General features: G+C 44.0%; 1 protein-coding gene and 1 long non-coding RNA gene across 2 annotated transcripts; both read right to left on the reverse strand.

Moving 5' to 3' along the window:
• Positions 1–21,066: 21,066 nt before the first annotated feature.
• Positions 21,067–41,595, reverse strand: pitpnc1b (phosphatidylinositol transfer protein cytoplasmic 1b). The gene is made up of 10 exons (XM_071396607.1): positions 40,259–41,595; positions 33,093–33,241; positions 31,100–31,188; positions 30,846–30,853; positions 30,636–30,707; positions 27,759–27,851; positions 27,229–27,384; positions 26,945–27,008; positions 24,301–24,390; positions 21,067–22,649 (listed from the first exon to the last, which is right to left on the reverse strand). The coding sequence occupies exons 1-10, from the start codon at positions 40,304–40,306 to the stop codon at positions 22,504–22,506; spliced, it is 915 nt and encodes a 304-aa protein (XP_071252708.1). The 5' UTR covers positions 40,307–41,595; the 3' UTR covers positions 21,067–22,503.
• Positions 41,596–46,607: 5,012 nt separating this feature from the next.
• LOC139572341 (uncharacterized) lies at positions 46,608–49,521 on the reverse strand. Its single transcript, XR_011674385.1, has 2 exons — positions 49,384–49,521; positions 46,608–47,249 (listed from the first exon to the last, which is right to left on the reverse strand). It is a non-coding gene; the product is annotated as an uncharacterized lncRNA (long non-coding RNA).
• Positions 49,522–57,500: the final 7,979 nt, after the last annotated feature.

Below are 57,500 nucleotides of genomic sequence, written 5' to 3' on the forward strand. Positions count from 1 at the left end.
AGTACACACACATACACACATACAGTACACACACATACACACATACAGTACACACACATACACACATACAGTACACACACATACACACATACAGTACACACATACAGTACACACACATACATACAAACATACAGTACACACATACAGTACACACACACACATACACACATACAGTACACACATACAGTACACACACATACACACATACAGTACACACACATACACACATACAGTACACACACATACAGTACACACACATACACACATACAGTACACACACATACAGTACACACACATACACACATACAGTACACACACATACAGTACACACACACACACATACAGTACACCCATACAGTACACACACATACAGTACACACATACAGTACACACACATACAGTACACACACATACAGTACACACACATACAGTACACACACATACACACATACAGTACACACACATACACTCCACGCACATACAGTACACACACATACACACACACACACATACAGTACACATACATACACACATACAGTACACACACACACATACAGTACACATACATACGGTACACACACATACACACATACAGTACACACATACACACACACATACACACACATACACACACACACATACAGTACACACACATACACACATACAGCACACACACATACAGTACACACACATACAGTACACAAACATACACACATACAGTACACACACATACACACATACAGTACACACACATACAGTACACACACATACAGTACACACACACACATACACACATACAGTACACACACATACAGTACACATATACAGTACACACATACAGTACACACACATACAGTACACACACAGTACACACATACAGTGCACACACATACAGTACACACACATACAGTACACACACATACAGTACACACACAGTACACACATACAGTACACACATACAGTACACACATACAGTACACACATACCGTACACACAGTACACACATACAGTGCACACACATACAGTACACACACATACAGTACACACACATACAGTACACACACATACACACACACATACAGTGCACACACATACACACACACATACAGTACACACACATACACACATACAGCACACACACATACAGTACACACACATACAGTACACACACATACACACATACAGTACACAGACATACCGTACACACACATACACACATACAGTACACACACATACAGTACACACACATACAGTACACACACAGTACACACATACAGTACACACATACAGTACACACACATACAGTACACACACAGTACACACATACAGTGCACACACATACAGTACACACACATACAGTACATACACATACACATACATACAGTACAGACACATACACACATACAGTACACACACATACAGTACACACACATACAGTACACACACATACACACAGTACACACACATACAGTACACACACATACACACATACAGTACACACACATACCCACATACAGTACACACACATACAGTACACGCATATACAGTACACACACACACACACACACACACACACACACACACACACACATACAGTACACACACATACACACATACAGTACACACACATACAGTACACACACACACACATACAGTACACACATACAGTACACACACATACAGTACACACACATACAGTACACACACATACAGTACACACACATACAGTACACACACATACAGTACACACACATACACACATACAGTACACACACATACACTCCACGCACATACAGTACACACACATACACACACACACACATACAGTACACACACACACATACAGTACACATACATACGGTACACACACATACACACATACAGTACACACATACACACACACATACACACACATACACACACATACAGTACACACACATACATACATACAGCACACACACATACAGTACACACACATACAGTACACACACATACACACATACAGTACACACACATACACACATACAGTACACACACATACAGTACACACACATACAGTACACACACATACAGTACACACACACACACATACACACATACAGTACACACACATACAGTACACATATACAGTACACACATACAGTACACACACATACAGTACACACACAGTACACACATACAGTGCACACACATACAGTACACACACATACAGTACACACACAGTACACACATACAGTACACACATACAGTACACACATACAGTACACACATACCGTACACACAGTACACACATACAGTGCACACACATACAGTACACACACATACAGTACACACACATACAGTACACACACATACACACACACATACAGTGCACACACATACAGTACACACACATACAGTACACACACATACAGTACACACACAGTACACACATACAGTACACACATACAGTACACACATACAGTACACACATACCGTACACACAGTACACACATACAGTGCACACACATACAGTACACACACATACAGTACACACACATACAGTACACACACATACACACACACATACAGTACACACACATACCCACATACAGTACACACACATACAGTACCCGCATATACAGTACACACACATACACACACACACACACACACACACACACACACACACACATACAGTACACACACATACACACATACAGTACACACACATACAGTACACACACACACACATACAGTACACACATACAGTACACACACATACAGTACACACACATACAGTACACACACATACAGTACACACACATACAGTACACACACATACAGTACACACACATACACACATACAGTACACACACATACACTCCACGCACATACAGTACACACACATACACACACACACACATACAGTACACATACATACACACATACAGTACACACACACACATACAGTACACATACATACGGTACAAACACATACACACATACAGTACACACATACACACACACATACACACACATACACACACACACATACAGTACACACACATACACACATACAGCACACACACATACAGTACACACACATACAGTACACACACATACACACATACAGTACACACACATACACACATACAGTACACACACATACAGTACACACACATACAGTACACACACATACAGTACACACACACACACATACACACATACAGTACACACACATACAGTACACATATACAGTACACACATACAGTACACACACATACAGTACACACACAGTACACACATACAGTGCACACACATACAGTACACACACATACAGTACACACACATACAGTACACACACAGTACACACATACAGTACACACATACAGTACACACATACAGTACACACATACCGTACACACAGTACACACATACAGTGCACACACATACAGTACACACACATACAGTACACACACATACAGTACACACACATACACACACACATACAGTGCACACACATACACACACACATACAGTACACACACATACACACATACAGCACACACACATACAGTACACACACATACAGTACACACACATACACACATACAGTACACAGACATACCGTACACACACATACACACATACAGTACACACACATACAGTACACACACATACAGTACACACACAGTACACACATACAGTACACACATACAGTACACACACATACAGTACACACACAGTACACACATACAGTGCACACACATACAGTACACACACATACAGTACATACACATACACATACATACAGTACAGACACATACACACATACAGTACACACACATACAGTACACACACATACAGTACACACACATACACACAGTACACACACATACAGTACACACATATACACACATACAGTACACACACATACCCACATACAGTACACACACATACAGTACACGCATATACAGTACACACACATACACACACACACACACACACACACATACAGTACACACACATACACACATACAGTACACACACATACAGTACACACACACACACATACAGTACACACATACAGTACACACACATACAGTACACACACATACAGTACACACACATACAGTACACACACATACAGTACACACACATACAGTACACACACATACACACATACAGTACACACACATACACACCACGCACATACAGTACACACACATACACACACACACACATACAGTACACACACATACACACATACAGTACACACACATACAGTACACACACACACACATACAGTACACACATACAGTACACACACATACAGTACACACACATACAGTACACACACATACAGTACACACACATACAGTACACACACATACAGTACACACACATACACACATACAGTACACACACATACACACCACGCACATACAGTACACACACATACACACACACACACATACAGTACACATACATACACACATACAGTACACACACACACATACAGTACACATACATACGGTACACACACATACACACATACAGTACACACATACACACACACATACACACACATACACACACACACACATACAGTACACACACATACACACATACAGCACACACACATACAGTACACACACATACACACATACAGTACACACACATACAGTACACACACATACAGTACACACACATACAGTACACACACACACACATACACACATACAGTACACACACATACAGTACACATATACAGTACACACATACAGTACACACACATACAGTACACACACAGTACACACATACAGTGCACACACATACAGTACACACACATACAGTACACACACATACACTCCACGCACATACAGTACACACACATACACACACACACACATACAGTACACATACATACACACATACAGTACACACACACACATACAGTACACATACATACGGTACACACACATACACACATACAGTACACACATACACACACACATACACACACATACAGTACACACACATACACACATACAGCACACACACATACAGTACACACACATACAGTACACACACATACACACATACAGTACACACACATACACACATACAGTACACACACATACAGTACACACACATACAGTACACACACATACAGTACACACACACACACATACACACATACAGTACACACACATACAGTACACATATACAGTACACACATACAGTACACACACATACAGTACACACACAGTAAACACATACAGTGCACACACATACAGTACACACACATACAGTACACACACATACAGTACACACACAGTACACACATACAGTACACACATACAGTACACACATACAGTACACACATACCGTACACACAGTACACACATACAGTGCACACACATACAGTACACACACATACAGTACACACACATACAGTACACACACATACACACACACATACAGTGCACACACATACAGTACACACACATACAGTACACACACATACAGTACACGCACAGTACACACATACAGTACACACATACAGTACACACATACAGTACACACATACCGTACACACAGTACACACATACAGTGCACACACATACAGTACACACACATACAGTACACACACATACAGTACACACACATACACACACACACATACAGTACACACACATACCCACATACAGTACACACACATACAGTACACGCATATACAGTACACACACATACACACACACACACACACACACACACATACAGTACACACACATACACGCATACAGTACACACACATACAGTACACACACACACACATACAGTACACACATACAGTACACACACATACAGTACACACACATACAGTACACACACATACAGTACACACACATACAGTACACACACATACAGTACACACACATACACACATACAGTACACACACATACACTCCACGCACATACAGTACACACACATACACACACACACACATACAGTACACATACATACACACATACAGTACACACACACACATACAGTACACATACATACGGTACACACACATACACACATACAGTACACACATACACACACACATACACACACATACACACACACACATACAGTACACACACATACACACATACAGCACACACACATACAGTACACACACATACACACATACAGTACACACACATACACACATACAGTACACACACATACAGTACACACACATACAGTACACACACATACAGTACACACACACACACATACACACATACAGTACACACACATACAGTACACATATACAGTACACACATACAGTACACACACATACAGTACACACACAGTACACACATACAGTGCACACACATACAGTACACACACATACAGTACACACACATACAGTACACACACAGTACACACATACAGTACACACATACAGTACACACATACAGTACACACATACCGTACACACAGTACACACATACAGTGCACACACATACAGTACACACACATACAGTACACACACATACAGTACACACACATACACACACACATACAGTGCACACACATACACACACACATACAGTACACACACATACACACATACAGCACACACACATACAGTACACACACATACAGTACACACACATACACACATACAGTACACAGACATACCGTACACACACATACACACATACAGTACACACACATACAGTACACACACATACAGTACACACACAGTACACACATACAGTACACACATACAGTACACACACATACAGTACACACACAGTACACACATACAGTGCACACACATACAGTACACACACATACAGTACATACACATACACATACATACAGTACAGACACATACACACATACAGTACACACACATACAGTACACACACATACAGTACACACACATACACACAGTACACACACATACAGTACACACACATACACACATACAGTACACACACATACCCACATACAGTACACACACATACAGTACACGCATATACAGTACACACACATACACACACACACACACACACACACACACACACACACACACACACACACACACATACAGTACACACACATACACACATACAGTACACACACATACAGTACACACACACACACATACAGTACACACATACAGTACACACACATACAGTACACACACATACAGTACACACACATACAGTACACACACATGCAGTACACACACATACAGTACACACACATACACACATACAGTACACACACATACACACCACGCACATACAGTACACACACATACACACACACACACATACAGTACACACACATACACACATACAGTACACACACATACAGTACACACATACACACATACAGTACACACATACAGTACACACACATACAGTACACACACATACAGTACACACACATACAGTACACACACATACAGTACACACACATACACACATACAGTACACACACATACACACCACGCACATACAGTACACACACATACACACACACACACATACAGTACACATACATACACACATACAGTACACACACACACACATACAGTACACATACATACGGTACACTCACATACACACATACAATACACACATACACACACACATACACACACATACACACACACACACATACAGTACACACACATACACACATACAGCACACACACATACAGTACACACACATACACACATACAGTACACACACATACAGTACACACACATACAGTACACACACATACAGTACACACACACACACATACACACATACAGTACACACACATACAGTACACATATACAGTACACACATACAGTACACACACATACAGTACACACACAGTACACACATACAGTGCACACACATACAGTACACACACATACAGTACACACATATACAGTACACACACAGTACACACATACAGTACACACATACAGTACACACATACAGTACACACATACCGTACACACAGTACACACATACAGTGCACACACATACAGTACACACACATACAGTACACACACATACACACATACAGTACACACACATACACACACACATACAGTGCACACACATACACACACACATACAGTACACACACATACACACATACAGCACACACACATACAGTACACACACATACAGTACACACACATACACACATACAGTACACAGACATATCGTACACACACATACACACATACAGTACACACACATACAGTACACACACATACAGTACACACACATACAGTACACACACATACAGTACACACATACAGTACACACATACAGTACACACACATACAGTACACACACAGTACACACATACAGTGCACACACATACAGTACACACACATACAGTACATACACATACACATACATACAGTACAGACACATACACACATACAGTACACACACATACAGTACACACACATACAGTACACACACATACACACAGTACACACACATACAGTACACACACATACACGCATACAGTACACACACATACCCACATACAGTACACACACATACAGTACACGCATATACAGTACACACACACACACACACACACACACACACACACACACACACACACACACACACACACACACACACACACACACACACATTCAGTACACACACATACACACATACAGTACACACACATACAGTACACATATACAGTACACACATACAGTACACACACATACAGTACACACACAGTACACACATACAGTGCACACACATACAGTACACACACATACAGTACACACACATACAATCCACGCACATACAGTACACACACATACACACACACACACATACAGTACACATACATACACACATACAGTACACACACACACATACAGTACACATACATACGGTACACACACATACACACATACAGTACACACATACACACACACATACACACACATACACACACACACATACAGTACACACACATACACACATACAGCACACACACATACAGTACACACACATACAGTACACACACATACACACATACAGTACACACACATACACACATACAGTACACACACATACAGTACACACACATACAGTACACACACATACAGTACACACACACACACATACACACATACAGTACACACACATACAGTACACATATACAGTACACACATACAGTACACACACATACAGTACACACACAGTACACACATACAGTGCACACACATACAGTACACACACATACAGTACACACACATACAGTACACACACAGTACACACATACAGTACACACATACAGTACACACATACAGTACACACATACCGTACACACAGTACACACATACAGTGCACACACATACAGTACACACACATACAGTACACACACATACAGTACATACACATACACACACACATACAGTGCACATACATACAGTACACACACATACAGTACACACACATACAGTACACACACAGTACACACATACAGTACACACATACAGTACACACATACAGTACACACATACCGTACACACAGTACACACATACAGTGCACACACATACAGTACACACACATACAGTACACACACATACAGTACACACACATACACACACACATACAGTACACACACATACCCACATACAGTACACACACATACAGTACACGCATATACAGTACACACACATACACACACACACACACACACACACACACACACACACACACACACACACACACACACACACATACAGTACACACACATACACACATACAGTACACACACATACAGTACACACACACACACATACAGTACACACATACAGTACACACACATACAGTACACACACATACAGTACACACACATACAGTACACACACATACAGTACACACACATACAGTACACACACATACACACATACAGTACACACACATACACTCAACGCACATACAGTACACACACATACACACACACACACATACAGTACACATACATACACACATACAGTACACACACACACATACAGTACACATACATACGGTACACACACATACACACATACAGTACACACATACACACACACATACACACACATACACACACACACATACAGTACACACACATACACACATACAGCACACACACATACAGTACACACACATACAGTACACACACATACACACATACAGTACACACACATACACACATACAGTACACACACATACAGTACACACACATACAGTACACACACATACAGTACACACACACACACATACACACATACAGTACACACACATACAGTACACATATACAGTACACACATACAGTACACACACATACAGTACACACACAGTACACACATACAGTGCACACACATACAGTACACACACATACAGTACACACACATACAGTACACACACAGTACACACATACAGTACACACATACAGTACACACATACAGTACACACATACCGTACACACAGTACACACATACAGTGCACACACATACAGTACACACACATACAGTACACACACATACAGTACACACACATACACACACACATACAGTGCACAAACATACACACACACATACAGTACACACACATACACACATACAGCACACACACATACAGTACACACACATACAGTACACACACATACACACATACAGTACACAGACATACCGTACACACACATACACACATACAGTACACACACATACAGTACACACACATACAGTACACACACAGTACACACATACAGTACACACATACAGTACACACACATACAGTACACACACAGTACACACATACAGTGCACACACATACAGTACACACACATACAGTACATACACATACACATACATACAGTACAGACACATACACACATACAGTACACACACATACAGTACACACACATACAGTACACACACATACACACAGTACACACACATACAGTACACACACATACACACATACAGTACACACACATACCCACATACAGTACACACACATACAGTACACGCATATACAGTACACACACATACACACACACACACACACACACACACACACACATACAGTACACACACATACACACATACAGTACACACACATACAGTACACACACACACACACATACAGTACACACATACAGTACACACACATACAGTACACACACATACAGTACACACACATACAGTACACACACATACAGTACACACACATACACACATACAGTACACACACATACACACCACACACATACAGTACACACACATACACACACACACACATACAGTACACACACATACACACATACAGTACACACACATACAGTACACACACACACACATACAGTACACACATACAGTACACACACATACAGTACACACACATACAGTACACACACATACAGTACACACACATACAGTACACACACATACACACATACAGTACACACACATACACACCACGCACATACAGTACACACACATACACACACACACACATACAGTACACATACATACACACATACAGTACACACACACACATACAGTACACATACATACGGTACACACACATACACACATACAGTACACACATACACACACACATACACACACATACACACACACACACATACAGTACACACACATACACACATACAGCACACACACATACAGTACACACACATACACACATACAGTACACACACATACAGTACACACACATACAGTACACACACATACAGTACACACACATACACACATACAGTACACACACATACACACACACATACAGTGCACACACATACACACACACATACAGTACACACACATACACACATACAGCACACACACATACAGTACACACACATACAGTACACACACATACACACATACAGTACACAGACATACCGTACACACACATACACACATACAGTACACACACATACAGTACACACACATACAGTACACACACATACAGTACACACACATACAGTACACACATACAGTACACACATACAGTACACACACATACAGTACACACACAGTACACACATACAGTGCAAACACATACAGTACACACACATACAGTACATACACATACACATACATACAGTACAGACACATACACACATACAGTACACACACATACAGTACACACACATACAGTACACACACATACACACAGTACACACACATACAGTACACACACATACACGCATACAGTACACACACATACCCACATACAGTACACACACATACAGTACACGCATATACAGTACACACACATACACACACACACACACACACACACACACACACACACACACACACACACACACACACACACACACACACACACACACACATACAGTACACACACATACACACATACAGTACACACACATACAGTACACACACACACACATACAGTACACACATACAGTACACACACATACAGTACACACACATACAGTACACACACATACAGTACACACACATACAGTACACACACATACACACATACAGTACACACACATACACACCACGCACATACAGTACACACACATACACACACACACACATACAGTACACATACATACACACATAGAGTACACACACACACATACAGTACACATACATACGGTACACACACATACACACATACAGTACACACATACACACACACATACACACACATACACACACACACATACAGTACACACACATACACACATACAGCACACACACATACAGTACACACACATACAGTACACACACATACACACATACAGTACACACACATACACACATACAGTACACACACATACAGTACACACACATACAGTACACACACATACAGTACACACACACACACACATACACACATACAGTACACACACATACAGTACACATATACAGTACACACATACAGTACACACACATACAGTACACACACATACAGTACACACACATACAGTACACACACATACACACATACAGTACACACACATACACACCATGCACATACAGTACACACACATACACACACACAAACATACAGTACACATACATACACACATACAGTACACACACACACATACAGTACACATACATACGGTACACACACATACACACATACAGTACACACATACACACACACATACACACACATACACACACACACATACAGTACACACACATACACACATACAGCACACACACATACAGTACACACACATACAGTACACACACATACACACATACAGTACACACACATACACACATACAGTACACACACATACAGTACACACACATACAGTACACACACATACAGTACACACACACACACACATACACACATACAGTACACATACATACAGTACACATATACAGTACACACATACAGTACACACACATACAGTACACACACAGTACACACATACAGTGCACACACATACAGTACACACACATACAGTACACACACAGTACACACATACAGTACACACATACAGTACACACATACAGTACACACATACCGTACACACAGTACACACATACAGTGCACACACATACAGTACACACACATACAGTACACACACATACACACATACAGTACACACACATACACACACACATACAGTGCACACACATACACACACACATACAGTACACACACATACACACATACAGCACACACACATACAGTACACACACATACAGTACACACACATACACACATACAGTACACACACATACCGTACACACACATACACACATACAGTACACACACACATACAGTACACACACATACAGTACACACACATACAGTACACACACAGTACACACATACAGTACACACATACAGTACACACACATACAGTACACACACAGTACACACACATACAGTACACACACATACAGTACATACACATACACATACATACAGTACAGACACATACACACATACAGTACACACACATACAGTACACACACATACAGTACACACACATACACACAGTACACACACATACAGTACACACACATACCCACATACAGTACACACACATACAGTACACGCATATACAGTACACACACATACACACACACACACACACACACATACAGTACACACACATACACACATACAGTACACACACATACAGTACACATACATACAGTACACACACATACACACATACAGTACACACATACACACATACAGTACACACACATACACACATACAGCACACACCCATACAGTACACACACATACACACACATACAGTACACACACATACTCAGTACACACACATACACACATAACGTACACACACATACACACATACAGTACACATACATACACACATACAGTATACACCCATACATACACACATACAGTACACACACATACACACATACATTACACATACATACACACATACAGTACACACTTATACACACATACAGTACACACACGTACACACATACAGTACACACACATACAGTACACACACACACACATACAGTACACACACATACAGTACACATATACAGTACACACATACAGTACACACACATACAGTACACACACAGTACACACATACAGTGCACACACATACAGTACACACACATACAGTACACACACATACAGTACACACACAGTACACACATACAGTACACACATACAGTACACACATACAGTACACACATACCGTACACGCAGTACACACATACAGTGCACACACATGCAGTACACACACATACAGTACACACACATACACACATACAGTACACACACATACACACACACATACAGTGCACACACATACACACACACATACAGTACACACACATACACACATACAGCACACACACATACAGTACACACACATACAGTACACACACATACACACATACAGTACACACACATACCGTACACACACATACACACATACAGTACACACACATACAGTACACACACATACAGTACACACACATACAGTACACACACAGTACACACATACAGTACACACATACAGTACACACACATACAGTACACACACAGTACACACATACAGTGCACACACATACAGTACACACACATACAGTACACACACATACACATACATACAGTACAGACACATACACACATACAGTACACACACATACAGTACACACACATACATTACACACACATACACACAGTACACACACATACAGTACACACACATACACACATACAGTACACACAAATACCCACATACAGTACACACACATACAGTACACGCATATACAGTACACACACATACACACACACACACACACACACATACAGTACACACACATACACACATACAGTACACACACATACAGTACACATACATTCAGTACACACACTTACACACATACAGTACACACAGATACACACATACATACAGTACACACACATACACACATACAGTACACACATACACACATACAGTACACACACATACACACATACAGCACACACCCATACAGTACACACACATACACACACATACAGTACACACACATACTCAGTACACACACATACACACATAACGTACACACACATACACACATACAGTACACATACATACACACATACAGTATACACCCATACATACACACATACAGTACACACACATACACACATACATTACACATACATACACACATACAGTACACACTTATACACACATACAGTACACACACGTACACACATACAGTACACACACATACACACACACACACACGGACCTCAATGTCCATCTTAGAATAACCTCTCAGTGTACTCCCTAACAACATCATGTGTGTCTTCCCTCTACCACGTGTTGTATATATTCTTCTAACAACATCATGTGTGTCTTCTCTCTACCACGTGTTGTATATATTCTTCTAACAACATCATGTGTGTCTTCCCTCTACCACGTGTTGTATATATTCTTCTAACAACATCATGTGTCTTCTCTCTACCACGTGTTGTATATATTCTTCTAACAACATCATGTGTGTCTTCTCTCTACCACGTGTTGTATATATTCTTCTAACAACATCATGTGTGTCTTCCCTCTACCACGTGTTGTATATATTCTTCTAACAACATCATGTGTCTTCTCTCTACCACGTGTTGTATATATTCTTCTAACAACATCATGTGTGTCTTCTCTCTACCACGTGTTGTATATATTCTTCTAACAACATCATGTGTGTCTTCTCTCTACCACGTGTTGTATATATTCTTCTAACAACATCATGTGTGTCTTCTCTCTACCACGTGTTGTATATATTCTTCTAACAACATCATGTGTGTCTTCCCTCTACCACGTGTTGTATATATTCTTCTAACAACATCATGTGTGTCTTCCCTCTACCACGTGTTGTATATATTCTTCTAACAACATCATGTGTCTTCTCTCTACCACGTGTTGTATATATTCTTCTAACAACATCATGTGTGTCTTCCCTCTACCACGTGTTGTATATATTCTTCTAACAACATCATGTGTGTCTTCCCTCTACCACGTGTTGTATATATTCTTCTAACAACATCATGTGTGTCTTCCCTCTACCACGTGTTGTATATATTCTTCTAACAACATCATGTGTGTCTTCTCTCTACCACGTGTTGTATATATTCTTCTAACAACATCATGTGTGTCTTCCCTCTACCACGTGTTGTATATATTCTTCTAACAACATCATGTGTGTCTTCTCTCTACCACGTGTTGTATATATTCTTCTAACAACATCATGTGTGTCTTCTCTCTACCACGTGTTGTATATATTCTTCTAACAACATCATGTGTGTCTTCTCTCTACCACGTGTTGTATATATTCTTCTAACAACATCATGTGTGTCTTCTCTCTACCACGTGTGGTTATATTGTGCCTATCATGTGTTTGCCTTTGCAGTATGTTGTCCCTCCTTACCATTTGAACAGTATTTACCCAACAATACATAACAGTATACAATACAGTCTGTGACGCGTCCCTCTCAGTGTGTGTGTGTGTGTTTGCACGCTTTCTATGTCGTCTCTCTGTGTAGGTCCTTACAGGGAGGTACATATCACCACTTCTATGGCCGTGGCAGCAGGGAAATGTAATTCCACATTTTGTAGATCAAAGCCCATTGTATTCCACACACTCTGTTCTAATCTATTTTCTCACATGAACAAACATATGGCGGCCCTCTCTGCTATGGTTGTTGTGTAATTAATAGGCATGGTGGGGCAATTAAAACAGGGAGGCTTTATGAGCCTGCTGATTAAGATATTTAAAGCATGAATTTCAATGAATGTCTGCCCATACCCTGGGCCCTCTTGCTTTTTCTCTGTCTCTGAGTTTGTTTATTGGTGTAGAAGAGACAGAGAGAGAGATTTGTGTGTGTGGGGGGTGGGATTCCCTTTTTCTTCTTGCTTTTCTGTGTGTGTGTGTGTTTATGTAGAGTGTCTAACCCAAAACCACAACAATTTAGCAATTATCCTTGAATTTTCTGTTACCCATAAGTAATTAAATCCAGCATTACCAGAATAGCTTCGCTGGAATCATTTGCTGAGGATTTCACAGCATAAAACAGGTCGGCATTAATACCGCACTAACTGACTGCGGGCGGGTAACTGTACAGAGAGAGGCGGTCCTCAACCGTTTTCAATAGAAACGATTAACGTGTAGAGCCAGCGGTCTTTAAGTCTATTCCACAGGGGAAGGATGGAGGCAGAATCCCATTGCAAGCCATATTCAGCCCCTTAATTGGTACAATTAGTTATCAGGGATACTGTATGTATGTAAAAGTCTGCCTGTCCACAGATAAAGTCCACTCCAGTTACTCCTGGGCAGAGGTTACAAATTGTGTTCCCCACAGTGGAGTTTAATTCACAGTGGATTTAGAGCTATTTACATGATTGAGAGGCCTAATGCCAGTAATGCTGACACCAGAATGAATAACATGCTTAGGGTGCAGGCTGGCTGTTGTCTCATAGCCCAGACAGAAACCAGGAAGAATGGGCGAGCGCACACACACACGCACCTACACACACACATGCCTTTATGAATCAGTGTTGTGACCCTGGTGTGTATACATGAATGGGGCGTTTGCATTACAAAGCCACAGAGTGTAGTGTGTATCTATGTGTTCAGTAAAGCTGGTACATCAGTGGGGTTAGGCCAGAGAGGTACAGTTGAAGTCGGAAGTTTACATACACTTAGGTTGGAATCATTCAAACTCGTTTTTCAACCACTCCACAAATTTCTTGTTAACAAACTATATTTTTTGGCAAGTCGGTTAGCACATCTACTTTGTGCATGACAAGTAATTTTTCCAACAATTGTTTACAGACAGATTATTTCACTCATAATTCACTGCATCACAATTCCAGTGGGTCAGAAGTTTACATACACTAAATTGACTGTGCCTTTAAACAGCTTGGAAAATTCCAGAAAATGATGTCATGGCTTTAGAAGCTTCAGATTGACTAAAATGATGTCAATTAGCCTATTGGAGGTGTACCTGTGGGTGTATTTCAAGGCCTACCTTCAAACTCAGTGCCTCTTTGCTTGACATCATGGGAAAATCAAAAGAAATCAGCCAAGACCTCAGAAAAAAATGTGTAGACCTCCACAAGTCTGGTTCATCCTTGGGAGCAATTTCCAAATGCCTGAAGGTACCACGTTCATCTGTACAAACAATAGCACGCAAATATAAATACAATGGGACCACGTAGCCGTCATATACCGCTCAGGAAGGAGATGTGTTCTGTCTCCTAGAGATCAATGTACTTTGGTGCGAAAAGTGCAAATCATTCCCAGAACAACAGCAAAGGACCTTGTGAAGATGCTGGAGGAAACAGGTACAAAAGTATCTCTATCAACAGTAAAACGAGTCCTATATCGACATAACCTGAAAGGCCACTCAGCAAGGAAGAATCCACAGCTCCAAAACCGCCATTAAAAAGCCAGACTACGGTTTGCAACTGCACATGGGGACAAAGATCATACTTTTTGGAGAAATGTCCTCTGGTCTGATGAAACAAAAATAGAACTGTTTGGCCATAATGACCATCGTTATGTTTGGAGGAAAAAGGGGGAGGTTTGCAAGCCGAAGAACACCATCCGAACCGTGAAGCACGGGGGTGGCAGCATCATGTTGTGGGGGTGCTTTGCTGCAGGAGGGACTGGTGCACTTCACAAAATAGATGGTGTCATGACGAAGGAAAATTATGTGGATATATTAAAGCAACATCTCAAGACATCAGTCAGGAAGTTAAAGCTTGGTCGCAAATGGGTCTTCCAAATGGACAATGACCCCAAACATACTTCCAAAGTTGTGGCAAAATGGCTTAAGGACAACAAAGTCAAGGTATTGGAGTGGCCATCACAATGCCCGGACCTCAATCCTATAGAAAATGTATGGGCAGAACTGAAAAAGTGTGTGCCAGCAAGGAGGCCTACAAACCTGACTCAGTTACACCAGCTCTGTCAGGAGGAATGGGCCAAAATTCACCCAACTTATTGTGGGAAGCTTGTGGAAGGCTACCCGAAATGTTTGACCCAAGTTAAACAATTTAAATGCAACCCTACCAAATACTAATTGAGTGTATGTAAACTTCTGACCCACTGGGAATGTGATGAACAAAATAAAAGCTGAAATAAATCATTCTCTCTACTATTATTCTGACATTTCACAGTCTTAAAATAAAGTGGTGATCCTAACTGACCAAAGACAGGGAATTTTTACTAGGATTAAATGTCAGGAATTGTGAAAAACTGAGTTGAAATGTATTTGGCGAAATGTATGTAAACTTCTGACTTCAACTCTATATAGATGAAGGGGAGGATGTCAGTGTTTTTCTCTTCCGTTTTTAATCCCTCTTCAATGTTTCCTGCCCCCTTTTGGGTCCTTTTACATTCTTTTTCACTCTCCTCTTTCTTTCGCCCTCTCCTCTCCTCTCCTCTCTCGCTCTCTCTCTCCTCTTGCTCTTTCTCTTTCTAGAGCAACGCAGCAGTAGAACAGAACAGTAAGATTCAGCACTACATGGTCAGGATCTATAAGCATCTACCAGGGGAACATTTCTATATAATGAACACAGTACATCTTCTGTGGAGAGGCCCTCCGGAGGGAAGGAATGCAGGAACTGAGAGGCCCTCCTGAGGAAAGGAGTGCAGGACCAGAGAGAGGCAGAGAAAAGGGTAGTAAAGCAAAAGGAGAGAGAGAGCGGAAGAGAGAGCGAGAGAGAGGAAGAGAGAGCGAGAGAGAGGAAGAGAGAGAATGTTCTTATAGTATAGCCTACAGTCTTCAGGTCCCACTGCAGCACGTGTCAACACTTCTGGCTGTGTCTACTTCTTTCTCCCTCCCTCCCCCTCTCCTTTATCTCTCCATCTCTCCTTCCCCCTACTGTATTGTCCCATTGTCTCAACTAGTCGTCTGTTGTAGTTCACATTCCCTCATGACAGGCTCAAACACCCTCGCAACAGTCTAATTTATCAAACCTCCTGTCCCACAATGCACCGAGTAAGCCCTACGCAGCACACTGAGTAAGCCCTACGCAGTGTACTGAGTAAGCCCTACGCAGTGTACTGAGTAAGCCCTACGCAGTGTACTGAGTAAGCCCTACGCAGTGTACTGAGTAAGCCCTACGCAGTGTACTGAGTAAGCCCTACGCAGTGCACTGACTAAGCCCTACGCAGCGCACTGAGTAAGCCCTACGCAGCACACTGAGTAAGCCCTACGCAGCGCACTGAGTAAGCCCTACGCAGCGCACTGAGTAAGCCCTACGCAGCACACTGAGTAAGCCCTACGCAGTGTACTGAGTAAGCCCTACGCAGTGTACTGAGTAAGCCCTACGCAGTGTACTGAGTAAGCCCTACATCACATTCCCTGTCAACTAGTTGTGAACTATTACTCTCTCACCAGCAGGGTAACAAGGTTAACATGGTCTAGAATAATAAGGTCTGTTACTCTATTGTTTCACTTAATCATGACTAATGATCTTAACAAGACATACAGGAGATAAAGGGTTTTATTCATTCATACAAGAGGTACATAGCTGACAATGGACTTCCATTGCAATAGACTAAACAGCCAAATATACAGTATATGTATAATGTGTCAATATAAACCTAGTTATAAATTATATTCATCCTATATGTCAGATTATTCCACAGCCTGTACAGAGGTCATATTGCAGCTACTACCATAGATCAGAAGTTAATCATGTTTAAAACAGCCATCCTATTGACTAATCATTGAAGGTTAGCCATTTGCTGCATGGAGCAGAACGATCAAGCAGCCAATACAGCGCCTCGATACACCGGATCAATAACCCCAGTCTGACCAATGGGATGGGGGGGGGGGGGGGGGCTCTGTGGATCCACGGCACTCCCCTACCATTATATCCACTCTAGTAGCCATTTCCTGCAGTCAAATTACCTAGAGGCCTCAAGGGTGGAATGTTATTAATAATTTCATTTTTTTTTTACCTGCCGAAAATTCGGTGTTTCTATGTCAAACAGTTTTGTAATATTTCATTCTACTTTGATGTATATAAAGTGTAATATTGGGATGCAAACTCAAGGACAGGGGGTTGAGTTATTCAGTTACAGCTGGAGAAAGGGGCAGGACAGGGGGTAGGGTTATATAGTTACAGCTGGAGAAAGGGGCAGGACAGGGGGTTGAGTTATATAGTTACAGCTGGAGAAAGGGGCAGGACAGGGGGTTGGGTTATATAGTTACAGCTGGAGAAAGGGGCAGGACAGGGGGTTGGGTTATATAGTTACAGCTGGAGAAAGGGGCAGGACAGGGGGTTGAGTTATATAGTTACAGCTGGAGAAAGGGGTAGGACAGGGGGTTGGGTTATATAGTTACAGCTGGAGAAAGGGGCAGGACAGGGGGTTGGGTTATATAGTTACAGCTGGAGAAAGGGGTAGGACAGGGGGTTGGGTTATATAGTTACAGCTGGAGAAAGGGGTAGGACAGGGGGTTGGGTTATATAGTTACAGCTGGAGAAAGGGGTAGGACAGGGGGTTGGGTTATATAGTTACAGCTGGAGAAAGGGGTAGGACAGGGGGTTGGGTTATATAGTTACAGCTGGAGAAAGGGGTAGGACAGGGGGTTGGGTTATATAGTTACAGCTGGAGAAAGGGGTAGGACAGGGGGTCGGGTTATTAAGTTACAGCTGGAGAAAGGGGTAAGACAGGGGGTTGGGTTATATAGTTACAGCTGGAGAAAGGGGTAGGACAGGGGGTTGGGTTATATAGTTACAGCTGGAGAAAGGGGTAGGACCTGAGTGCTCTAAGTGCTGCTTCTGTGGACAGTGTAGCTTTATTGGTTAAATGTGTTTGTGGTGGATGGCCGTAAAAAAGGAATGGCTGCAGTGTAGTTACTGTCACGGAGGGTTTAAGCAGGCAGGAATTGATGCATCAGTATGAACGTGTGTGTGTTACTCGGGGGTGGAGTTAAGGCGGACAGTGCTATGAGGCAGTGTGGAGGTGGAGGGGTCTGACATGGCCATAGTCTTCACTCCCATCTTCTTCAGAGAGCGCTCATCTGTGACGGACATAGAGCGCGAGTATGCCGGACGAGGGGCTGCCGCAGATGAGAAAGAGAGAGGCAGGGGGAATGAAGGGAACGAAGGGGGAAGAAGAAGTTGAGGTGTTAAATTATTCAAATACACGTCCCTTCACAGTTCACACACCCTTAATAAAAATTCAAATACACTTTTTTCCCGAAAAGAGATGAATGGCATGAAATGTTTTTGGGTAAAATCTGCTCGGCGCCTGCAGTAGCATGTTCTGGCCTGTAGGTGGTCAGGACAGCGCAGCGAGCTGCAGTAGAGAGAGTGAGCAATGACTGCAAATCCATTTCAGCCTCCTGTCTCGCAATACCACGGGCCATACTGTGGGTGCTGCCCTTGATATCATTCAGCAGCAACAGCCGGCCAAACTTCTCATGACTCACCAGCAGGGGGCAGAGTGACCCCACACACACACACACACACACACACACACACACACACACACACACACACACACACACACACACACACACACACACACACACACACACACACACACACACACACACACACACACACACACACACACACCCCACTAGGGCTGACATTTGCAGTAAGTGCTGCAATAGCTACCCAAACTCCTTGTTCCAGCCAAACGATATGCCCCGCCCACGGACATTAGTTTCTTCTCTGCAATGAGTCTGGATCTGAGTACCTACCCGACGATTTCTAGAAAGCAAACATATTCTAACAGTTCTGATTGGTCCCAGAAACCGATGGGTTGGGCCAGAGCCAGAACACAGGTGGGTAAATCAGCGTTTAGAAAATTTGTCATTGGCTTTGATACTCTGATTGGTTAGAGACTATCCAATCGCTGATTACTTGTAATGAGGGCTGTTTTGTAAAACATCCCTCATTTAGACATCACCACAAACTAATTTAAATGATTGCAGTCTCAGACTGAAGTATGTAGCTAACATAGAGCACAGGAAGAATTCAGTTTGAGTCTCCAGGCAATGTTGGGCTCACTCTCCTCTGCTCTCACTGAGCTTCCTTTCTGTGAAATACCTATTTTGCTTCTTTGCTCTCTCTTACCTCTTGTTTTCGCAATGATCTTTCTGTCTTTCTCTCCACCTCTCCGCCTCTGCATGCTCTTCCCTTCTTCCCCTCCCCCTCTCTCACTTTTCACCCATCTTTGCGCTTTCTCCCTCCCCCCTACTTTCTCAAATGTCCCCTATGCTCCCTCTTCTCCCCCTCTTCCATCCACTCTTCCTTCTATCACTCTCTCCTTTCTCTCCACTTTACCTTCTCTCTCTCTCTTTCTTTCTCCCCCCCCCTTTTTTCTCCTCTCTCTCCTTCTCTGTTAAAATACAATATAGAATAGTACAGTAGTAGACTATAGTAGTTACTACAGCTGGGTGATATGGCCAAAAATCCCAATAGCGATAAATTGCCTGTATAGATACAATAATGATAAATAGAACGATAAGTTTCTAACATTAATGTGAACTGCACAGCTTTTATTATTATCCTGTAAAATACTAGTTGTGGTTGAAGCCATCAATTATCCAATTAACAATCACCCATATTTGCAAACGCATTTAATTTCAAACTTCACATTTTTCTGGAGTACTTATCATATTGAATGTTATCAGCAAAATGCCTTGGATAAGTGATCGGTGTCGATCATTTTCCGTTTATGGTCCCAGCTCTAATAGCTACCTGTGTTGTTGTTCTGGGTTGATTTGAGTTTGCTGTTGGTCTGTTCCTGTATCTGTCGCTCATACTCTCTCACATCCTCCAAACTCATCCCTATGGGGAAAAGCACAGTCTGATGAGATTATAATACACATTTTACATAGATATAATAATGTATCATAATGCATTATAACCATGTAACGTGTGTATCATAATGCATTATAACCATGTAACATGTACATCATAATGCATTATAAGCATGTCCAAACAAAAACATACAGCAACAGTCAACAGCACATTGAAAAGCATTAATTACGATGTAGTATAATGTATTATAACCATGTCCCATTATTATCATCATGTCCTATATGTTATAAGGCATTATACCCATGTTCTATTATAATTTGTTTTATTCACCTTTATTTTACCAGGTAGGCTAGTTGAGAACAAGTTATCATTTACAACTGCGACCTGGCCAAGAATAAAGCAAAGCAGTTTGACACATACAACAACACAGAGTTACACATGGAATAAACAAACATGCAGTCAATAACACAATAGAAAAAAGGCTATATACAGTGTGTGCAAATGAGGTAAGATAAGGGAGGTAAGGCAATAAATAGGCCATGGTGGTGAAGTAATTACAATATACCAATTAAACACTGGAGTGATTGATGTGCAGAAGATGAATGTGCAAGTAGAGATAATGGTGTGCAAAGGAGCAAGATGAATAAATAAATAAATAAATACAGTATGGGGATGAGGTAGTTGGATGGGCTATGTACAGGTGCAGTGATCTGTGAGCTGCTCTGACAGCTGGTGCTTAAAGCTAGTGATGGAGATATGAGTCTCCAGCTTCAGTGATTTTTGCAGTTCGTTCCAGTCATTGGCAGCAGAGAACTGGAAGGTAAGGCGGGTGGGTGACTAGTGAGATATACCTGCTGGAGCGCGTGCTATGGGTGGGTGCTGCTATGGTGACCAGTGAGCTGAGATAAGGCGGGGCTTTATCTAGCAGAGACTTGTAGATGACCTGGAGCCAGTGGGTTTGGCGATGAGTATGAAGCGAGGGCCAGCCAACGAGAGCGTACAGGTCGCAATGGTGGGTAGTATATGGGGCTTTGGTGACAAAACGGATGGCACTGTGATAGACTGCATCCGATTTGTTGAGTAGAGTGTTGGAGGCTATTTTGTAAATGACATCGCCGAAGTCGAGGATCGGTAGGATGGTCAGATTTACGAGGGTATGTTTGGCAACATGAGTGAAGGATGCTTTGTTGCGAAATAGGAAGCTGATTCTAGATTTAATTTTGGATTGGAGATGCTTAATGTGAGTCTGGAAGGAGAGTTTACAGTCTAACCAGACACCTAGGTATTTGTAGTTGTCCACATATTCTAAGTCAGAACCGTCCAGGGTAGTGATGCTGGACGGGTGGGCAGCGATCGGTTGAAGAGCATGCATTTAGTTTTACTTGCATTTAAGAGCAGTTTGAGGAAAATAATCATGTCCTATATGTTATAAAACATAACTATGTCCTATTATAAACATGTTATTTCTGTATGTTATGAAGCATTATAACCATGCCCTATTATAATCATGTCCTATGTTATAAACCATTATACCATGTCATATTATAAACATGTTCTATATGTTATGAAGCATTATAACCATGCCCTATTATAATCATGTCCTATACTTTGATGCATTATAAACATGTTCTATAATATAATGCATTACAACCATGTTCTATAATATAATGCATTACAACCATGTTCTATAATATAATGCATTATAAACATGTTCTATAATATAATGCATTACAACCATGTTCTATAATATAATTCATTATAAACATGTTCTATAATATAATGCATTACAACCATGTTCTATAATATAATGCATTACAAACATGTTCTATAATATAATGCATTACAACCATGTTCTATAATATAATGCATTACAACCATGTTCTATAATATAATGCATTACAACCATGTTCTATAATATAATGCATTACAACCATGTTCTATAATATAATGCATTACAACCATGTTCTATAATATAATGCATTATAAACATGTTCTATAATATAATGCATTACAACCATGTTCTATAATATAATGCATTACAACCATGTTCTATAATATAATGCATTACAACCATGTTCTATAATATAATGCATTACAACCATGTTCTGTAATATAATGCATTACAACCATGTTTTATAATATAATGCATTATAAACATGTTTTATAATATAATGCATTATAAACATGTTTTATAATATAATGCATTATAAACATGTTCTATAATATAATGCATTATAAACATGTTCTATAATATAATGCATTACAAACATGTTCTATAATATAATGCATTATAAACATGTTCTATAATATAATGCATTACAAACATGTTCTATAATATAATGCATTACAAACATGTTCTATAATATAATGCATTACAAACATGTTCTATAATATAATGCATTATAAACATGTTCTATAATGTAATGCATTATAAACATGTTCTATAATGTAATGCATTACAAACATGTTCTATAATATAATGCATTATAAACATGTTCTATAATATAATGCATTACAACCATGTCCTATTATAATCATGCGCTATATGTTATAAGGCATTATAACCATGTCCTCTACTGACCGTGCCATTCGTCTGTCCAGGCCACAGCCTGTCTGTGCCCCACCAGTAGGATGTCCTGGATGTTCTGTCAGATCATACACATCAGAGAAAATACATTTCTTACGTCAAAGAAACACATCCAAAGGCAGGTGCTGCTGGAGATCAGTGTATATGTTGAGCAAAAAGAAAATATTCCCCACACGCAATCTAGGCTGTCAAATGTGTTTCCCTAAACAACATTTTGACCCTTAGGTCTTTATCAGGTTCTCACCTGATGCATGATGGTAAATGTAGTTTCCTCTCACCCTGTGTATGAAGTCCTCAGTCTTGCCCTGGAGGCCGTAGACCTCGAAACTGCACTGCACCCTCTTATAGGAGCACATGATGGGGGTGCTGTCCTTACGCCACCCTTCCACCAGGGGGCCTCGGCCTGTCTTCTCAGACACCCAGCGACTCAGGTCCTACAGAGACAAAGTACACATTACCTGCTGACAGCTTAATCGCTGGCCGGTGTGTAGGGGGGAGGGCGAGTGTGTGGGTGTGGGTGTGGGAGTGTGTGTGCAGGCCTGTGTAAGCAGGCTGTTGCTCAATACCTCACATATAATCTATGAATGATTCAACATGATAGGCATCTGGGGCCCAAGATGCATAGATTGTACAAGTGTCTGTGTATTTATGTTCGCGTTTATCTACATACGTCTTCCTCTGTCTCTGCGTGAGATAGTGAGTGTGTGTGTGTGTTTTCAGCTATGTGTCTTGCTGATTGACCTTTGTTTCTGAAGTTACTGGAACTGCGGAAGTCAGGAGGAGGAAATGTGTGTGTACACACTAGTACCTCTGTCTCCTTGTAGTGTTTGTCAGGGATGGGGTCAATGAGGATATCCAGGTGGCTCACGCTCTCTGCAGGGGTGGGCCTGTCTCCAAATACCTGCAACCGAGCAGAGGGGGAGGTCACTCAGAAATAGACTGACACACACACATTGGAGCCAGGGACTAGTAGATGAGGAAATAGACTGACACACACACACTGGAGCCAGGGACTAGTAGATGAGGAAATAGACTGACACACACACACTGGAGCCAGGGACTAGTAGATGAGGAAATAGACTGACACACACACACTGGAGCCAGGGACTAGTAGATGAGGAAATAGACTGACACACACACACTGGAGCCAGGGACTAGTAGATGACGAAATAGACTGACACACACACTGGAGCCAGGGACTAGTAGATGAGGAAATAGACTGACACACACACTGGAGCCAGGGACTAGTAGATGAGGAAATAGACTGACACACACACACTGGAGCCAGGGACTAGTAGATGAGGAAATAGACTGACACACACACACTGGAGCCAGGGACTAGTAGATGACGAAATAGACTGACACACACACTGGAGCCAGGGACTAGTAGATGAGGAAATAGACTGACACACACACACTGGAGCCAGGGACTAGTAGATGAGGAAATAGACTGACACACACACACTGGAGCCAGGGACTAGTAGATGAGGAAATAGACTGACACACACACACTGGAGCCAGGGACTAGTAGATGAGGAAATAGACTGACACACACACTGGAGCCAGGGACTAGTAGATGAGGAAATAGACTGACACACACACACTGGAGCCAGGGACTAGTAGATGAGGAAATAGACTGACACACACACACTGGAGCCAGGGACTAGTAGATGAGGAAATAGACTGACACACACACTGGAGCCAGGGACTAGTAGATGAGGAAATAGACTGACACACACACTGGAGCCAGGGACTAGTAGATGAGGAAATAGACTGACACACACACACTGGAGCCAGGGACTAGTAGATGAGGAAATAGACTGACACACACACTGGAGCCAGGGACTAGTAGATGAGGAAATAGACGTAATAGTGAGGTCACACAACGTATCACCCATCATAATACTCCACCCTCAGGCTTTGAGCAAATCATTACACTACAGCAAAACACCACACACAGACAGACAGAGAGACAGAGAGAGGGAGAGAGAGAGAGCAAGGGAGATTAGGGGAGAGAGAAAGAGGTGGAGAGAAGGGGTAAGGGAGAGAGAGAGGGAGCACACTAAATCACAGAGAAAGAGAGAGACAAGCAGAGGGAGCAGGCGAGGATCGACGAGCGGGGGTGAAAGAGGAGAGAGAGAACGAGACACTTATCAAAGAGAGATACAATTCACTGTTCTTTCTGTTCTGTTCTGTCCCCTTGTCTTGACAGAAAGCGAAAGAGAGAGTAATGTCTCTTTTGAAGATGTTCATTCCTCTGCTGGTATTTAACAAAGAGCAGAGCAGGGAGACAAACCCACAGCCAGATAATCAGCTGTGTTTCAGATCCTATTATGCCCTGTGTCTCTTGTGTTTAATTAAGAACCTGTTCTCTCATATAAGGTATGTATTGTCTGTCTGTTGACACTTGTCATAGTTCCCATTTTTCCATTTCAAAAGCATTGTTTTACCTCATCCTTTAAACCTGCTGATATTCCTCTGTTTTGGTTGTGCTTTTGTGCTCTTTAGATGTCCTCTATGTTGTTGTGTGTTGTAATAGAGGTGTATGTATGGGTGTGGTATGTGTGTGTGTGTGTGTGTGCGCACGCGTGTGTTTCTGCTAAAATGAACACATGTAACCTGTAGCTGGGAGAAGGTTGAAACAAGCTTCGCCACATTTCTGGATACACACACTAACAGCCAACAGCCAGATGAGTTCAGTCTTGTTCCCTGGTTTCTATCCCAAAATGACAGGGGCACGCTGTAGGGACAAACCAGCTCAGAATTGTGTTTGTGTGTCAGAATTCCGTGACAAGGCCAGAAAAGGTGGTGAAACAAGCCTGTAATACAAGCATGTACCCTTCTTTCTCCCTCTCACACAAACACAGTGGATGGCTAATAGATCTGCCGCTATTGCATTCTGGGCTTTGCTTGTTTTCCTTAAAATGGCCACATCAATTTGATGAGCATTCTCCTTACACTGCAGAGAAGATTGCAATTTCTCTCCCTCCCTCTCTCCCTCTCCCACCCTTCCTTCAGTCTCTCACCTCCCCTTCTCTCTCTCCCTCCCACCCTTCCTTCAGTCTCTCACCCCCCCTTCCTCTCTCCCTCCCACCCTTCAGTCTCTCACCCCCCCTTCTCTCGCTCCCTCTCCAACCCTTCCTTCAGTCTCTCACCCCCCTTCTCTCTCTCCCTCCCACCCTTCCTTCAGTCTCTCACCTCCCCTTCTCTCTCTCCCTCCCACCCTTCCTTCAGTCTCTCACCCCCCCTTCTCTCTCTCCCTCCCACCCTTCCTTCAGTCTCTCACCCCCCCTTCTCTCTCTCCTTCCCACCCTTCCTTCAGTCTCTCACCCCCCCTTCTCTCTCTCCCTCCCACCCTTCCTTCAGTCTCTCACCCCCCCTTCTCTCTCTCCCTCTCCCACCCTTCCTTCAGTCTCTCACCCCCCCTTCTCTCTCTCCCTATCCCACCCTTCTTTCAGTCTCTCACCCCCCCTTCTCTCTCTCTCTCTCCCACCCTTCTTTCAGTCTCTCACCCCCCCTTCTCTCTCTCCCTCTCCCACCCTTCCTTCAGTCTCTCACCCCCCCTTCTCTCTTTCCCTATCCCACCCTTCTTTCAGTCTCTCACCCCCCTTCTCTCTCTCTCTCTCCCACCCTTCTTTCAGTCTCTCACCCCCCCCCCCCCTCTCTCTCCTTCAGTCATACTCACATTATTGTTGTCACCATTGTTGTTCTCAAACCTGGTCTCAATACGGATGCTGAACTTGGGAAGGAAGGAGACCTACAGTAGATGAAGGATGGATGTGATTGGAGAGAAGGAGGGAGGGAGGGGAGTAGACAGATGAGGTTATGTACACAGACATTTGGAGAGGGATGAGCTCTACTGCATGCCTCATGCAAATGATGTGTGAATACTTACTGAGTACTCTGAAGCACACACCGCAGAAGTTCCATACGGATAGAGAGGAACATCATTAGTGACACACACACACACACACATATTTCAAAACATGTGGAACAAAATATGTTTAAAGTAAATCGGGTCTAGATAAGACAGATTGTGTTTAAATCTAAGTGCAGACAAGGAAACAGTTGACTTGACCCTATAGGAAGAACAGGTTGGTAGCAGGTGAAACGGCTGTGTATGTGGTGGATAGAATAGTGTTGTCAGACCTGTGATGGTGTAAGGGTAGAAGTTCCAGGCCTTCTCTGTCACATAGAAGACCCTGGGGACAAACACACTCACCCAGGATGGCAGTTTACTGTCAGAGAGAGAGAGACAGACAGAGGGGAGGAATGTACTGTTATCGTCGCTGAGGTAGATGTATGTGTGCGGTATGATCTAGGGCTAGGCCATAGGGGTGGGTGTGTGTCTTACTGCTGGTATCATTTCTTGGTTGAGCAGTGCTAGGAGTGTGTGAGGTACAGTGGGTGTGTGTATGTGAGGTACAGCTGCATCATCGAGAGCATCCTGACCGGTTGCATCACCGCCTGGTATGGCAACTTCTCGGCATCTGACCTTAAGGCCCTACAGAGGGTAGTGCGTATGGCCCAGTACATCACTGGGGCCAAGCTTCCTGCCACCCAGGACCTATATAATAAGCGGTGTCAAAGGAAAGCCCCCAAAAATGTCAGAGACTCCAGTCACTCAAGTAATAGACTGTTCTCTCTGCTACCGCACGACAAGCGGTACCGGAGCGCCAAGTCAAGGACCAAAAGGCTCCTTAACAGCTTCTACCCCCAAGCCATAAGACTGCTGAAAAATGTATCAAATGGCCACTGGCCACTGGACTACTACATTTACCCCCCTTGTTTGTTTTGTACACTGCTGCTACTTTTAAGTTCCTCGGTGTACACATCACGGACAAACTGAATTGGTCCACCCACACAGACAGCGTTGTGAAGAAGGCGCAGCAGTGCCTCTTCAACCTCAGGAGGCTGAAGAAATTCGGCTTGTCACCAAAAGCACTCACAAACTTCTACAGATGCACAATCGAGAGCATCCTGTCGGGCTGTATCACCGCCTGGTACGGCAACTGCTCCGCACACAACCGTAAGGCTCTCCAGAGGGTAGTGAGGTCTGCAGAACGCATCACCGGGGGCAAACTACCTGCCCTCCAGGACACCTACACCACCCGATGTCACAGGAAGGCCATAAAGATCATCAAGGACAACAACCACCCAAGCCACTGCCTGTTCACCCCGCTATCATCCATAAGGCGAGGTCAGTACAGGTGCATCAAAGCAGGGACCGAGAGACTGAAAAACAGCTTCTATCTCAAGGCCATCAGACTGTTAAACAGCCACCACTAACATTTAGTGGCCGCTGCCAACATACTGACTCAACTCCAGCCACTTTAATAATGGGAATTGATGGAAATTATGTAAAAATGTACCACTAGCCATTTTAAACAATGCCACTTAATATAATGTTTACATACCCTACATTACTCATCTCATATGTATATGTATATACTGTACTCTATATCATCTACTGCATCTTGCCATATTTATGTAATACATGTATCACTAGCCACTTTAAACTATGCCACTTTATGTTTACATACCCTACAATAATCATCTCATATGTATATACTGTACTCTATACCATCTACTGCATCTTGCCTATGCCGTTCTGTACCATCACTCATTCATATATTTTTATGTACATATTCTTTATCCCTTTACACTTGTGTGTATAAGGTAGTAGTTGTGGAATTGTTAGGTTAGATTACTTGTTGGTTATTACTGCATTGTCGGAACTAGAAGCACAAGCATTTCGCTACACTCTCATTAACATCTGCTAACCATGTGTATGTGACAAATACAATTTGATTTGATTTGATTTGATATTTACTACTCGCTGTTTATTATCTATGGATGGTCACTTCACCCCTACCTACATGTACAAATCACCTCTAACCTGTACCCCCGCACACTGACTCAGTACCGGTACCCCCTGTATATAGCCTCGTTATTGTTATTTTATTGTGTTACTTTTTATAATTTTTTACTTTAGTTTATTATTAAATATTTTCATAACTCTTTGTTGAGCGGCACTGTTGGTTAAGGGTTTGGAAGTAAGCATTTCACTGTAAGGTCCTGTTGTATTCGGCACATGTGACAAAGTTTGATTTGAGGTACAGTGTTAATGTGGGTGTGTTACCTATTGAGGTAGATGCGTTTCTCAGTGAGCTGTCCCAGGCCGTGTTGGGGATGTGTGTCTGGTTGGTTCCTCACCACCTCCACTCCCTCCCCTCCTCCGCTCTGCTCATTACTGTGTTTGCTGATCATGTACAGCTGCCCAATCTTATACTGGGGGGGGGGGGGGGGGGGGAGAGTCAATTCACACAGTCCTGTCTCAATACCACATCCTTCTTCCTTCTTCCAACTTGTAAGTCGCTCTGGATAAGAGCGTCTGCTAAATGACTTAAATGTAAATGTAAATGTAATGTAGATCGTACACATGAAATATTTACTTACACAGCAGTCAGTTAATTCATCATAAAACCAGATGCTTTATGGACTGCTCACGGTGAGCTTTTCCTGGGAACATATCTAAGGTCAGCTCACCCTCCTCCAAACAACTAACCTTATCCATTAGGAACCCCTAACCTTATCCATTAGGAACCCCTAACCTCATCCATTAGGAAAACAAGGAACAACTAACCTTATCCATTAGGAAAACAAGGAACAACTAACCTTATCCATTAGGAAAACAAGGAACAACTAACCTTATCCATTAGGAAAACATGGAACAACTAACCTTATCCATTAGGAAAACAAGGAACAACTAACCTTATCCATTAGGAAAACAAGGAACAACTAACCTTATCCATTAGGAAAACAAGGAACAACTAACCTTATCCATTAGGAAAACAAGGAACAACTAACCTTATCCATTAGGAAAACAAGGAACAACTAACCTTATCCATTAGGAAAACAAGGAACAACTAACCTTATCCATTAGGAAAACAAGGAACAACTAACCTTATCCATTAGGAAAACAAGGAACAACTAACCTTATCCATTAGGAAAACAAGGAACAACTAACCTTAGATCAGTGAAAAGGCTGACTTCTTCCTGTGTGTGCCCTGACCATCAGCTTGATGTGGAAACGTCAGTCGCATGTATACTGAATAGATTAAAGCTAAAATAAATACATTTCTGCCTTTTTTTTTGTTGAGAGCTGCCTCAAATGTTCTGCTTCAGATGTTCTGCCTCAAATGTGTCATTTTGGAAGTTTTCCTTGGTATCCCCTTTATTTGGGCTCCCGAGTGGCACAGCGGTCTAGGACACTGCATCTCAGTGCAAGATGCAGTGCAGTCCCTGGTTTGAATCCAGACTGCATTACTGTACATCCGGCTGTGATTGGGAGTCCTATAGGGCGGCGCACAATTGGCCCAGCGTCGCCGGGGTAGGCCGACTTTCTAGTTAAATAAAGGTTAAATGTAAAAAAAACAAATATTTAAAAATGTATTTAAAACAATTTTGCAATTGTTGTCGAGCACCCCTCCTTTCCTTTGTTGAAGCATGGAACCCCACCTGATCTCTGACCTTAGACCAGTAGAATCTAGCTGTTACTTGCCCAAGTCCTTAAGGCAGTGATAAGACTTGGGTTGGGAAAACCAGAACCAGTCATTGACAGTGTTTACCTAGTCACTGCAGTCCCTGGTTTGAATCCAGACTGCATTACTGTACATCCGGCTGTGATTGGGAGTCCTATAGGGCGGCGCACAATTGGCCCAGCGTCGCCGGGGTAGGCCGACTTTCTAGTTAAATAAAGGTTAAATGTAAAAAAACAAATATTTAAAAATGTATTTAAAACAATTTTGCAATTGTTGTCGAGCACCCCTCCTTTCCTTTGTTGAAGCATGGAACCCCACCTGATCTCTGACCTTAGACCAGTAGAATCTAGCTGTTACTTGCCCAAGTCCTTAAGGCAGTGATAAGACTTGGGTTGGGAAAACCAGAACCAGTCATTGACAGTGTTTACCTAGTCACTGCAGTCCCTGGTTTGAATCCAGACTGCATTACTGTACATCCGGCTGTGATTGGGAGTCCTATAGGGCGGCGCACAATTGGCCCAGCGTCGCCGGGGTAGGCCGACTTTCTAGTTAAATAAAGGTTAAATGTAAAAAAAACAAATATTTAAAAATGTATTTAAAACAATTTTGCAATTGTTGTCGAGCACCCTTCCTTTCCTTTGTTGAAGCATGGAACCCCACCTGATCTCTGACCTTAGACCAGTAGAATCTAGCTGTTACTTGCCCAAGTCCTTAAGGCAGTGATAAGACTTGGGTTGGGAAAACCAGAACCAGTCATTGACAGTGTTTACCTAGTCCTGTCCTAATGAGAGATGTTAAGATCACTGAATGTCTATCTATGTCTCTGTTCTGGCCATTCTCTATGTGAATGTGTATCTATGTCTCTGTTCTGGCCACTCTCTATGTGAATGTCTATCTATGTCTCTGTTCTGGCCACTCTCTATGTGAATGGATATCTATGTCTCTGTTCTGGCCATTCTCTATGTGCATGGATATCTATGTCTCTGTTCTGGCCATTCTCTATGTGAATGTCTATCTATGTCTCTGTTCTGGCCATTCTCTATGTGAATGGATATCTATGTCTCTGGTCTGGCCACTCTCTATGTGAATGTCTATCTATGTCTCTGTTCTGGCCACTCTCTATGTGAATGGATATCTATGTCTCTGTTCTGGCCATTCTCTATGTGAATGGATATCTATGTCTCTGTTCTGGCCATTCTCTATGTGAATGGATATCTATGTCTCTGTTCTGGCCATTCTCTATGTGAATGGATATCTATGTCTCTGTTCTGGCCATTCTCTATGTGAATGGATATCTATGTCTCTGTTCTGGCCATTCTCTATGTGAATGTCTATCTATGTCTCTGTTCTGGCCACTCTCTATGTGAATGTCTATCTATGTCTCTGTTCTGGCCACTCTCTATGTGAATGGATATCTATGTCTCTGTTCTGGCCATTCTCTATGTGAATGTCTATCTATGTCTCTGTTCTGGCCATTCTCTATGTGAATGGATATCTATGTCTCTGTTCTGGCCATTCTCTATGTGAATGGATATCTATGTCTCTGTTCTGGCCATTCTCTATGTGAATGTCTATCTATGTCTCTGTTCTGGCCACTCTCTATGTGAATGGATATCTATGTCTCTGTTCTGGCCATTCTCTATGTGAATGGATATCTATGTCTCTGTTCTGGCCATTCTCTATGTGAATGGATATCTATGTCTCTGTTCTGGCCATTCTCTATGTGAATGGATATCTATGTCTCTGTTCTGGCCATTCTCTATGTGAATGGATATCTATGTCTCTGTTCTGGCCATTCTCTATGTGAATGTCTATCTATGTCTCTGTTCTGGCCACTCTCTATGTGAATGTCTATCTATGTCTCTGTTCTGGCCACTCTCTATGTGAATGGATATCTATGTCTCTGTTCTGGCCATTCTCTATGTGAATGTCTATCTATGTCTCTGTTCTGGCCATTCTCTATGTGAATGGATATCTATGTCTCTGTTCTGGCCATTCTCTATGTGAATGGATATCTATGTCTCTGTTCTGGCCATTCTCTATGTGAATGGATATCTATGTCTCTGGTCTGGCCACTCTCTACATGAATGGATATCTATGTCTCTGGTCTGGCCACTCTCTACATGAATGGATATCTATGTCTCTGGTCTGGCCACTCTATGTGAATGTGTCACCCACCCTTTGACTAACAACACAAACCCACACAGCGTTATGTTTCTCTTTGACTTCAGATCCCTGTGACAGTTTTGTGGTTAATGTGTTGTACTGATGATGACTGAAACATACAGTGCAGTAAGACAGCAACTGTATTATGTGAATATGTGCCCCACCCTTTGACTAAAAACGAAACAAACACATACCTGTCTTAATCCGTCAACCTACTAGTACAACCAGCTACACTCCCCTCAGAATTAGAAGTGTGTGTGTGTGTGTGTGTGTGCAGACATTGCATAAACAGTGCTGTGGTTTGAATGTGGAACTATAAGCTGATCCCACTAAAGCTGCATAGGAATCTTAATGCGCTTCCCCATCAGACCGTGAGAGTCAGAGTTCCACACGTGGAATGGATCTCACCTTAGAATTTGGTTCTGTGTGATTTTACAGAGGCTATTTTCAGATAGATACACACAAGCCACTGATCCAGGGTTTTTTCTGCAAAGAAAAGTCTTGGGCGGGCCTCCTAAGTGTTTTTTCAGGCTGCCTATGTCCAAACAGTAAAAAAATATATAATAATAAAATAAAATAATAAGGATGGAAAAACGTCAGTGTAAACTTAAACGACTAAAAGCAGATATAAAGTATGTAGAAAAGATAGCTGAAGTCTGAAGTTTACCTACACCGTAGCCAAATACATTTCAACTCAGTTTTTCACAATTCCTGACATTTAATCCTAGTAAAAATTCCCTGTCTTAGGTCAGTTAGGTTCACCACTTTATTTTAAGAATGGGAAATGTCAGAATAATAGTAGAGAGAATGATTTATTTCAGCTTTTATTTTGTTCATCACATTCCCAGTGGGTCAGAAGTTTACATGCAATCAATTAGTTTTTGGTAGCATTGCCTTCAAATTGTTTAACTTGGGTCAAACGTTTAGGGTAGCCTTCCACAAGCTTCCCACAATAAGTTGGGTGAATTTAAGACCATTCCTCCTGACAGAGCTGGTGTAACTGAGTCAGGTTTGTAGGCCTCCTTGCTCGCACCGGCTTTTTCAGTTCTGCCCACAAATTTTCTAATGGATTGAGGTCAGGGCTTTGTGATGGCCACTCCAATACCTTGACTTTGTTGTCCTTAAGCCCTTTTGCCACAACTTTGGAAGTATGCTTGGGGTCATTGTCCATTTGGAAGCCACATTTGCGACCAAGCTTCAACTTCCTGACTGATGTCTTGAGATGTTGCTTCAATATATCCACATAATTTTCCTTCCACATGACACCATCTATTTTGTGAAGTGCACCAGTCCCCCACAACACGATGCTGCCACCCCCGTGCTTTACGGTTGGGATGGTGTTCTTCGGCTTGCAAGCCTCCCCCTTTTTCCTCCAAACATAACAATGGTCATTATGGCCAAACAGTTCTATTTTTGTTTCATCAGACCAGAGGACATTTCTCCAAAAAGTGCAATCTTTGTCCCCATGTGCAGTTGCAAACCATAGTCTGGCTTTTTTATGGTGGTTTTGGAGCAGTGGCTTCTTCCTTGCTGAGTGGCCATTAAGGTTATGTCAATATAGGACTTGTTTTACTGTTGATATAGATACTTTTGTGCCCGTTTCCTCCAGCATCTTCATAAGGTCCTTTGCTGTTGTTCTGGGATTGATTTGCACTTTTCTCACCAAAGTACATTCATCTCTAGGGGACAGAACGCGTCTCCTTCCTGAGCGATATGACGGCTGCGTGGTCCCATGGTGTTTATACTTGTATGCTATTGTTTGTACAGATGAACGTGGTACCTTCAGGCGTTTGGAAATTGCTCCCAAGGATGAACCAGACTTGTGGAGGTCTACAATTGTTTTTCTTTTGATTTTCCCATGATGTCAAGCAGAGGCACTGAGTTTGAAGTTAGGCCTTGAAATACACCCACAGGTACACCTCCAGTTGACTCAAATTATGTCAATTAGCCTATCAGAAGCTTCTATAGCCATGACATCATTTTCTGGAATTTTCCAAGCTGTTTAAAGGCACAGTCAACTTAGTGTATGTAAACTTCTGACCCACTGGAATTGTGATGCAGTGAATTATAAGTGAAATAATCTGTCTGTAAACAATTGTTGGAAAAATCACTTGTGTCATGCACAAAGTAGATGTCCTAACCGACTTGCCAAAACTGTAGTTTGTTAAGAAGAAATTTATGAAGTGGATGAAAAACGAGTTTTAATGACTCCAACCTAAGTGCATGTAAACTTCCGACTTCAACTGTATATATTTTTATACGATTATCTTTGAGGACCAACAGTCACCAAAATAAGAGAGAAAGTCCGGGATAATCTAATATTATACATTCAGGAGTGTTTTTGTCATGGCATGGGGCCTCCATTGACTTTGTTATAATTTGTGAGTCACTCACATAGCATAAGCCATGGCAACATGTTTAGAATGGCAGGAAATTAGCTTTAAAACTGCAAATTTCTCTCTCGGCCTCATGGCAGAATGGCAGGAAATTTGCTTTAAAACGGCGGCCAACAGGAAGGCCTCAAACATTTTCGGTCGGCCACCGCACCATTGGCCAGGCCCACCACCTAAGCCCCATTTTGATCCATAAAAACCCTGTGATCCCTCTAGCTAAAGCTTCTACAAACACTAAAACATTAGTGAGCTTAAAGTTCACTCTAAAGTTTGTCACGTTTCCAGACCACAGAAGTGGTCTAACAACCGACCAAAGTTGGTTTTAGAGTATCAATGTATCAATGGAAGTTTCCGTCACGGCATGTTGTAATAATAACCAACTACATCTGTTCCAGACAGTTAGCTCAGACTTAAACACTATGACAGGGAGAAGTGCTTTGTTCTGGTGGTTGGAGGGAATGAGGACCTTCCCTTTGAGGGCACTCTAGAGCACCTTCCCCTTAAACCCCTTTCCACCCACCACTTATTACTCTCTGGTGGAATCTGTCCTTTGTTTTTAACCTCCAGGCCAAATGCCTTCGTTGACGTTTGTAAGCCTCAACCAGTCCAACTTGTTTGTGAGGTTAAAAATAAAATAAAAAAATGTAAAAAAGAGCGAGAGAGAGAAACAGCTGAGGTTAGGTACATGCAGAACCATACAGAGTGCCAGCCACATGAACAACACTACTCAACTACAGGATGCCTGTGCGTAATGTTTTTACAGATGTAGGATCTTATTAATTTGAGCCAGTTTGCTACAGCAGGAAAATAATCCTGCAACAGGAAATCTGAATTATTATATGGATTATAATGAATGGACATTTTTGTCTGGGGTGATACATTTATCGTAAATTAAATCCTTAAATCCACGCCAAGCTGTCCTGCAACAGGGTGATCATTTGAAGATTCTACATCTGTATTCTAGCAACTTTAACATTTTCAAGATCACATTAAAATCTGGCACCTTATTTTAACAACAGTGGTCTACAGTATACACACATTCAATCACACAAGCACGAACACACACACAGAGACTCCCCCAGCCACGAACACACAGACCCCCGACACACACATACATGTTCACAGACAAACACACTCATCCAGTGTACACACACACACACACATGTTCATAGACAAACACACTCATCCAGTGTACACACACTTACCTCTTCCACAGTTAGTGGCATGCATATTCTATACTCCTTCATCAACATGGTTCAATCGTGTAGTGGACGTCTGTCTGTCTTTGCTTGTCCTAACTCTCCTGTTGCATAGTAAGCGTGCTTAAGGAACTACAGTGCACAGCACCTACTTCGGACTGCAGTGACCTCCTTTCTCTCTCTCGCCCTTTATTTGGCTGATGTCAGTGCTTCATTGAAGTCCAGTCCACTCTGTCAATGTGTATCTATTTGTTTTTTTATTTCTTTTTCCCTCTCTCTCTCCTCCTTTTTGATTATCTCCCGATTAATATCCTCACTCCCTCTGTCAACATTCAACTGTTGTCCTTCCCTTTCTCTCTACCCATGGTTCCCCCCTCTCCCTATCTCCCTCTACCCATGGTTTCCCCCTCTGCCTCTCTCTCTTTCTCCGTTGCCCTTATTGTTTACTCTTTCTTTGTTCTCCACTTTTCTTTGTTCTTTCTTCTCGTCCAGTGAGCAACAGGTAATTAACTTGTGAAGTAAGACTGAAACCTTCTCAACTCCATAATCCACGCTATTGTACCTGTCCTGCTATTCTCTCTCTCTCTCTCCTCTGTCTCTCTTACTTTCGTTCTCTGGACTGCTCTCACGTGTAACCTTGCTCTCTGGTCGCCACTCCTCCCTCTCCCCTTCGCCGCCCTCCCCTGCTTTCAGTTCCTCACAAATTCCTTCGCTCCCGCCTTCTTCTCTCCCTCCCCGTCTCGCCCTCCACATCTTCTCACGCCCACCTTACTTTACCTATGTACCGGTTTCTGCTCTCTCTCTCACACAGCCAAAGTTGACAGATCAGCTGATATGAATGGCTAGCACTGAGCAGTAGTCAAGTGGTGGGTCGGATTAAATATTAGCAGAGAACCATGAGTGCTTCTATTAAGCACAGCCCCAGCGTTTATATTGTATTACCATGACCTTGAACTGAGTTTAATTGAATCCATGTTTAGTCAATGAGTACAGAGATGTGAGCAGTCATAATTGTATCTATTGCCTGTGTGTGTCCTTGAGTACTGGGTTTGCTTCCCTGGAAGAGACAAGTGAACAGCACTGGTGGTGGTCATGATGAATGCCAAGCTTGAGTTGTATTGTTGCCCCACTATCAAATGTGACAAAGGAGGAACGTTTATATGGGTCATAACACAGGGGCGAAGCTATACTGCACGTGTCAAACTCATTCTACGGTGGGCCAAGGGTCTGCAGGTTTTCACTCCTCCCTTGTACTTGATGAATTAAGGCACTGATTAGTAAGGAACTTATCCACACGTGGTTGTCTAGGTCTTAGTTGATAAAACTAAAACCTGCAAACACTCAGCCCTCCATGGAATGAGTTTGACTCCCCTGTTATACTGGGTCTGAGCTATAGAATCCCATAAGCCTCTCAAACTCAACTCTGGACCTCGAAGCCAGTGCCATTGCTTTTTTTTTGTATTGTTCCCCTCTAATCAGGGACTGATTTAGACCTGGGACACCAGGTGTGTCTAATTAATTATCAGGTAGAAACCAGCAGGCCCCGGACTTCGTATTGTAAGAGTTGAATATCCCTTCCCTAAGCTCTCTGTAGAGCAGGGCTCTCCAGCCCTGTTCCTGGACAGCTACCGTCCTGTAGATATTCACACCAACCCCAATATAGTGCACCTGATTCTAATAATTAGCTGGTTAATGAGCTGAATCAGGTTAGTTACAACTGGGGTTGAATCGAAAACCTACAAGAGGGTAGCTCTCCAGGAACAGGGTCGTAGGGTTTTTGATCCTTTTTGAATAGTTTTATCCAAGTCCCACATTGACCCCTAACCTTTATCCATGAGTACTCTATAGATCTGAAATGATTGGATAAGCAGTATGGTAATAGCTTCACCGTGTCCTCTCACTGGATTGGGTTTTCTCCATCTTGCTTATACCAGATCAAAGTTTATTTATCTATCCCTTCCTTACAGATCTATACATATGAGCTCCTCCAGATAAGGCCAGAGCAGTGGCAACTTAAAATAGAGATGGTTTAGAAAATGATGGCTGACTGACTGAGGGAAAGGTTTACCAGTTAATAGGTTGATTCAGTTACTGATTTCATTATTAATTGGTCAGCAGGGATTTTTGCCTCCACACTTTGTGTTCCAATGATTTGAGACTGTTGGATGACTCGTGAGTTAATTCAATTATTGATCAATGATTGATTGATTCAGCCAATGTCACAATTACTGTTTCTGCATCCCAGTTCTCTCCAAACCTTCCTCATCTCATCTCCCTCATCTTTCACTGATAGGTAAAAAGACAGGTGTCAGCCATCTGGTGAATCCCTCTCAGATCAGTGAAGTTAAATGATAAAATGCTCTTTATGACTGTTTTGGCATAGCATTTAATCATTATTATTCCTGTCCTGTGTGTGTTTGTTCATATGCATCTTATTGTGTGTGTGTTTGTGTTGCAAGGTTATTATAGTAAAACTGAAACTAAACTAAAAACAAATCATAAAAACTATTTTGTAAACAAAAATAAAATGTACAAATCTGTTTAAAAAAGCAAAACTATAATGAAACCATTATCTTTCTCCAAAACTTAATAAAAACACAGTTATTATTATTTTTTAATCAAAATGTTTGGCGGAGGTTTTCAAGCTTTTTTTCCTCCTAACGGGGTTTTCAAGTTTTTGAATCTGGTGGGTCACATTGAGATTGGGCGTGTAGGCTCAAAGTCAATGAGTAAAGTTTGGCAAGGTGGGCAAGGTGCAACTAATGTGGTTTTTCAACAGCAAGGCTCAGAGCAACATGGTTTTCCATTCTCTCTGTCTCCAACCCAAATATCACACACTCAACATGTATCATGTGTGCACATCGTACAATCCAGGCCCAATCCCAAAATGGACCCCTAAAGCTTACTTTTGATGCAGGTTGACATGGGAGTGTCCCATCTTGTCCTGTCAAATGTTTAGACGCTCGTCTGTCTGTCCCCGCTGTGCGTGTGAGTAGCCATAGCAACTGCTCCGTTTGGCTGCTGCTCACGAGACAGTTGCCTGTACACAGCTGATAACAGCCACTTTATGAGATGTGGCAATGAAGGCAGCCCTTGCACTTACTTACCCAGAATTGGATGAACTCATGGATATGGACATGTGTAACTGTGTACGTCTCCGAGCTCATCTGAGGTAAAGTAGGGAGTGGCTACAACTGGAGCGAGGCGCGAGAGTGAGCCAACAGAAGCGGGAGGGGGTAAATTAACATAAAAAAAAGATATATATTATTAAGTAAACTATATTAGGCCTACACAGTTGACTCCCATTCATGCTAGAATTCCGCAAGACCCCCGGGAGTCCTGTTCCCATGTCAATCTCTAGTGGAGATCTGAGAGGATATGAATTGTGTAAGCAATGGTGAAACTTCCACACAGCCTATCAGAGGGCAAGGTGAATCTATTACCATATTGCTTACACCTGTCAAATCCTCTCCTATCTCTACTAGTGCACAGGGTGCTGGGAGAATCGCAGCAAAGTTAGTTCCTGTTTCAGTCATGTCAAGAATAATGATTGGTTGACAATAGAGGCTCCCACAATGCAAGCCATGGTTGCTGGAAGAAGTTGGTGAAGAGCAACTGCAGAAACTTTCCATTAACTGCAGTAAAAACTTCACAACCTTTGATCACATGATTTTTGTAAAGTTCATGCGGTCAACATGTAGGCGCAAGTAGGAGAATGTTTATCTTCATAATGAAGCACACTTTTAAAGGTGAACAACAATGCAAGATGACATTGCCAACAGCAGCACAGCGAATATTGGGCGTGTTCGAGCGAATAGATTTTGTCTAGTCAAGATCAACGATGGTCACCGCCTTTCAAAGTGTGTTGCATTATTGGGCAAAAAAATGTCCAACTTGCGCCTACATGTCGACTGCATGAACTTTACAAAGCCATGTGATCAAATGTCATCTTCAAGTCGCTACAGTTGTTTCTCACCAACTGCACCATGCAGTCAACTCCTGGCTAGTGGGAGACACTATTTGTCAACCAATCATTAGGGTGTTTTTGGTTGACCCACTTGAACGTGACCAAAGACATGACTGAAACCAGAATCAACTTTGCAGCGATTCTAAAGCTACAAGCAGAACAAAATGAAAGTGATATTTGAGACCTCTCTCTCACCAATTCATTGTACAAACATTATGTTTTCAGTTTGTGTTTGATATGTTTATTTTTACATTTATAAAGAAAAACCTTTATAAACAATAGCAACTACAGTGCCTTCGGGAAAGTATTCAGACCCCTTGACTTTTTCCACATTTGTTATGTTACAGCCTTATTCTAAAATTTATTAAATTGTATTTTTTCCTCCAATTCTTTTTGCCATTTTTTTGCCAGCTCTGTTAAAAAACTGAAATGTCACATTTACATAAGTATTCAGACCCTTTACTCAGTACTTTGTTGAAGCACCTTTAGCAGCGATGACAGCATTGAGTTTTCTTGGGTATGATGCTACAAGCTTGACATACCTGTATTTGGGGAGTTTCTCCCATTCTTCTATGCAGCTCCTCTCAAGCTCTGTCAGGTTGGATGGGGATCGTTGCTGCACAGCGATTTTCAGGTCTCTCCAGAGATGTTCGATCGGGTTCAAGTCCGGGCTCTGGCTGGGTCACTCAAGGACATTCAGAGACTTGTCCCAAAGCCACTCCTGCATTGTCCTGGCTGTACTCTTAGGGTAGTTGTCCTATTGGAAGGTGAACCTTCGCCTCCAGTCTGAGGTCCTGAGCGCTCTGGAACAGGTTTTCATCAAGGATCTCTCTGTACTTTGCTCCGTTCATCTTTGCCTCAATTCTGACTAGTCCCCCAGTCCCTGCCACTGAAAAACATCCCCAAAGCATGATGTAGCCACCACCATGCCTCACCGTAGGGATGGTGCAAAGTTTCCTCCAGATATGACGCTTGGCATTCAGGCCAAAGAGTTCAATCTTGGTTTCATCAGACCAGATAATCTTGTTTCTCATGGTCTGAGTCTATAGGTGCCTTTTGGCAAACTCCAAGCGGGCTGTCATGTGCCTTTTACTGAGGAGTGGTTTCCGTCTGGCCACTCTACCATAAAGGCCTGATTGGTGGAGTGCTGCAGAGATGGTTGTCCTTCTGGAAGGTTCTCCCATCTTCACAGAGGAACTCTGGAGCTCTGTCAGAGTGACCATCAGGTTCTTGGTCATCTCCCTGACCAAGGCCCTTCTACCCCGATTGCTCAGTTTGGCCGGGCAGCCAGCTCTAGGAAGGGTCTTGGTGGCTCCAAACTTCTTCCATTTAAACATGATTGAGGCCACAGTGTTCTTGGGGACCTTCAATGCTGGATAAATGTTTAGGTACCCTTTCCCAGATCTGTGCCTCGACACAATCCTGTCTCGGAGCTCTACGGACAATTCCTTTGACCTCATGGCTTGCTTTTTGCTCTGACATGCACTGTCATGATTGGAAAGGCACACACCTGTCTATATAAGGTCCCACACCTTATATAGACAGGTGTGTGCCTTTCCAAATCATGTCCAATCAATTGAATTTACCACAGATGGACTCCAATCGAGGTGTAGAAACATCTCAAGGATGATCAATGGAAACAGGATACACCTGAGCTTAATTTAGAGTCTCATAGTCTCATAGTAAATAAGGTTTGTCATTTTTAATACATTTGGTTAAAAAAATGTAGACCTATTTTTGCTTTGTCATTATGGGGTTTTGTGTGTAGATTGCTGAGGATTTGTTTCATTTAATCCATTTTAGAATTAGGATGTAATGTAACAAAATGGAGAAAAAGTCTAGGGGTCTGAATACTTTCCGAAGGCACTGTATGTTGACACTGCCATGTTGAGCTGAGCCTTGCTGTTGAAAAACCACTACAGTGTCCGACTTTCGGCTGTCGCCAATGCACTTCTCCGACTTCCCTTCTTGACTTTTGTCTACAGTCGGCTTCGTTAGCCTTACTATTCGAACACACCCAATGAGATGAGCGTGATGCAAGACTGCTCTCACACAGTCACACAGAGTATCTGCGCATGTGCACAGGTTGGCTTCATGCTGCTACATCTTTGTAGCTACAGGACCAAAATTGACCCACTACTACTGTTTGCATTGTGCATCTACGTCAACTTGCTACCATGATTACGGATAGTCCTGAATTAATCGTGAATAATGATGAGTGAGAAAGTTACAGATGCACAAATATCATTCCCGCAAGACATGCTAACCTCTCACCATTACAATAACAGGGGAGGTTAGCATTTTTGGGTGGGTTATGATGTTTATGCCTCTGTAACTGTAAGGGGTGCGTAACTGGTGGCATCGAAGTCAGACGCAGGAAAGCAGAACTGGGGACTAACCGGAGCAGTTTAATATACATAATATACCACCGGCATCCAGAATAATAAAGAATGGGTACAAAACCCGATGCGCACCAGATAACAAATGTGCACAAGCACTTACAACAAACAATACCACACAAAGACATGGGGGGAACAGAGGGTTAAATACACAACACGTAATGAGGGAATGAAAACCAGGTGTGTGGGAAAACAAGACAAAACAAATGGAAAATGAAAAATGGATCGGCGATAGCTAGAAGACCGGTGATGTCGACCGCCGAACACCGCCCGAACAAGGAGAGGAACCGACTTCGGTAGAAGTCGTGACAGTACCCCCCCTTGACGCGCCGCTCCAGCAGCGCGCCGACAACGGCCTCGGGGACGACCCGGAGGGCGAGGTGCAGGGCGATCCGGACGGAGACGGTGGAACTCCCGCAGCATTGAAGGGTCCAACACGTCCTCCACCGGAACCCAGCATCTCTCCTCCGGACCATTCCCCTCCCAGTCCACGAGGTACTGAAGGCCCCTCGCCTGACTCCTCGAATCCAGTATGGAACGAACGGAGTACGCCGGGGGCCCCTCAATGTCCAGAGGGGGCGGAGGAACCTCCCGCACCTCAGACTCCTGGAGCGGGCCAGCCACCACCGGCCTGAGGAGAGACACATGGAACGAGGGGTTAATACGGTAATCGGGGGGAAGCTGTAACCTGTAACTCACCTCGATCAGTTCCTCAGGACTTTAAATGGCCCCACAAACCACGGACCCAGCTTCCGGCAGGGCAGGCGGAGGGGCAGGTTTCGGGTCGGGAGCCAGACCCGGTCCCCCGGTGCGAAAACCGGGGCCTCACTGCGGTGACGGTCTGTGCCGGCTTTCTGCCGCAGCACGGCGCGCTGAAGGTGAACATGGGCGGCGTCCCATGTTTCCTCCGCGCGCCGGAACCAGTCGTCCACCGCAGGAGCCTCAGTCTGACTCTGATGCCAAGGAGCCAGAACCGGCTGATACCCCAGTACGCACTGGAAGGGGGAGAGGTTAGTGGAGGAGTGGTGGAGCAAGTTCTGGGCCATCTCTGCCCAGGGCACGAACGCTGCCCACTCCCCCGGCCGGTCCTGGCAATAAGACCTCAGAAACCTACCACATCCATCCCACAACTCTCTCCACCTGCCCGTTACTCTCGGGGTGAATACCCGAGGTAAGGCTGATCGAGACCCCCAGACGTTCCATGAACGTAACCACTGGCATCCAGAATAATAAAGAATGGGTACAAAACCCGACGCGCACCAGACAACAAATGTGCACAAGCACTTACAGCAAACAATACCACACAAAGACATGGGGGGAACAGAGGGTTAAATACACAACACGTAATGAGGGAATGAAAACCAGGTGTGTGGGAAAACAAGACAAAACAAATGGAAAATGAAAAAATGGATCGGCGATGGCTAGAAGACCGGTGACGTCGACCGCCGAACACCGCCCGAACAAGGAGAGGAACCGACTTCGGTAGAAGTCGTGACAGTAACTTTCTCCCTCATCATTATTCAAGAGTAATTCAGGCCTATCCATAATCATGGTAGCATCCACATTAATGTAGAAGTGTTTAGAAACATATTATATTCTTATTTACAATAAAAGTGACTCCAAAATTGACACAATACATTATTTATCATTCATTTCTATTGGGCACAAAATAATCTGAAACACAACCAAAACAAACAGCAAATGCATCCAACAAGTTTGTACAGTTACTCTTTGGGCTAGGTGGGACGCTAGCGCCTCATCTCGACAACATCCGGTGAAATTGCAGAGCGCGAAATTTTAAATACAAAAATCGTAATATTAAACATTCATGAAAATACAAGTGTCTGTCACGTTCCTGACCTATTTTTATGTTATTTTGATTATGTTTAGTTGGTCAGGGCGTGAGTTGGGGTGGGCATTGTATGTTGTGTGTGTTTGGTTAGTCTATGGGTGTTGTATGTGTATGGGATAGTGTTTGTTAGGTTGTCTAGTTATGTCTATGGCTGCCTAGATTGGGTCTCAATCAGAGACAGCTGTCATTCATTTGTCTCTGATTGGGAGCCATATTTAAGGTAGCCATAGGCAGTAGGCTTTTGTGGGTGTTTGTTTCCTGTGTCAGTGTTTGGACCACACAGGACTGTTTTGAGGTATGTCACGTTTGTTGTTTTGTAGTTTGTAGTGTTTTCTTGTTATTTACATTAAACATGTACAATTATCAATCCGCATCTTGGTCCGATCCATGCTCCTCCTCGTCTGAGGAGGAGAACGACTTTGACAGCCATTACAGTGTCATCATAAAAGCTTAACTTCTTGTTAATCCAGCCACTTTGTCAGATTTCAAAAAGGCATTATGGCGAAAGCATACCATGCGATTATCTGAGGACAGCACTCCACATACAAAAGCATTAAAAACATTTTCCAAACCAGCAGAGGCATCACAAAAGTCAGAAATAGCGCTAAAATATATCACTTAACTTTGAAGATCTTCCTCTGTATGCAATCCCAAGGGTCCCAGCTACACAACAAATGGTCGTTTTGTTCTATAAAGTCCTTCTTTGTATCCTAAAAAAGTCAGTTTAGTTGGCACGTTTGATTCAGTAATCCACCCGTTCCACTCATGCATACAAAGCAATCCCAAAAGCAATCCCAAAAGTTACCAATAAACTTCGTCCAAACAAGTCAAACAACGTTTCTAATCAATCCTCAAGTACACTAATATGTAAATAAATGATACAATTTAAGACGGAATGTAATATGTTCAATACCGGAAATAAATAACGAAGTGCGCACCCTCATCCACGCGCGCCACAGACTACAGTCCAAAATGAGAGCCACATTGAAAAACTACAACTACTAAGTCATAAAAAAAAAAACAAGCCTGAAAACCTTTCTAAAGACTGTTGACATGTAGTGGAAGCCATAGGACCTGCAATCTGGGAGGATTTCCTTTGAATATTGTAACGGTAGTCGTCATATTCCTCCTCCTCAGACGAGGAGAGGAGAGAGGGATCGGAAGACCAATGTGCAGCGAGGTATGTAGACATCATGAATTTATTTACAAGCGACGAACACTGACACGAACTATACTTGAAATAATCAAAATAACAAACGACGTAGACGAAACCTGAACATGGAACTTACATAAAGACACGAAAGAACTCACGAACAGGAATAGACTACATAAAACGAACAAACCGAAAACAGCCCCGTGTGGTGCACAGACACAGACACGGAAGACAATCACCCACAAACAAACAGTGTGAACAGCCAACCTATATATGGTTCTCAATCAGAGGAAAACGTCAAACACCTGTCTCTGATTGAGAACCATATAAGGCTAATTTCAAGTGCCCTAAACATAGAAAACACAAAACATACAATGCCCACCCCAACTCACGCCCTGACCAACTAAACATATACAAAAATAACATAAAATAGGTCAGGAACGTGACAGAAACCCCCCCCCCCTTAAGGTGCGAACTCCGGACGCACCACAAAAAAGTCTAGGGGAGGGTCTGAGTGGGCATCTGTCCACGGTGGCGGCTCAGGCTCTGGGCGTGGTTCCCATCCCCTCTTAGTCACTACCCGCTTTCGTAGCCTCCTCAAAATGACCACCCTCCATATAACCCCACCTAAATTAAGGGGCATCACCAGGATGAGGGGCAACACCAGAATGGGGGGCAACACCAGACTGGCTGGCGGATCCTGGCTGGCGGAAGGCTCTGGCGGATCCTGGCTGGCTGGCGGGTCCTGGCTGGCTGGCTCTGGCGGATCCTGGCTGGCGGAAGGCTCTGGCTGGTCATGGCTGGATGACGGCTCTGGCTGGTCATGGCTGGATGACGGCTCTGGCTGGTCATGGCTGGATGACGGCTCTGGCTGGTCATGGCTGGATGACGGCTCTGGCTGGTCATGGCTCGCTGACGGCTCTGGACGGTCATGGCTCGCTGACGGCTCTGGACAGTCATGGCTCGCTGACGGCTCTGGACGGTCATGGCTCGCTGACGGCTCTGGACGGTCATGGCTCGCTGACGGCTCTGGACGCTCATGGCTGGCTGACGGCTCTGGACGCTCATGGCTGGCTGACGGCTCTGGACGCTCATGGCTGGCTGACGGCTCTGGACGCTCATGGCTGGCTGACGGCTCTGGACGCTCATGGCTCACTGGCGGTTCTGGACGCTCATGGCTCACTGTCGGCTCTGGCAGATCCTGTCTGGTTGGCGGCTCTGGCAGATCCTGTCTGGTTGGCGGCTCTGGCAGATCCTGTCTGGTTGGCGGCTCTGGCAGATCCTGTCTGGTTGGCGGCTCTGGCAGATCCTGTCTGGTTGGCGGCTCTGGCAGATCCTGTCTGGTTGGCGGCTCTGGCAGATCCTGTCTGACGAATGGCTCTAGCGGCTCCTGACTGACTATCGGCTCTGACGGCTCGGGACAGACGGGCGGCTCTAATGGCTCGGGGCAGACGGATGGCTCAGACGGCGCTGGGGAGACGGATGGCTCAGATGGCGCTGGGGAGACGGATGGCTCAGATGGCGCTGGGGAGACGGATGGCTCAGATGGCGCTGGGGAGACGGATGGCTCAGATGGCGCTGGGGAGACGGATGGCTCAGATGGCGCTGGGGAGACGGATGGCTCTGGCCGGATGAGGCGCACTGTAGGCCTGGTGCGTGGTGCCGGAACTGGAGGCACCGGGCTAAGGACACTCACCTTCATGCTAGTGCGGGGAGCAGGAACAGGGCACACTGACCTCTCGAAGCGCACTCTGTGCCTGGTGCGTGGTACCGGCACTGTTGGCACCGGGCTGAGGGCACGCACATCAGGACTAGTACGGGGAGAAGGAACAGTGTGTACAGGGCTCTGGAGACGCACAGGTGGCTTAGTGCGTGGTGCCGGAACTGGAGGCACTGGGCTGGAGACACGCACCACAGGGAGAGTGCGTGGAGGAGGAACAGGGCTCTGAAAACGCACTGGAAGCCTGGTGCGTGGTGTAGGCACTGTTGGTACTAGGCTGGGGCGGGGAGGTGGCGCCGGAAATACCGGACTGTGCAGGCGTACTGGCTCTCTTGAGCACTGAGCCTGCCCAACCTTACCTGGTTGAATGGTCCCCGTCGCCCTGCCAGTGCGGCGAGGTGGAATAGCCCGCACTGGGTTATGCAGGCGAACCGGGGACACCATGCGTAAGGCTGGTGCCATGTAAGCCGGCCCGAGGAGACGCACTGGAGACCAGACTCGTTGAGCCGGCTTCATGGCACCTGGCTCAATGCCCAATCTAGCCCTACCAGTGCGGGGAGGTGGAATAACCCGCACCGGGCTATGAACACGTACAGGAGACACCGTGCGCTCTACTGCGTAACACGGTGTCCGCCCGTACTCCCGCTCTCCACGGTTAGCCTGAGAAGTGGGCGCAGGTCTCCTACCTGCCCTTGGCCCACTACCTCTTAGCCTCCCCCCAAGACATTTTTGGGTAGTACTCACGGGCTTTTCAGGCTTCCAGCCACGTCTCCTTGCTGCCTCCTCATACCACCGCTGTTGGGCTCTCGCTGCCTCCATCTCCTCACGAGCGCGGCGATATTCCCCAATGTGCGCCCAGTGTCCTTTTCCCTCCAATACTTCGTCCCAAGTCCACGAGTCCTGGTTGCTCTGTTGAGCTCTCCCCCGCCGCTTGGTCCTAGGTTGGTGGGTGATTCTGTAACGGTAGTCGTCATATTCCTCCTCCTCAGACGAGGAGAGGAGAGAGGGATCGGAAGACCAATGTGCAGCGAGGTATGTAGACATCATGAATTTATTTACAAGCGACGAACACTGACACGAACTATACTTGAAATAATCAAAATAACAAACGACGTAGACGAAACCTGAACATGGAACTTACATAAAGACACGAAAGAACTCACGTACAGGAATAGACTACATAAAACGAACAAACCGAAAACAGCCCCGTGTGGTGCACAGACACAGACACGGAAGACAATCACCCACAAACAAACAGTGTGAACAGCCAACCTATATATGGTTCTCAATCAGAGGAAAACGTCAAACACCTGTCTCTGATTGAGAACCATATAAGGCTAATTTCAAGTGCCCTAAACATAGAAAACACAAAACATACAATGCCCACCCCAACTCACGCCCTGACCAACTAAACATATACAAAAATAACATAACATAGGTCAGGAACGTGACAAATATGCCATAGACAAGCATTTGAATGGGTGGTGACCTTGACAACAAAAACATTCCGGATGGATTCTCCTCGGGTTTTCGCCAGCCATATCAGTTCTGTTATACTCATAGACATTATTTTAACCGTTTAGAAACTTCAGAGTGTTTTCTATCCAATGCTACCAATTATATGCATATCCTAGCTTCTGGGCCTGAGTAACAGGCAGTTTACTTTGGGCACGTCAGTCATCCGAACTTCCGAATACTGACCCCTAGTCTTAAGAAGCTCTAGCTAGGAATATGGGACCAAATACTAAACATTTGACTACTTTAATACACATAAATTAATTTGTCCCAATTCTTTTGGTCCCCTAAAATGGGAGGACTATGTACAAAACGGTTCACCTGATATGGATGAAAATACCCTCAAATTAATTCTGACTTTAACCTCATAGTCATTGTTTCATTTCAACCTTTAACCTCATAGTCATTGTTTCATTTCAAATCCAAATTGACGGCGTACAGAGCCAAAACAACAAAAAATATGTCACTTTTTTTGGAGCCCACTGTCAATAATATAACAAAGAAATATACATGTTTTTTGTAACGGCTGTCGAAGTCGTTCTCCTCCTCAGACGAGGAGGAGCATGGATCGGACCAACACGCAGAGTGGGCAGTGCTCATGATAATTTAATAAATCGAAATTGAACACTTACAAATACAAAAACAACAAACGTGACAAAACCGACAACAGTCCCGTGTGGCACGAACACTGACACGAGATACAGGAACAAACACCCACAAAACACACGTGAAACCCCGGCTACCTTAGTATGATTCTCAATCAAGGACAACGATTGACAGCTGCCTCTGTTTGAGAGTCATACCAGGCCGAACACAAAACCCCAACATAGAAAATCACACATAGATAGCCCACCACAACTCACGCCCTGACCAACTAAATAAATACAAGAAAAAGGAAAAACAGGTCAGGAACGTGACATAACCCCCCCCTTAAGGTGCGAACTCCGGGCGCACCAGCATAAAGTCTAGGGGAGGGCCTGGGTGGGCGTCTGTCCATGGTGGCGGCTCTGGCGCTGGTCGTGGTCCCCACCCCACCATAGTCAATCCCCTCTTCCGTAGCCTCCTCCAAATTAACCCCACTAGATTAAGGGGCAGCACCGGACTAAGGGGCAACACCGGACTGAGGGGCAGCACCGGACTGAGGGGCAACACCGGACTGAGGGGCAACACCGGACTGAGGGGCAACACCGGACTGAGGGGCAATACCGGACTGAGGGGCAACACCGGACTGAGGGGCAACACCGGAATGAGGGGCAGCTCCGGACTGAGGGGCAGCTCCTGACTGAGGGGCAGCACCGGACTGAGGGACGGATCCTGGCTGGCTGGCTCTGGCGGATCCTGGCTGGCCGGCTCTGGCGGATCCTGGCTGGACGGCTCTGGCGGATCCTGGCTGGACGGCTCTGGCGGATCCTGGCTGGACGGCTCTGGCGGATCCTGGCTGGACGGCTCTGGCGGGTCCTGGCTGGACGGCTCTGGCGGGTCCTGGCTGGACGGCTCTGGCGGGTCCTGGCTGGACGGCTCTGGCGGGTCCTGGCTGGACGGCTCTGGCGGGTCCTGGCTGGACGGCTCTGGCGGGTCCTGGCTGGACGGCTCTGGCGGGTCCTGGCTGGACGGCTCTGGCGGGTCCTGGCTGGACGGCTCTGGCTGGTCCTGGCTGGACGGCTCTGGCAGATCCTGGCTGGCCGGCTCTGGCTGGTCCTGGCTGGACGGCTCTGGCTGGTCCTGGCTGGACGGCTCTGGCTGGTCCTGGCTGGACGGCTCTGGCTGGTCCTGGCAGGCAGCTCAGACAGCGCTGGGCAGGCAGACAGTTCAGACAGTGCTGGGCAGGCAGACAGTTCAGACAGCGCTGGGCAGGCAGACAGTTCAGACAGCGCTGGACAGGCAGACAGTTCAGACAGCGCTGGGCAGGCAGACAGTTCAGACAGCGCTGGGCAGGCAGGCAGCTCAGACACTGGCTGCGCTGGAGAGGAGGAAGGCTCTGACAGCGCTGGACAGGTGGAAGCAGCTGGAGAGAGAACCCGGAGAGACAGCCTGGTGCGGGGGGCTGCCACCGGAGGACTGGTACGTGGAGGTGGCACCGGGTATACCGGACCGTGAAGGAGGACACGCGCTCTTGAGCACCGAGCCTCCCCAACCTTACCAGGTTGAATGGTCCCCGTAGCCTTGCCAGTGCGGCGAGGTGGAATAGCCCGCACTGGGCTATGCTAGCGAACCGGGGACACCATCTGTAAGGCTGGTGCCATGTACGCCGGCCCGAGGAGACGTACTGGAGGCCAGATATGTTGGGCCGGCTTCATGGCACCCGGCTCGATGCCCAACCTAGCCCTACCAGTGCGGCGAGGTGGAATAGCCCGCACTGGGCTAAGCACGCGTACTGGGGACACCGTGCGCTTTACCGCATAACACGGTGTCTGACCAGTACGACGCCCTCTCACTCCACGGTAAGCACGGGGAGTCGGCTCAGGTATCCTACCCGGCTTTGCCACACTCCGCGTGTGCCCACCCCCAAGAAATTTTTGGGTCTGACTCTCGGGCTCCCAACCGCGTCGCCGCGCTGCCTCCTCATACCAGCGCCTCTCTGCCTTCGCTGCCTCCAACTCCGCCTTGGGACGGCGATAATCCCCTGGCTGAGCCCAGGGTCCTTGATCCTTTTTTGGTGGGTGTTTCTGTAACGGCTGTCGAAGTCGTTCTCCTCCTCAGACGAGGAGGAGCATGGATCGGACCAACACGCAGAGTGGGCAGTGCTCATGATAATTTAATAAATCGAAACTGAACACTTACAAATACAAAAACAACAAACGTGACAAAACCGACAACAGTCCCGTGTGGCACGAACACTGACACGAGATACAGGAACAAACACCCACAAAACACACGTGAAACCCCGGCTGCCTTAGTATGATTCTCAATCAGGGACAACGATTGACAGCTGCCTCTGATTGAGAATCATACCAGGCCGAACACAAAATCCCAACATAGAAAATCACACATCGATAGCCCACCCCAACTCACGCCCTGACCAACTAAATAAATACAAGAAAAAGGAAAAACAGGTCAGGAACGTGACATTTTTATAAAACTTAAACTAAATAAAAACTAGTAAATCACATCTGAAAACCAACTGAAACTAAACAAAAATGTATTTTTGAAAAAAATAAAATAAATACATACTCATAAAAACGCAAAACTATAATAACCTTTGTGTGTGTGTGTGTGTGTGTGTGTGTGTGTGTGTGTGTGTGTGTGTGTGTGTGTGTGTGTGTGTGTGTGTGTGTGTGTGTGTGTGTGTGTGTGTGTGTGTGGAAGAGGTGTAGAGAGGAGTGAGCCGGATAGGAGCCATATTAAAATGAGAAGGTAGTTTTAGATCATTAAACAGTGGGAAGGATGCCAGCAGCATCATACCACCTCTTAATTAAATGTCATGTGCCGGGGTCACAGGTCAGGAAAATGTCCACTCAGAGGAGGTAAATGATGGACCCGTCCTAGCCCACTCTCTAGTTTTTTACCATGTTTTGAAGTTATACCGTGTTTGTTTACAATGACATTGTTCACAAACAGTGGAGTAAAACAAGCTTATATTTTGGGTCCTGATGTGGTTACAGTTAAACTAAGCTCATGAGGCATTTCCAAATAATATTCTTTAAGAATCAATAGCTATATATCATTAATTTACAAGTCCCTAAACGGATATAGCAATTGCAGATTGCTCCTTTAAGGTTTGGCTTGGGTTAGCATTTGTGTTAACAGGTTAAGTTTAGGGTGAAAGTTACAGTAAGATTATGATTCGCGTTTGAAAAGTGCATTTGTGTTTTGAAAGCACAGCACCCCCTTCGTCCTCTCTACCATGGCCAGATAGATAGTGTTGACCCTCCTCCTCCTCTTCCCTTCCCCATCTCCCCCCACCACCCCACTGGACTCCTCTGATCTAACGTTCAGTCCAATCATCAGAAAAGCTGAAGGATTTGGGTCACACCTCCGTCTAGCTCGGAAAAAACACAGAAAGTAATAGTCAGGGATTTTAGACTTCAACTTTGTCCTCCATCAAGGATGTATTGTTCTCACACAGTCTCACAGCAGCACAACAGCTGTCAGAAGTCATTGCAATACATAAAGAGCTACATGGTTATTTAGCCTGCAACAAGGTGTATGTATGTCTCTGTGTGTCTGTCTATGAATAAAGTGGGGAGAGAGGCTCCTGTGGGTTGTGATGGGAGGGAGGTTTAGGCTGTGTAATCTGGTGTGTAGGGGAGGATCAGAGACTGATGGGATGGTGAGACACTGAGCCATTGATTGGACCTGCTTTCTTATTGATACCACCAGAGGACTGCCGTCAGGGGTGTAGTGGCAGGAAGGAGGGAGAAGGGAGGGAGGGGGAGTGCATGTGTGTGGTTGCATGTGCGTGTCTTTGTGTGCATACTCAAGTGAGTGTGCGTATTACTCTGTGTGTGTGTTTGTGTGAGTAGTGGGATGTGAATTCCCCAGTGAGCTGGATGAAACAGAGCGCTCACTTCTCCTTATGGAATCCTCATCCCCCGTTGTCAGGCAGTATTCCCTCGGGAGACACATTCTCCAGCGAGACATCGTTAGGCGCTCTGGATGGCGTTGCGGACCGTGCCGGCCACTGCAGAACGAACAAGACTAT

This window comes from Salvelinus alpinus, chromosome 4 (assembly GCF_045679555.1).
Source record: "Salvelinus alpinus chromosome 4, SLU_Salpinus.1, whole genome shotgun sequence".
Lineage (NCBI taxonomy): Eukaryota > Metazoa > Chordata > Actinopteri > Salmoniformes > Salmonidae > Salvelinus > Salvelinus alpinus.

Coding starts and splice junctions, on each gene's coding strand:
- pitpnc1b (XM_071396607.1), bottom strand. CDS start 40,306: ATGTTGATGAAGGAGTATAGAATATGCATGCCACTAACTGTGGAAGAG. Junction 27,852..30,635: donor ACAATGGTGACAACAATAAT/GTGAGTATGACT, acceptor GCTCGGTTGCAG/GTATTTGGAGACAGGCCCAC. Junction 27,009..27,228: donor CTGAGGACTTCATACACAGG/GTGAGAGGAAAC, acceptor ATGATCTGACAG/AACATCCAGGACATCCTACT.